The sequence below is a fragment of the Oncorhynchus mykiss genome, chromosome 18, assembly GCF_057628025.1.
Source record: "Oncorhynchus mykiss isolate SJ-2025 chromosome 18, ASM5762802v1, whole genome shotgun sequence".
Taxonomy (NCBI): Eukaryota; Metazoa; Chordata; class Actinopteri; order Salmoniformes; family Salmonidae; genus Oncorhynchus; species Oncorhynchus mykiss.
Window position 1 is genome coordinate 19443907 of NC_143039.1, and position 62866 is coordinate 19506772.

General features: G+C 43.0%; 3 protein-coding genes across 7 annotated transcripts; 1 reads left to right on the plus strand and 2 right to left on the minus strand.

The window, feature by feature from the left end:
* Positions 1 to 2883: 2883 nt before the first annotated feature.
* On the minus strand, positions 2884 to 9162 carry LOC110497057 (pejvakin). Its single transcript, XM_090207633.1, has 6 exons — positions 8756 to 9162; positions 8335 to 8530; positions 7136 to 7277; positions 6237 to 6354; positions 5893 to 6036; positions 2884 to 3717 (listed from the first exon to the last, which is right to left on the minus strand). Exons 1-6 carry the CDS (start codon positions 8964 to 8966, stop codon positions 3410 to 3412), a joined length of 1119 nt encoding a protein of 372 aa, XP_090063759.1. The 5' UTR covers positions 8967 to 9162; the 3' UTR covers positions 2884 to 3409.
* A 4234-nt stretch (positions 9163 to 13396) lies between these two features.
* LOC110497058 (uncharacterized) lies at positions 13397 to 51928 on the plus strand. Of its 4 annotated transcripts, none has more exons than XM_090207627.1 (54): positions 13397 to 13887; positions 19632 to 19880; positions 20108 to 20329; positions 20637 to 20653; positions 20901 to 20933; positions 21077 to 21109; positions 21533 to 21586; positions 21796 to 21888; positions 22305 to 22382; positions 23159 to 23203; positions 23320 to 23373; positions 24039 to 24092; positions 26088 to 26141; positions 26590 to 26643; positions 26825 to 26878; positions 27005 to 27049; positions 27205 to 27258; positions 27644 to 27688; positions 28018 to 28071; positions 28357 to 28455; positions 28707 to 28751; positions 29485 to 29583; positions 29823 to 29876; positions 30553 to 30660; positions 30832 to 30885; positions 30981 to 31079; positions 31204 to 31257; positions 33037 to 33135; positions 33384 to 33437; positions 33909 to 33962; positions 34092 to 34145; positions 34258 to 34311; positions 35651 to 35695; positions 36230 to 36328; positions 36519 to 36626; positions 36811 to 36864; positions 37162 to 37215; positions 37574 to 37627; positions 37786 to 37839; positions 38136 to 38297; positions 38747 to 38800; positions 38942 to 39103; positions 39269 to 39376; positions 39533 to 39640; positions 39861 to 39914; positions 40068 to 40175; positions 40466 to 40519; positions 43264 to 43371; positions 43521 to 43574; positions 43672 to 43779; positions 44490 to 44895; positions 45205 to 45401; positions 45745 to 45987; positions 50953 to 51928. In XM_090207627.1, the coding sequence occupies exons 1-54, from the start codon at positions 13797 to 13799 to the stop codon at positions 51097 to 51099; spliced, it is 4851 nt and encodes a 1616-aa protein (XP_090063753.1). In that variant the 5' UTR covers positions 13397 to 13796; the 3' UTR covers positions 51100 to 51928. The 4 variants fall into 4 exon arrangements, with proteins under 4 accessions (XP_090063753.1, XP_090063754.1, XP_090063756.1 ...); XM_090207628.1 differs by having other exon boundaries at positions 20111 to 20329; XM_090207630.1 differs by lacking the exons at positions 13397 to 13887; positions 19632 to 19880; positions 20108 to 20329; ... (4 more) ...; positions 21796 to 21888; positions 22305 to 22382 and adding an exon at positions 22409 to 22434.
* A 242-nt stretch (positions 51929 to 52170) lies between these two features.
* On the minus strand, positions 52171 to 58261 carry LOC110495635 (beta-1,4-galactosyltransferase galt-1-like). 2 transcript variants are annotated; one of them, XM_090207632.1, is made up of 3 exons: positions 58090 to 58261; positions 54498 to 54675; positions 52171 to 54274 (listed from the first exon to the last, which is right to left on the minus strand). In XM_090207632.1, the coding sequence occupies exons 2-3, from the start codon at positions 54650 to 54652 to the stop codon at positions 52903 to 52905; spliced, it is 1527 nt and encodes a 508-aa protein (XP_090063758.1). In that variant the 5' UTR covers positions 54653 to 54675; positions 58090 to 58261; the 3' UTR covers positions 52171 to 52902. The 2 variants fall into 2 exon arrangements, with proteins under 2 accessions (XP_090063758.1, XP_021426642.3); XM_021570967.3 differs by lacking the exon at positions 58090 to 58261 and having other exon boundaries at positions 54498 to 54694.
* Between the last annotated feature and the right edge of the window lie 4605 nt (positions 58262 to 62866).

Below are 62866 nucleotides of genomic sequence, written 5' to 3' on the forward strand. Positions count from 1 at the left end.
ACCCTCTCCTTCACTCTCACCCTCTCCTTCTCCCTCTCCTTCACACTCTCCCTCTCCTTCTCTTTCTCCCTCTCCTTCTCCTTCTTACTCTCCCTCTCCATCTCCCTCTTCATCTCCCTCTCCTTCTCCCTCTCCCTATTCGTTCCATGTTGTCTCTCTAGTCTACACACACAATTTCTTTCTTTCGTGCTATGCTCGGCATGTATATGTGTGTGTGTGTGTGTTGCCTACAAGAATGTGTCCTGTCTAAGCAGATCCATGTGATTCTGCCCCGTCCGTCCCTCTCAGAAGTATTAGATTAGTTTAAAGTGGAGGGATATATAATTATAGAACTCACATGACTTCACAGTACATCATCACAGCCCAGGTCTCTGTCACGTCCCATCTGTCCGTTTCTCCAAACCTCTATCCTTCTCCTCGTCCCCATGCTGTCATGTCTTTCCCAGTGGGATTCATTCTATCACTCATTTAACACATGATGACTGAATCATTCAGGATTATAGTTTTTCACAGTGACAGGTGTGATCCTACAGATAGTCCTGTTTATCTCCCTCATTCATGACCAATTATCATCCTGGACTCATCCATGACCAACTTTCACCCTGGACTCATTCATGACCAATTATCACCCTGGACTCATTCATGACCAATCATCACTCTGGACTCATTCATCACCAATTATCACCCTGGACTCATTCATGGCCAACTTTCACCCTGGACTCATTCATCAGTTATCGCCCTGGACTCATTCATAACCAATTATCACCCTGGACTCATTCATAACCAATTATCACCCTGGACTCATTCATGACCAATTATCACCCTGGACTCATTCATGACCAATCATCACTCTGGACTCATTCATCACCAGTTATCACCCTGGACTCATTCATGGCCAACTTTCACCCTGGACTCATTCATCAGTTATCGCCCTGGACTCATTCATCACCAATTATCACCCTGGACTCATTCATGGCCAACTTTCACCCTGGACTCATTCATCAGTTATCGCCCTGGACTCATTCATAACCAATTATCACCCTGGACTCATTCATAACCAATTATCACCCTGGACTCATTCATCACCAGTTATCACCCTGGACTCATTCATGGCCAACTTTCCCCCTGGACTCATTCATCAGTTATCGCCCTGGACTCATTCATCACCAATTATCACCCTGGACTCATTCATCAGTTATCGCTCTGGACTCATTCATAACCAATTATCACCCTGGACTCATTCATCAGTTATCGCCCTGGACTCATTCATAACCAATTATCACCCTGGACTCATTCATCAGTTATCGCCCTGGACTCATTCATAACCAATTATCGCCCTGGACTCATTCATGACCAATTATCACCCTGGACTCATTCATCAGTTATCACCCTGGACTCATTCATAACCAATTATCACCCTGGACTCATTCATAACCAATTATCACCCTGGACTCATTCATCAGTTATCGCCCTGGACTCATTCATAACCAATTATCACCCTGGACTCATTCATAACCAATTATCGCCCTGGACTCATTCATAACCAATTATCACCCTGGACTCATTCATCAGTTATCACCCTGGACTCATTCATAACCAATTATCACCCTGGACTCATTCATTAGTTATCACCCTGGACTCATTCATGACCAACTCTCACTCTGGACTCATTCCTGACCAACTTTCCCCCTGGACTCATTCATGACCAACTCTCACTCTGGACTCATTCCTGACCAACTTTCCCCCTGGACTCATTCATGACCAACTCTCACTCTGGACTCATTCCTGACCAACTTTCCCCCTGGACTCATTCATGACCAACTTTCCCCCTGGACTCATTCATGACCAACTCTCACTCTGGACTCATTCATGACCAACTTTCCCCCTGGACTCATTCATGACCAACTCTCACTCTGGACTCATTCCTGACCAACTTTCACCCTGGACTCATTCATGACCAACTTTCCCCCTGGACTCATTCATGACCAACTCTCACTCTGGACTCATTCATGACCAACTTTCCCCCTGGACTCATTCATGACCAACTCTCACTCTGGACTCATTCATGACCAACTTTCCCCCTGGACTCATTCATGACCAACTCTCACTCTGGACACATTCATGACCAACTTTCCCCCTGGACTCATTCCTGACCAACTTTCACCCTGGACTCATTCATCAGTTATTGCCCTGGACTCATTCATAACCAATTATCACCATGGACTCATTCATCAGTTATCGCCCTGGACTCATTCATGACCAACTTTCACCCTGGATTAATTAATGACCAATTATCACCATGGACTCATTCATGACTAACTTTCACCATGGACTCATTCATCACTAACTTTCACCCTGGACTCATTCATGACCAATCATCACTTTGGACTCATTCATGACCAATTATCACCCTGGACTCATTCATGACCAATTACCGCTCTGGACTCATTCATGACCAATCATCACTCTGGACTCATTCATTACCAATTATCACCCGGAACTCATTCATGACCAATAAATCACCCTGGATTCATTCATGACCAATAATACCCTGGACTCATTCATGACCAATTATCACCATGGACTTATTCATGACCAATTCAGAATGTAAGACAGTGAAACCTATACTATAATCCCACTGAGCTCCAGTGGTTCTCTGCGGGGGCATCTCCAATTTCTCCCTTGATAAATCAACTTGATAAAGCAAGTTCAATAATACAGTGGTGTTAGCTGGAGAAAAAACTAGGAGTTGGTCTTTATCGACACCTTGTGGTTTTTGTCGGGAACCACAGTTGTTGGATATGTTTACAGAGCCCTCTAGCGTCCAATCAGAAAGATCCATGTACTGTACATGCGAGGACTCTACAGAGATACAGTCTATGCTACAGAGAAAACCTCAATCTTTATTTAAAAATAAATAATCCAGCCATAGAAAACGAAATGTCACAAAAACATAACAACAAAGGAGAATCCATGTCATGTAACCATGGCAATATGAATGTAGATTTTCAGCCTCTTCACTATCTTTTCACCATTACAATGTCCCACTGACCTGATGAGGTCAAAACACCCCACTACAAACACTGAACGTCAGGTGATGACCCAAAAGACCTGATGACACACTTTGAAACCAGCAGAATGAGGCCAAAACAAGGTCAAGTGTAGATGAAATAGTTGGAATAGAGATGGAATAGAGTAGAGACTAATGTAGACTAACGGAGGGAGTCACTTGGGAGGATCCATTGAGGGGGAGTGGAGGGCAGCTCCAAATAAGATACAGTACTACAGACATTGGCCAGCCCCAGTTTTCTGACTGTCAGTATGGCACAGGGCTATTAGTTAGGTACTGTATGCCTAATCAGGGATGACCTCTCTCTCTTCCTCCCTCTCTCTTCCTGAGTCCATCTCTTCAGCTGAGCGTCTTGTGCCACAGGTCGAAACAAGGCACCACGTGTAGCCTGACGTACTTGTGCCCGCCGGAGGAGCACTCCAGACAGCCGTATACCGTCTCCCTCGGTGTCTGGCCCCGGCCACACAGGGCACAGGGGCCCTTGGGGATGTTGTGGTTGAGGAGGTTGACACGGGAGTGGGAGTCCCCTCTCAGGTAGGTGGACGAGACGTCCGTCATGCTGGCTGCCTTTTCATAGTAGTCTGTCACTACGTCGTCCATGTAGGTGTCTGAGTGGGTGTGGGTGAGCTCCTCAAACGTCCTGTCGTCTTGAGTAGGGGAAAGCAAGGATGAGGATAAGAGTGTCACTGGAACATCGGAAAATGTGCAGGGATTATTTTGCTTTCACTCATTATCTTTACATTACCCTGTGCTTTTACTAGCATTTGTGTCAGTGGAGGCTGGTGGGAAGAGCTACAGGAGGACGGCCTCATTGTAATGGCTGGAATGGAATTAATGGAACGTATCAAACATATGGAAACCACGTGTGACGCCATACCATTTATTCCATTACAATGACCCACTCCTCCTATAGCTCCTCCCACCAGCCTTCACTGGTTTGTGTTTATATATGTTTATACTCTTTATTGGTATTTTATTAGGATCCCTGGGTGTATATTCTTCTCAACAATATGGAGCTAACAATTGTTATTTAAACAGCATTATACTGGTAAGATTAGATCACTCTGGGACCTGTACCTTCTTTAAAACCTCTACAGGATTGGTGGGTCCCCCACGGGACGGTTGAGCTAACGTAGGCTAATGCGGTTAGCATGAGGTTGTCAGTAAAAAAACAAAATCCCTGGACATAGGCATATCTGATATTGGCAGAAAGCTTCAATTCTTGCTAATCTAATTGCATTGTCCAATTTACAGTTGCTATTACAGTGAAATAATACCATGCTATTGTTTGAGAAGAGTGCACAGTTATGAATTAGAAAAATTATTAATTAAACCAATTAGGCACATTTGGGCAGTCTCGATACAACATTTTGAACAGAAATACAATGGTTCATTGGATCAGTGTAAAACTTTGCACATACACTGCTGCCATCCAGTGGACAAAATCTAAATTGTGCCTGGGCTGGAATAATACATTATGGCCTTTCCCTTGCATTCCAAAGATGATGGTACAAACAAAACAAAAAACATGTTTTTTTCTTTGTATTATCTTTTACCAGATCTAATGTGTTAGTTTCTCCTACATTAATTTCACATTTCCACAAACTTCAAAGTGTTTCCTTTCAAATGGTATCAAGAATATGCATATCCTGCTTCAGGTCCTGAACTACAGGCAGTTAGCTCATGGGTATGTGTGTGTCATTTTAGGTGAAAAAGGGGCAGATCCTTAAGATTATACAGCATTATACTGGTAAGATCAGACTACTTTGGGAGATGTAGCTTCTTTATACAGCATTATACAGGTAAGATCAGACCACTTTGGGAGATGTAGCTTCTTTATACAGCATTATACTGGTAAGATCAGACCACTTTGGGAGATGTAGCTTATTTATACAGCATTATACAGGTAAGATCAGACCACTTTGGGAGATGTAGCTTCTTTATACAGCATTATACTGGTAAGATCAGACTACTTTGGGAGATGTAGCTTATTTATACAGCATTATACAGGTAAGATCAGACCACTTTGGGAGATGTAGCTTCTTTATACAGCATTATACTGGTAAGATCAGACCACTTTGGGAGATGTAGCTTATTTATACAGCATTATACAGGTAAGATCAGACCACTTTGGGAGATGTAGCTTCTTTATACAACATTATACTGGTAAGATCAGACCACTTTGGGAGATGTAGCTTATTTATACAGCATTATACAGGTAAGATCAGACCACTTTGGGAGATGTAGCTTCTTTATACAGCATTATACTGGTAAGATCAGACCACTTTGGGAGATGTAGCTTATTTATACAGCATTATACAGGTAAGATCAGACCACTTTGGGAGATGTAGCTTATTTATACAGCATTATACAGGTAAGATCAGACCACTTTGGGAGATGTACCTTCTTTATACAGTATTATACAGGTAAGATCAGGTCAGATTGTTCTAGTCTTTTAGATTTACTCTACGATAAGAACAGGAGGAGGTGTAGCCATTTCCTGCAGTCAAATGACCTAGTGGCCTCATTCATATTTTTATAATTTCATAATTAATAAACATGTTTGTTTTTTTAAACACAGACAATCCTGTGTTTCGTATATGTCAAACAGTTTTGTTATATTTCAGTCTTCTGTGATATATTTAAAGTGTAATTTTGGGATGCATTTCAACTCTATTTTTTTAAGCCCATAACTATGTGTGTGAGGTGTATACTTTTGTTTCAAAGTAGATGTGTTTAAGACTACAAAGAATCACTCTGTGTGACCCAGATTCAGCCCACTGCAGTAAAAGGTTAAGAGATGAAAGAAGGTTCCTTCCTACCTGCTCTGAAGGGGTTTCCGTACACAATCCCAGACAGGAACCTGCGTAGCCGTCCCATAGAGAATCGACCAATGAAACCACCCAGCTGCTCTCTGATCAGCTCCTTCTCAAATCCGCCCAACGACTCAGGGCTTACACAGATATCTGATCAGGAGAAGGGGAACTATGTTTGTTTGTGTGTGTGTGTGTGTGTGTGTGTGTGTGTGTGTGTGTGTGTGTGTGTGTGTGTGTGTGTGTGTGTGTGTGTGTGTGTGTGTGTGAGTGTGTGAGTGAGTGAGTGAGTGAGTGAGTGAGTGAGTGAGTGAGTGAGTCAAGTGTAAGTGTGTTTGTTGTGGTTGTCTCACCAAGTCGTCCATCCAATCGAACAAACAGTTCAAAGATGCTGAATGCGATGGTGGTGTGAGCTGGGATCACTATGGCCTTGTCTCGACCTTTGGGGTTTTGACCATCATCAATCTGAAACTGTAGAACACCAGTCAGATAGATGAGACAGGGCATTCATCCATTCAACCATTACCTGCTGAGAGTGTCAGATGTCAGTGTTTCTGTGTGTATTGTACTGTGTGTGAGTGTGGTGTGTAGGTGTGTGTATTGTGTCTGTGTGTATGCTGTGTGTGTGTACGGTGTAAAGGTGTGTGTACTGTGTGTGTGTGCTGTGTGTGTGTGTACTGTGTGTTTGTAGGTGTGTGTACCCTTATGTGTACCATGTGTGTACTGTGTGTGTAGGTGTGTATATAGTATGTGTGTGTGTACCGTGTGTGTAGGTGTGTATATAGTATGTGTGTGCGTACTGTGTGTAGGTGTGTATATAGTATGTGTGTGCGTACCGTGTGTGTAGGTGTGTATATAGTATGTGTGTGCGTACCGTGTGTGTAGGTGTGTATATAGTATGTGTGTGTGTACCGTGTGTGTAGGTGTGTATATAGTATGTGTGTGTGTACTGTGTGTGTGTACTGTGTGTGTAGGTGTGTATATAGTATGTGTGTGCGTACTGTGTGTGTAGGTGTGTATATAGTATGTGTGTGTGTACTGTGTGTGTAGGTGTGTATATAGTATGTGTGTGTGTACTGTGTGTGTAGGTGTGTATATAGTATGTGTGTGTGTACTGTGTGTGTAGGTGTGTATATAGTATGTGTGTGCGTACTGTGTGTGTAGGTGTGTATATAGTATGTGTGTGTGTACTGTGTGTGTAGGTGTGTATATAGTATGTGTGTGCGTACTGTGTGTGTAGGTGTGTATTTACCCTCATAGTCGTCCGTCTCATGCCAGCGTGGACAGTGAGAGAACACTGACGCGTCGTACGGATGCTCTCCATGACAATGCAGAGAACACTCCGCCCACTTTCTTTGGACTGACGAATCAGACAGTGATCCAGATCCACTTTCCTATAGTGGAAAGAAACCAGAACACAAACCTGTGTCAGAAAGACTTCTACTGTCCAGGTGTAATATACAGTATATACAACCAACATGGTCTCATTAGAATATCGACAGCTTGGTTCCATCTGGAGAAAGATGATTCTGAGATAATTGGCTTTAAAGTTCTGAAACCTCATTGGTTTGAATGGTGTCAGCAATTTTGAACTGACTACTGTATAGGTAGAGAACATTGAACAGAACAAGGCTGTTTCAATAACTACATGTTGACTAAAATACAGATAGAACCTTATAGTCCCAAGCTCTCTATATGTCAAAATAATGACATTTAATCATTGTAGTTATGTCAAAATAATGACATTTAATCATTGTAGTTATGTCAAAATAATGACATTTAATCATTGTAGTTATGTCAAAATAATGACATTTAATCATTGTAGTTATGTCAAAATAATGACATTTAATCATTGTAGTTATGTCAAAATAGTGACATTTAATCATTGTAGTTATGTCAAAATAGTGACATTTAATCATTGTAGTTATGTCAAAATAGTGACATTTAATCATTGTAGTTATGTCAAAATAGTGACATTTAATCATTGTAGTTATGTCAAAATAGTGACATTTAATCATTGTAGTTATGTCAAAATAGTGACATTTAATCATTGTAGTTATGTCAAAATAGTGACATTTAATCATTGTAGTTATGTCAAAATAGTGACATTTAATCATTGTAGTTATGTCAAAATAATGACATTTAATCATTGTAGTTATGTCAAAATAGTGACATTTAATCATTGTAGTTATGTCAAAATAGTGACATTTAATCATTGTAGTTATGTCAAAATAGTGACATTTAATCATTGTAGTTATGTCAAAATAGTGACATTTAATCATTGTAGTTATGTCAAAATAGTGACATTTAATCATTGTAGTTATATATTAACTAACCTGACATATTAGTTGTTTGTCATCACCATCATGACCCTTGGTAATATCTTATCAGAAACAAAACCAGAATGAAATTGATTAAATTCTAAGCTATTTTCCACCACCTGCAGTGTACCTGGAGTTGAGTTCCCTGAGCAGAGTTGGGACCTCTACCTCGTGTTTGGTGACGATCCCAAAGGATGCTTTGACAGCCACAGAGTCTGAACCACTGATGTTGAACCCCACGTCGTTCATCAGGTGATTCCCTAATCTGCCGTTCAGGGCCACGTCAGACTTGTCCTCATAGTTCAGGAGCTGGTACGACGACACCCCTGTTTGAATGGAATTAAAGGCATTGTTAAAGGCAGCTGATATTGTATGAGACTAGCTTTACATCTGCAGAAACACATGCTTTACTTTTTCAAAGTGAAAGACAATTATAATGCATTATAAGCCCATTATAATACCTTACAAGCTATTCATAATGCACTATAATGAATGACATAGGCGTTAATAGCTGCTGATAAACATGCATTCCTCCCCTCACTGGACTCTACCTGCTGTGATCTCCTTCTCCCCCACCAGGATGTCTTTCAGGGAGAAGGGGGTTGAGGCGTACTTGGTTTTCTTCCAGAAGTGTCTCTTCCTCTTCCTGGTGACCAGGCTGAGGGGTTGGTAGCGGTCAGCCTCACTCAGGCTCGGTACAGGGATCAACCGACCTGTGTCTCCCACCTGCTTCACAAAGTTCTTTGTCGCCGCAGCGAACATACCGGTGACCAAGGAACAGCAGACGGGTGCAGGAGTCACTGCTGGAAATGCAAGGCAGCAACAGGTATACTGTAAGTGTCCGCTGTCCAGGCAAATGTGAATCCTTTAGTTTACACTATTAAATACGTTTTTTTCTCTTTTTCTTGTCTTTGGTGAGTTCACATTGGGAAGTTCTGCACAGGTGGACAGTTGTTCTGAATAGATGTCTCTCAAACAGGTAGAGTCATTCAGCTGTGCAGCTCAGGGCTAATGAATAATGGAGACACCATGTAAGGGGATATGGGGACAAGCTGTCCCATAACGTGATTGGACAGGTAGTTGCCTTCATTCTTCCTGTCATGTGACCAGTGAGCTCACCAATGGGTTATGCAGTACTTCCTGTGCTACTCTGTCTTTGAGGCCCTAGATGTCTATCAATAATGCTGCCCTGAGCGCTGAAAAGTGATATTGGTGTAAGTATCAACAGTTTAATTGTAGCTGGTTAGGGAATCTGATCAAATTTAAATGGATCAGGGTTACACACCTTAAAGGAAAACTCCACCAAAAAGCTATCTATTGGTGTGGTCCCAAATGTTTTGCATGTCAGCGATCAAGTTTTCAAGACATTTAACTTTCATAATACAGAAGGTATGATACAGTCAACATGATGAAAGTTCTATATCTTGAAAACTTGATTGCTGACATGCATTTTTTTTACTTAACTAGGAAAGTCAGTTAAGAACAAATTCTTATTTACAATGATGGCCTACACCGGTCAAACCCAGACGATGTAGGCCAATTGTACGCAGTCCTATGGGACACCCAATCAGGGCCAGTTATGATACAGCCTGGATTCGAACACCTCAAGCACTGAGATGCAGTGTCTTAGACCACTGTGCCACTCGGGACTATATCAACAATGGACTAATGAAACAAGTACCAGAGTAGCATGTGAAACATCTGGTTCCTGTGTTGTGAACTAGCATGACAAATAGCAGAGTAGCATGTGAAACATCTGCTTCCTGTGTTGTGAACTAGCATGACAAATAGCAGAGTAGCATGTGAAACATCTGGTTCCTGTGTTGTGAACTAGCATGACAAATAGCAGAGTAGCATGTGAAACATCTGCTTCCTGTGTTGTGAACCAGCATGACAAATAGCAGAGTAGCATGTGAAACATCTGCTTCCTGTGTTGTGAACTAGCATGACAAATAGCAGAGTAGCATGTGAAACATCTGCTTCCTGTGTTGTGAACTAGCATGACAAATAGCAGAGTAGCATGTGAAACATCTGCTTCCTGTGTTGTGAACTAGCATGACAAATAGCAGAGTAGCATGTGAAACATCTACTTCCTGTGTTGTGAACTAGCATGACAAATAGCAGAGTAGCATGTGAAACATCTGGTTCCTGTGTTGTGAACTAGCATGACAAATAGCAGAGTAGCATGTGAAACATCTGCTTCCTGTGTTGTGAACTAGCATGACAAATAGCAGAGTAGCATGTGAAACATCTGCTTCCTGTGTTGTGAACTAGCATGACAAGTACCAGGGTAGCATGTGAAACATCTGCTTCCTGTGTTGTGAACTAGCATGACAAGTACCAGAGTAGCATGTGAAACATCTGCTTCCTGTGTTGTGAACTAGCATGACAAATAGCAGAGTAGCATGTGAAACATCTGCTTCCTGTGTTGTGAACTAGCATGACAAATAGCAGAGTAGCATGTGAAACATCTGCTTCCTGTGTTGTGAACTAGCATGACAAATAGCAGAGTAGCATGTGAAACATCTGCTTCCTGTGTTGTGAACTAGCATGACAAATAGCAGAGTAGCATGTGAAACATCTGCTTCCTGTGTTGTGAACTAGCATGACAAATAGCAAGAAGAGTGGTGGTCTTTGTGGTGTCTATGTTCAAATGTACATTTCTTGTGGTTGTGTCTGGTACCAATAATAGACTAGTCTACATGTTACAGGGAGGTTAATACTTCTAGACCAAGGCTTTCCCCACCCAAAGGTCATACAGGATATGTTATGTTATGACCTTGCCTTCCTTGTAATTTAGCTGTTTGGCTGGGAAATTAAACGTAATGTTTATTTATGAGACTTTTTAAAAAGTGGGAAATGGGTGTGGTTTCCACAGTGTAAACTATGTCTGTATTCACACTGGTCCATTAACACTGACCAGGAATAGAAGGTCCTTTCTAAAGGTCAGAATGACTACCCAGGTAGGCTATTACAGAGATAAGACAAGCGGGACACAAATACGTATTACTGTGCAAATGACCATATGGGGACATGGAATGAATAAACGTCTGTGAATGCCTTCACAATTTCAAGTAAATCCAGAGAAACTTCTGGGGAGCCTTTTTTGTGAAGCTGGTGAGCGTTTCCAAGCCTTCTGCTGCAAAATGGCTGCCTTGACATCTCGGAACACATGACGTCCCGCTGGTGTGTTTGCTGGTGTTTTGATTTGTTTGGCGCGTCAGGTTTTGTTTCATTATTTTATCATTTTAATATCCTACCCTCCTCATTTTAATATCCTACCCTCCTCATTTTAATATCCTACCCTCCTCATTTTAATACAGACATTCATTGTCACGTCCTGACCTTAGTTCCTTTTTTATGTCTCTGTTTTAGTTTGGTCAAGGCGTGAGTTGGGGTGGGCATTCTATGTTTTGTAGTCTAGGTTTTGTATTTCTATGTGTTTGGCCTGGTATGGTTCCCAATCAGAGGCAGCTGTCAATCGTTGTCTCTGATTGAGAACCATACTTAGGTAGCCTGTTCCCACCTGTGTTTGTGGGTAGTTCTTTTTCCGTTTCAGTGTTTGCGCCATTCGGGACTGTTTCGGTTTTCATTTTGATTCTCTTGTTCTTTTGTATTCAGTCTAATTAAATTATATTTTGGATACATACTACGCTGCATTTTGGTCCTCTTCACCTTCTTCAACCCACGACAGCCATTACAGAACTACCCACCACAACCGGACCAAGCAGCGTGGTAACCAGGAGCAGAGGGTTCTGGACTCCTGGACATGGGAGGAGATTTTGGACGGAAAGTGACCCTGGGCACAGGCTGGGGAATATCGCCGCCCCCCGGGGAGAGCTGAAGGCAGCCAAAGCCGAGAGGTGGCATTATGAGGAATTAGCACGGCAGCGCAACAGGGACGAGAGGCAGCCCCAAAAATGTATTGGGGGGGGACACACGGGGAGTGTGGCTAAGTCAGGTAGGAGACCTGAGCCAACTCCCCGTGCTTACCGTGGAGAGAGGTGGACCGGGCAGGCACCGTGTTATGCCGTGAGGCGCACGGTGTCCCCAGTGCACAGGCATAGCCTGGTGCGCTACATTGCAGCGCCTCGTATCGGCCGGGCTAGAGTGGGCATTAGGCCAGGTGCTATGAAGCCGGCTCAGCGCATCTGGTTTCCAGTGCATCACCTCGGCCCGGGGTATATGGCACCAGCCCTATGCACGGTGTCCCCAGTTCGCCAGCACAGCCCAGTGCGGTCTGTTCCACCCCGCCGCACTGGCCGGGCTACGGGGAGTATCTAGCCAGGACAGGTTGTGCAGGCTCGGTGCTCGAGACCTCCAGTGCGCCTCCACGGTCCGGTCCATCCGGTGCCTCCTCCACGCACCAGGCTGTCTCTCCGTCTCCTCCCTCTCGGTGCTCCCTCCTGTCCAGCGCTGCCAGAGTCTCCCGCCTGTCCAGCGCTGCCAGAGTCTCCCGCCTGTCCAGCGCTTCCATAGTCTCCCGCCTGTCCAGCGCTTCCAGAGTCTCCCTCCTGTCCAGCGCTTCCAGAGTCGCCCTCCTGTCCAGCGCTGCCAGAGCCGCCCTCTTGTCCTGAGCTGTCAGAGCCGCCCGTCTGTTCTGAGCTGCCAGAGCCGCCCGTCTGTCCTGAGCTGCCAGAGACGCCCGTCTGTCCTGAGCTGCCAGAGCCGCCCGTCTGTCCTGAGCTGCCAGAGCCGCCCGTCTGTCCTGAGCTGCCAGAGCCGCCCGTCTGTCCTGAGCTGCCAGAGCCGCCCGTCTGTCCTGAGCTGCCAGAGCCGCCCGTCTGTCCTGAGCTGCCAGAGCCGCCCGTCTGTCCTGAGCTGCCAGAGCCGCCCGTCTGTCCTGAGCTGTCAGAGCTGCCCGTCTGTCCTGAGCTGCCAGAGCCGCCCGTCTGTCCTGAGCTGCCAGAGCCGCCCGTCTGTCCTGAGCTGCCAGAGCCGCCCGTCTGTCCTGAGCTGCCAGAGCCGCCCGTCTGTCCTGAGCTGCCAGAGCCGCCCGTCTGTCCTGAGCTGCCAGAGCCGCCCGCCCGTTCTCTTGTTCTTTTGTATTCAGTCTCATTAAATTATATTATGGATACATACCACGCTGCATTTTGGTCCTCCGATCCTTCCTACTACTCCTCCTCGTCAGAGCTCTAGGATGACACACATGACATCCCATATATAGGGCCTTTTACTGTTACTATAATGTCATCTGTAATCAGAAACGGATTCTATTTTCAGTAATCTGCTGAATGCTGGCTGTCTGAGACTGAGAGCACAGGAAAAAAGGAAGAAAATTAGAGGTTAGACAACCCTTTAAAAGAGGGAGTGAGAGAGAGGCGCGAGAGAGAGAGAGAGAAGTAGAGAGAGAGAGAGAAGTAGAGAGAGAGTGAGGTGGCGCGAGAGAGAGAAGTAGAGAGAGAGAGAGCGAGAGAGAGACTGTTTCTCTGGTCTAGTTCAGGCAGTTCTTTTCTCTTCTCAAGGCTACCTGGATATTACTGGATGGTACTGTGCACTGCAACGCTAGCCTAGCTCTCTCATCCTCCTCTCCTCTCGTCTTCCTCTCTGCCCTGTACGTGTGTTGGGAAGGTGCCTGTCTCAGGTGCAGACATGGCCACCTCTGTGCTCTCCAGGATTATTCTATGTCTGGCTATATCTCTGTTTCCGGTATTGACAGTGACCAGCCAGGATGTCAACCTAGGTGAGTGGACGGGGCTGCACTGCATGACTTATGGTCTGACTGACAGATGATTGTGTTGATTGCTATTGCTTGTACTGAGTGATATGAATTGCTCACGTGTTTAACTTTTTGTTCTACATTTTTTTAATTGATTGATTTAATTGATTTAATAATTAGAAGTCGTAGGCTGTGTCAGGCGCAGACGACATTACAGATGTCACATTGAATTGAATAATTGATAAAATTGTCCAAGAGAGAATTACATGGCTATGAAAACGTCATGCCAAGCTAAGCCTACACCAAACACAGACCAGGCTATCAAAACGTCATGCCAAGCTAAGCCTACACCAAACACAAACCAGGCTATCAAAACGTCATGCCAAGCTAAGCCTACACCAAACACAGACCAGGCTATCAAAACGTCATGCCAAGCTAAGCCTACACCAAACACACTATTCATTGGAATTTTTTGTAGAATTCACAATGTGGAAAATTAATGGTGGAAAAACCCTGTTTTTATGGGTATTATGATGCGTCCACTGTGGTAGACTGCTGTGGTCCTCTTCGGCAGGTAGATGGCAGGTGGTCAAGATTGACACACACACACAATGCAATTTAAAAACTACAGTATAATCAATTACTACTATATCAACCTTATCAACAGCACAGAGGTGCCCGTTTAGGAGTCGCCTCATCAAAGAATACCTCTAATCACACCTCTAGTCACACCTCTAATCACACCTCTAGTCACACCTCTAATCACACCTTTAATCACACCTCTAATCACACCTTTAATCACACCTCTAATCACACCTCTAATCACACCTTTAATCACACCTCTAATCACACCTTTAATCACACCTCTAATCACACCTCTAATCACACCTTTAATCACACCTCTAATCACACCTCTAATCACACCTTTAATCACACCTCTAATCACACCTTTAATCACACCTCTAATCACACCGACACACTATTTCTCAGATATTATTTAAGTGGCACCTTAAAGCTTTTCTCTGAAGACAGTTTTCAGGTTGCTTGGTAACCCGTTCCACAGAACTGCAGCAGAGTACAGGAATTACTGTTTTTCCATGGAGATCTTGAGTCTACAGGGAACACATTTTGTAAAAGTCCCTCTGGGAACAAAGGATTAGGGTTGCAAAGCTACCCGTAATATAACAAAGTTACTGGAATCTTCAGTGATCTATGGCAAACTATGGTAACTTTGGTGATGTATACTTGAATACTAAAAAAAATATATATTCATATATAACATTCATTTTTTTATATCTGTGTCCATATTGTCCATGAGTTTCTAGTGGATAGACCACATGGTTCAAGAGAAAAGAGCATAATTAATGAAAAAAGCCTCTAACCAACAATGGCATTAACTCTGCAACTCTTCCAAATATTGTCTTTTTTCACAACTGCCACCAGTTTGGCCACAAAACATTTACAACAAAGACATATTGACATAGTAAAATAAATACAAGTGTGTAAAAATATATACATAATATTTCATGCTGAAACAACCCTCATTAAACACAAATGATATTCACTAAGGTTTATATTTCAGATGTCTTACAGTTTTGTCATTCCATTTTTTTATTTTAAAAGTCATCTTATTAGACATGTATATATATATATATATATATATATATATATATATATATATATATATATACTGTATATATATTTTACATGTGATAAGCCACACAGAGGGACAGAGATAATTACAGACACCTGTTATAATCTGAAGTACCCCAAAAAGGCCCCTAGATGTCATCTGATAAGATTCCATATATTCCTTGAAAGTTACCAACATTCTGTTAGTTTACTGGTAAAGTACTCGAACGTTTAGAGTAATATACCCTACTGTTGCAACCCTTCTCAGGATAGACCAAGCATGTCAATGAGAGGATGCAACACTTTTATGTGTTTAATACTTTTATGGGCCTTATTGAACATCTATAGGCGTTGTATAAGCAACGTTCATATTTCCTTTTCTATCTTTCTATTTTTTATTTTATTTTTCTTTATTTTTTTGTTTTAAGTTTGTGTTCAGTTTACACGCCTCAATATCACAATTATTTTCTCACGATGAAATATAAAGTACTAAAATGTGTCTTTATTTTTTTGTTTTAAGTTTGTGTTCAGTTTACACGCCTCAATATCACAATTATTTTCTCACGATGAAATATAAAGTACTAAAATGTGTCTTTATTTTTTTTACTGTAGGAAGTGGTTTGTTTTATAAGTACCATCATACCGCTCACTCACAGCAGGTTCAGTCCAGTTTACAGGCCACCCAGTCTCTGGACCACGTTGGCCTTGCACTCAACATCACACCCCCCAAAAAACAGAAAATAAAATCAACACTTTTAATGGATGCTATTTTCTCATTGTTTATATTGTAGCTTTTTACAAGAGAGTAAATAAAGTGTTCTAATAAAACAAATGGGATAGGTTCTCTCAGAAATGTCTGGATACAAACATACATACATGGATAGAATCCATATTTTTATTTGGTTTTTACAAGGCATGTCAGTTAGGAACAAATTCTTCTCTACAATAACAGCAACAAAAATACATCCCTCTGAGACAGACTACGTGTTAAAGTGGTGTTGTGTGCATGACTGGCTGGCTGGCTGGCTGACTGACTGGCTGACTGGCTGGCTGGCTGACTGACTGGCTGACTGGCTGGCTGACTGGCTGGTTGACTGGCTGACTGGCTGGCTGACTGGCTGGCTGACTGGCTGGCTGACTGGCTGGCTGGCTGGCTGGCTGGCTGACTGTCTGACTGGCTGGCTGGCTGACTGGCTGGCTGGCTGGCTGGCTGGCTGACTGGCTGGCTGGCTGGCTGACTGGCTGGGCTATTTCAGTGCAAGGCTGAATGAAGGGTTGTAGAGCGCCGTGGCCATAATGATGTGGGGACGGACCAAAACAGGCCACTGATTTTGGTTAGGGGTTTGCCAGAGAGCGACCGGACACACCCAGTGAAATGATGCATGCTGGGTATGAATATGCTTCATACTGTCGGCATCCACAAAGCCTATAACCCTTTAGGAGTATGCTGTCTTTGAACAGTGAAGTGTGCTGCTGAGGGGAGGACGGCTCATAATAATGGCCGGAACGGAGCAAATGGAATGGCACCAAACACCTGGAAACCATGGAAACCATGTGTTTGATGTATTTGATACCGTTCCACTGATTCCGCTCCAGTCATTACAACGAGCCCGTCCTCCCCAAGCCAACAACCTTTTGTGGTGCATTGTTTGAGCAGATTAACGCTACAGTGAAAAAGACATGAACACCATACTTTCCAAAATGTTCCCCCATGTTCTGTAGTTGTAAAACAGTATACTATTGGACAATGTGTGATAGTGCTTGATAATATAACACCAAGATCACTTTCACCTGACTTCACAGCTGAGCAACACAGTGACATGAAGGTCAGTGTGTAGTGGGAAGTTATAGCAGGCGGCCATATTGGATAATTAACTGAAGAGGAACGGTGTTTTGGTCCATGTGCAAACCACAAATGGATTCAATTTACAGTAACCACAGGCCTCACCTTTATAGTGATCAACACTGAATATAATGGATTTAATAATAACCCCCGAGTTGGTGAAGTCAATATACATATTATTGATTCATTTACATTATTCACTTGGGTACAGCTGACTTAATAATGTTATAACATTTTGTAAATGGAAGTTGGTCCATATGATGAAGCGTTTAGATTCCATGGCTGTGGAGTTAGCTGGGTGTGGCCTCTCATGGCTGGCTCAGAAATACAGTCCAGCAACAGGCACATGCTAAGCATAACCTATAATATAGGCCGCTGTGGTTTTCCCTGAAATAACTCCTGCTTTTGAAAAGTAGCTTCTCTCTTGGGGAGAAGCTCGCCCACATAATGAGTACTTAGAAGTTACGTTTTTCATATAAAACTGGCTAAGTTTATAAAAGTGAGATTCCGCAAGGATACTACATATAGCACTGCAGCAGGTGGTCAGTGTTTCTCCTAGTTTCACTCCCTTAGTTTCCAACAGAGGCCCCACCACCCCGCCTAGATAATGCCATGGGAGGTGCTTGGGTTGTTTCTTGCTTCCAGGCAGCATCTGTATTGGAGCGATGTTTCCCCGATTCACAGATGAATTGTGAAAAGAGCTTCTGTTCTGTGTCATCGTGCTGTGTATCATCTTCCTCTTATCGTCAGGGAACTTTAGTCTCAGGGATCTCATTGAAGTGGGAAGAGCAACGTAGGCACCTATTTATAAAGGTCCAAAAATAACATCAAGCCCAGAACCTGAATGGAAAGTCTGATTTCTTAGTCTATATTACTGGTTTGGACTTACATGACGTCACTGTCTTAATCAGTACTTATGTCGACTATATTTAGATGTGGGCCTAGAATTCACAACTTCAAATGACAACTGGGGAGATGTAATTTTGATAAGTAACGTAATGATTTATAATGACGAACTTCCTATTTTGTCATAGAAAATTGTGAAATTGCTCTTATGGTGAGCAATCGCCCTACGCAACTACACCCTTGGTATGAGCTTCTTCCAAGATTCATAATTACACATCGGAGGAAAAACCTTTAACTTCACATTTTGACAATGAAGAGCTTCACTGAAAATGATAGAAACATAAAGAGTAGGTCATAAACAGTAGGTATGAGTATGTCCTGACCTACTCATAAACAGTAGGTATGAGTATGTCCTGACCTACTCATAAACAGTAGGTATGAGTATGTCCTGGCCTACTCATAAACAGTAGGTATGAGTATGTCCTGACCTACTCATAAACAGTAGGTATGAGTATGTCCTGACCTACTCATAAAGAGTAGGTATGAGTATGTCCTGACCTACTCATAAAGAGTAGGTATGAGTATGTCCTGACCTACTCATAAACAGTAGGTATGAGTATGTCCTGACCTACTCATAAAGAGTAGGTATGAGTATGTCCTGACCTACTCATAAAGAGTAGGTATGAGTATGTCCTGACCTACTCATAAACAGTAGGTATGAGTATGTCCTGACCTACTCATAAAGAGTAGGTATGAGTATGTCCTGACCTACTCATAAACAGTAGGTATGAGTATGTCCTGACCTACTCATAAACAGTAGGTCATAAACAGTAGGTATGAGTATGTCCTGACCTACTCATAAACAGTAGGTCATAAAGAGTAGGTATGAATATGTCCTGACCTACTCATAAAGAGTAGGTCAGGACATTCTATCCTGGGGACAATCTGAGATGGTGTTACATTCTTCATAAAAACCCTAAACTGAACGCTTCACGCATTGGCGAGTTCGTGGCAAGTGAGCTATACTTGATTTAACAGAATTTTGGACGTGTACCTAAACACAATGACACCAACACCACATTGTCCACATTATAGTAAATGTGAGATTGTCCCATTCTGGGACATTGTTCTCTCTCTTCAGTCTGCCACCTAGTGGCCATAGAAGAAACACACAATTTACAAGACTAATAATTTAGTCACATGGACACTCATCAGGTCACATGGTCCTTAAAAACTCTCATCCCTCATCAGGCCTCCTAAACATCCCCTTGATTCTATTGGCCAGAAATGATAATTCATGCTTTTTGTCATCTCTGAAAATCCCAGAAACATGGTGGTGTTGTTTCCTGGTGTTATTGTAGAGGGTTATTCTACCTCTTACCTCATATGGGTTGAGGACATAACATGTAAAGATGCGTGTGTAAATGCTGTTTACTTGCTCTGGCAGGGCACGAAGACAGCTGTGCCGAAAACGGCAAAGTCTACAGCAACAACGAGATTTGGAACCCGGAGCCATGTAAGATCTGTGTGTGTGACCTGGGGACTATTACCTGTGAAGACATCCGATGTGAAGACCTAGCCTGTAAGGACACCAGCACCCCTGAGGGAGAATGTTGCCCTGTGTGTTCTGAGGCCGCAGGAACCCAGGGCCAGCAGGCTACTACCTGGGATAATCTGCTACCAAAGATCAAAACAGGTGACTACATTCTCACCACATTACATTGATCCATGTTTTACAATTTCAAGTGCCCACTAAGAGAATTATTCCTCATGGTCATGATGGAATGGTGTTCGATTAATGGTGTTGTTACATTTCTTACAACATTCTAATTTCAGACTCACTACATCCTCTCAGTTCTCTCAGTATTTTCTAATAGGACCTATGTGTGATTCATATTCTGTTCTTCAATCTCCATGACTCAGTAGAGGAGAAGAAGGATGAGAGCTGCAGGGACAACGGGCAGGTGTACGCCCACAACGACATGTGGACCCCAGAGCCGTGCAGGGTGTGTGTGTGTGACAGTGGAACCACCATCTGTGAGGAGGTGCAGTGTGAGATGGTGGGGAACTGTGAGAAGGTGACCATCCCTGAGGGAGAGTGCTGCCCCGTGTGTGACAGCTTCTCCAGCGCTAACAGGAGGATAGGTGAGATATATATGTATATATACATACATACATACATGCTTAAACAGGGCGGGGCTCACATGTCTACATCATTACCTCAGACGAACTGTGACTGCAAGGTGTTGCACGGAAACCCAAGTGTGAAACGTAGCGATTAAGTTTGGATTCCCTGGAGGTGTCTCACTGACTGATGATAAGAGGGGAAAACATACTAGATTTCATAGTGTTTCAACATATAACACAGTATCAAGTCATTGAAGATCACATGTCAAATGAAGGATGAAAGATCTACGTTAAAATCTGATTTCTTCCTTTCCCTTCCTCAAAGAAATGATGGCGTTCAAGGTGAGTAATGATAAAAGATACTCTCAATCTTCGGTTTTCCAATTTTTACTTGGACACACCCCTGAATATTAGCCTGAGTGCCCGTCTGTTTGTGTTGTCACGCCAACTCCTTGTCACTCATTGTCATACACGTATTTGGCTTGACAATGAACAATGGGGTTGGTAAGAGCACAAACAGATCTGGAACCAGGCTACCTGAATAGCTGAGCTGATTGTCACATTGTTATGTGATGCATTTGATTTCCAGGGTCAGAAAGGCGAACCTGGTGATATCCCTTACGTAAGTCTGTGTTCATACCTCTCAGAGACAGCGCATCTGTTAATTAACAATTCACGTGACTTTTGACACCTATTATGACAACTGTTATCAAAAACATCATACTGTCACTTTTATAAGTGTTTTTGTTTGTTTTTTGTTTCCAGGTCGTGGGGCCAGTAGGTCAACCCGGACCAATGGTGAGCACTCTGTAGACATTATTATTTGACATGATTATGTTATAAGTTTCTCATACGGGTCATTGTTATGGCTGGAATTGAATCAATGGAACTGTACCAATGACATCAAACACATGGATACAATGTGTTTGACTCCATTCCATTGATTCTATTCCAACCATTACAATGAGCCCGTCCTCTTATAGCTCCTCCCACCAGCCTCCTCTGGTATACTGTATAGAAGTTTGGCTGGCCACTCCCCTCCTAATTTTCAGTCAGATTCTCTTTACCACACTAGATGGTACTATAGAGTGTCAGTATTGAGGGTTAGCTGATGCTACTACTGCGGTCTCTGTCCACAGCTACAGTGGGAAGACACTACTGCTAGTGTAAAATATAATGTGAAGTGATCATGTTTTCTTGTTATCTGTGTCAATGTTTCAGGGTCCTCCCGGGGCTCAGGGGAACAGAGGATACACTGGTTTCAAGGGCAGAAAAGTATGTCTAACACCATGACATTTACATCTAGAGAAGCGTGTTACAATACTGCGATTCAATGTGACCGAAGACTAACAAACTATCCTGAGATAACTCACTGCTCTTCAGTACCTTCATATGTTGAATCTGGTAGACATGTCGAATCATCTCTGTAGTAGTGACGTTCAATACTGTCACTCATGTGTTTGCATATGTTTCCTAAAATCCAGGGTTTACAGGGCCCAGCTGGCATCGACGGGGAACCAGGAGTCCCAGGGAACCCTGGTGAGCCAGGATCCCCCGGCCAGCCCTCACACCCTGGGGTGAGTTTGTCTGTCTGTCTCCCCAGCCCGACTCTTCACTGGTGCAGTCTGTAACCTTCATTTCTGGTCAAAAGTGATTTCCCTTCCTACACTTGTTAGTAAACTGACTGAGAGGGTTGGTTTTGGAAAAAATACAGCCATTTTGTATTTTGTTTAGCTTTTTGGACGAATGTGCTTGCTGTACCTGAAATCTTTTTCACCCCAAAACATCAAAGTAAGTAACATGAAGAGACTTGGGGGCTTGTAGGGATAGCTCAGAGCTTCCAAACCTTTTCTATCCCTCTTCTCATTGTACCTGTCCAGTTGAGGGGGGGGACACTGCACCTATTCTCTTCATACGGAGTCTGTGGTCACCAGTGAAGAACTTCCACACCGTGGTGATAATGAATGAATGACCGTCCTCCTCTCCCCCCCAGGGTCAGCTGGTCTCTCAAATGGCAGCAGGCTTCGGTGAGAAATCAGCTGGGATGATGGGAATGATATCTGGCAACAGGGTGAGTTACTATTAAATCACCTGGGATGATGGGGATGATATCTGGCAACAGGGTGAGCTACTATTAAATCACCTGGGATGATGGGGAGGATATCTGGCAACAGGGTGAGCTACTATTAAATCACCTGGGATGATGGGGAGGATATCTGGCAACAGGGTAAGTTACTATTAAATCTGCTGTCCTCTACAAAAAAGTCCCAAACAAACCTCATTGCATGGTAGTCCTTGCTAGGTGTGTGTGTCCATGGGCAGTAGATTGTAAACAAGGAAAGACATACTGTAGAGTATTTACCACAGGATGCTGGTGTTACCTTAATTTGGGAGGACAGGCTCGTGTTGATGGCTGGAGCGGAATTAGTTTCACGGTTTCCATGGTTTCCATGTGTTTCGTGTGTTTGATGCCATTGAATTTGCTCCGTTCCAGACAATATTATGAGCCGTCCTCCCCTCAGCTGCATCCTGTCTTATACATTGTCTTTGGCGGGCTTGATTGAATGACAGTTCCTTTAGGTTTGTGCCTATATTACTCATTACTCTGTCTCTGTATTTATTTATTTATTTTATTAATCTGTTATTTTACCAGGTAAGTTGACTGATAACATGTTCAGATTTGCAGCAACGACCTGGGGAATAGTTACAGGGGAGAGGAAGGGGAGGAATGAGCCAATTGTAAACTGGGAATTATTAGGTGACCGTGATGGTTTGATGGCCAGATTGGGAATTTAGCCAGAACACCAGGGTTAACACCCCTGTATGTTGTCTCCATGTATATTTTAGGGTGAGGCAGGACCAAGAGGGCCTCCTGGACAGTCCGGTCAACCAGTAAGTCAAAGATGGATGACTATATCTACCTTTCAGACATCAATTCTTAATGGAGATCATTTCTGTAAGTAAACAGACAGATATGTGATCATTTCCTTTTCCTCCCTGTCTTGTAGGGCCCTACAGGGGGGCAGGGGGCCCCAGGAGACGTTGGAGACCCCGGATCCATGGTAAGAACCATGCATAATCTCTGCATCAGTCATCTCTCTGATGCTTTTTTGACTGGGTTTGAATCCTGGTCATCTACATGCTTGAAGACTGTTAGCCCATTGAGCTAAAGCCTAGGCATTAGCACAGGGAGCTAACTCAACAAAAAAAGGGCCTAAGCCCTTTATGTGGGCATAATATAGAGTTAAACAGTTTGTGATCACATTAAACAGTTTGTGATCACATTCAAATGTAAGCAAGGTGAGAAATGATCTGTTTGGGCTTCTTGATGTCAATTTGTAGTCTACAAATGATTTGTAATTATGTTCCTGACCATCCGCTCAATAAAAAATCATACCGCGGCTGAGTCAACTGACTCTCAGGGAGCTAACACAAGTCTTCAGTTCTCAGGCAAAGTTATCATCATCACACCAGCTTCGATCACTGAACTACCTCCGCTACCAATCACACACTGTCTTGAGGTGTTACACCAAGATCTACCAATCACACACTGTCTTGAGGTGTTACACCAAGATCTACCAATCACACACTGTCTTGATGTGTTACACCAAGATCTACCAATCACACACTGTCTTGCGGTGATCTACCAATCACAGTCTGTCTTGAGGTGTTACACCAGAGCTATATGTTGTATTGACTGTGTGTGATTGGACATGTTTTTATACAGGGTGGCTTTGGTCACAGAGGACCTGAGGGCCCACCAGGAAAACCAGGACCAGATGTAAGTACTCTACACTCCAACAGACATCGGCCGTGTCCCTATTCCCTATATAGTGCAATACTTTTGACCAGGACCCATAGGGCCAGTGGTGAGGAACAACCCGCATTAGATATGACATCTTCTGAGTATGAATGAGCCTAGTATGTTGATATTGGTTGCTTTCTGCATATGTTCCTTCATAGTATGTAGTAAGATTAGTGCAGAGTTTTTCCTAGCCACCGTGCTTCTACGTCTGCATTGCTTGCTGTTTGGGGTATTAGGCTGGGTTTCTGTACAGCACTGTGAAATCTGCTGATGGAAAGAGCTTTATAAATACATTTGATTGATAGGCGCCGGTTGTGTCTAACTCTGCCTAACATGCCATGTTGTGTCATTAACTTGTTTAATAACTTTTATCAGAGATGGTAGAATGCCAAGTTAAACCTCTTGGCTATTAACACGAAACTGCCTAACACACCTTTGTTCGGGATTATACAACGGGTGGTAATGCCTTTGAAGCTGGTCTTTGTGTTACGGTTTTCTTGCGGTGAAGGCGGACCAAAACGCAGCGTGGTTACTTTGATTCATGGTTCTTTAATAAAGAAGCTACACATGAACACACTAACAAAATGAAAACCTAAACAGCCCTATCTGGTGCAAACAAACACAGAGACAGGAACAATCACCCACCAAACACTCAAAGAATATGGCTGCCTAAATATGGTTCCCAATCAGAGACAACGATAAACACCTGCCTCTGATTGAGAACCACTTCAGGCAACCATAGACTTTTCTAGATAACCCCACTATACCACAATCCCAATACCTACAAAAAAAACAAGACAAAACACACCACATAATTAACCCATGTCACACCCTGGCCTGACCAAAATAATAAAGACAACACAAAATACTAAGACCAGGGCGTGACAGTTTGGAGGATATATTGGCTTGGTTCGAAGGCCCGAGGCGAACCATGGCAACATGTCCTCCAAACACCAGTTTCTCGGGCATGTCACTTAAGCAAACCCAACATGGAGACTTAGATTTAATTTTTTTAACCTTTGTTCTACATCAAACTTTACTGCAGTGAACATTTAGGCTTACACACCTATCCAGAATCAGTTTCACATTATGTTGGAGTGCTGTTTGTTTACCTTTCTGAAGTGCGGTTCATCTGTTGAACCCATACAAAAAAAGATTGCAGTCAGAGTACAGTATAACTGCAGTACACTGTAATATACACTGTACACTGTCCTACAATCTAAGCTAGATGCCCTCAATCTGTCACGACTTCCGCCGAAGTCGGTCCCTCTCCTTGTTCGGGCGGCGTTCGGCGGTCGACGTCACCGGTCTTCTAGCCATCCTGCCCTGCCTCTCTAAAGTCTTCCAAAGCCAATTTAATAAACAGATCACTGACCATTTCCAATCCCACCGTACCTTCTCTGCTGTGCAATCCAGTTTCCGAGCTGGTCACAGGTGCACCTCAGCCACGCTCAAGGTACTAAATAATATCATAACCGCCATCGATAAAATACAGTACTGTGCAGCCGTATTCATCAACCTGGCCAAGGCTTTCGACTCTGTCAATCACCGTATTCTTATCGGCAGACTCAATAGCCTTGGTTTTTCAAATGACTGCCTTGCGTGGTTCACCAACTACTTCACAGACAAGAGTTCAGTGTGTCAAATCGGAGTGCCTGTTGTCCGGACCTCTGGCAGTCTCTATTGGGGTACCACAGGGTTCAAGTAATTTCAAGTAATTTTGTAGTGTAACTGCAGTTACAGTGCAGTATAACTGCAGTTATTCTGCAATCACTGCATCCAAAATACCACAGTTGACTGCAGTTACTTCACTTTTACTGCAGTTTCAAAACCGCAATTTTTTTTTGTAAGGGAAATGCTGTTTGTCCATATCTGAGAGAGTGAAAATTACAACTATTTGTTACCTACCTGTCCTGTAATGTCTTCTAGCAGCTGAGAATGCTATGTGAACGTGATGTTTTCCCTTCACAGGGAGAATCTGGCCCAACCGGAATAGATGGAGATAAAGGAGCCGCTGGATCTGCCGTAAGTAACAAACTGTCTTTCAACTGAAACCAACTATCTGTCAGCCTTCAAACAACTAATTATCTGCATGAAATATCTTTCTCAGTCACTGCAGATCAAATGAGTGTTGAAAGGCAAAGGCATTTGCAAAAACACAATTAATTACACACTTCTTTTATGATCGACATTTCAAGAGTTTGATTATACCACTTACAACAATTCCATATGATTAGAGTGAGTTGTAAGACTGTAGATGGATGTGCTTTATTTTCCCATCCACTCCCATCCAACTGTACTTAGTTAAGAAAGCAGGTACCATTGCCTTCAACCTAAACTTGAATTGTCTTCATTTTGTGAGTGAAACCAATGAACAATAGTCCACAATTAGAATAGACTGTTGTTTAATGGGGCCACTGTATGTACTTATAAATGTGAAAGTAAAACAGTGATTAAATGTGGTGATTTCCAGGGTGCCAGAGGTTTCCCAGGACTGCCAGGTCACCCTGGACTGAAAGGCCTTAAGGTTAGCAGCAGCACATGGATGATCACAATGCTCATATCTATGTACTGTAGTTTGAAACATGGCTGCATGTAAAAAAAATTAAATAGGTAACTTGGCACTGTGCTGTTATGAACTTCTGTGAGATTTGTTAGAGCCTAGAACAGACCTGATCAGAACTAATGAGCTAATGTCTCATCAACAGGGTCATGCAGGTCTTCTAGGGGCGAGAGGTCAATCTGGTGCTGCTGGGTCAAAGGTAAACTCCCCATCATGCATATCTTTATATTTGTGCTGCTTCGCAAGGTTACTATCTAAAAATGATCTGTTTCTGTTTGAAATTGCTGCACATATCGTGACTCTCTCTCTCTGTGTTATTTTACAGGGCCCATCAGGTACTCCAGGTGGAATGGGGCCCCCTGGTCCTGCGGTAGGTCATAATCAATGAGTTAATTGCTAATAAATTATTATATGATTGTAATACCTGTTACTCACACACACCAATAGCTGTAAATACGCTGATATGTGTCCAGTCTGTTAGTGAAGAGTATAATATTATGTCAAACATGATACTGTATATTTTAGGGTCCAGCAGGAATGCAAGGGGAGAGAGGAAGGAGTGGGCCAACTGGACCTGTGGTAAGAGAGATATGACTACCTCTGACCTCTGACCTATAACTCTACATTACACAGCTCCATCTCTTCAATCCATTGATTTCCCACCTGAATTAAATTGATCTGAGGTCAGTTCTTATTCAACATGTGGCATGAGGCATCATTGGTTTATATGTAGGTTCAAAATGTTTTGATTTGGCTTATCAGTGACACATGTTGTAGCCTTTGTTTTAGTTTTTTATTTATCCAGGCGAGTCAATTAAGAACAAATGATTATTTACAATGACATCCTGGCTTACAATGACAGCCTATGCTGCCACTGTCCTCCTATGGTGATGTGCATTGATGATGAGATGATAGAGGTGAATTTGTCAAATCTTCTTTCAGTTGTGCATCTCTCTCCATACAGGGGAAACGTGGTGAATCTGGACATATTGGGAAAGCAGGACCACAGGTAGGACCTCTAACATCCAACAAAACATCACCCTTCATATCAAATGATTATCATACACAAATCAGTATTACAAATGCAATATAACAAATTATTTTCCTGAAAGCCAGTATAAAAGTGTTATACATTTACAAATCAGCAGTGATGTCAACTGGGAAAAAGCGATGTTTCCAGTACTAACCAACACCAGATGTGTCCAAAATGGCTCCCTATTTCCTATATAGTTTCTATATAGTGAAGGGAATAAGGGGCCATTTTGGATACAGCACCAGGTGTGAATGACACGCAGCCTACTGTACCAACCAACCATCCTGGATGTGATGTGATTCTAGGGTCCTATGGGGATCACTGGAGCTCTAGGATTCCCAGGTAGTCCAGGTATAAAGGTGAGTACCGTTCATTCTTTAATATACTTTGATGGAGCACAGTCCTCTTCTTCACACCAGCCATGTACTAAATATTGGTTACTCAAACGTATAACCCAGTCCTTCCCCCTCAGAATTACATTTCGTTCTAAACAGGCCCATTCGGATTACTCTATTCCGATAAAGATGTTTATATGAGGGTGTTTTTACGAGGGTGTTTTATTCATTATGAGCTATGAATCTGTTCAACAACGGTTGATTAGAGTGCATGTAAACACACTCTGACTGTGACACTGTTGTCTCCAGGGGCAACCAGGGCCCCCAGGAGCACGAGGGACAGGGGGCCAGCAAGGACCAAGAGGGGAGGCCGGACGCGTGGGATTGGCTGGAGCTACGGGAATTCAGGTGTTTGGCTAATTCATGATGCTAATAATTTCTACACCTACGACATCTGTACTATCAACAACTCACCACTTCAGGGTGTAGACTGATTCACTGAAAATGTAGCCGAATCTGCTTTCTGATTGGAACGTCCATTGAAAGAAAATGACATGACAAATGACTGTAAATGTTAAAGTATTTTATGCTTAACTGACTTGTCGAGTTAAATTAAGTTGAAATAAATGACTTAAAAAAAACCATGTTGATTTCTGTAGGGTCCAACAGGAACAGAGGGTGCTGCTGGAACCAAAGGACCATCCGTATGTATAACTTCCTCCATTTCATCTCTCCTTGTTCCTCTCCTTGTTCATCTCCTTGTTCATCTCCTTGTTCCTCTCCTTGTTCCTCTCCTTGTTCATCTCCTTGTTCAGCTCCTTGTTCAGCTACTCCCTTCTTCTCCCTTCAATCTAATGTATTTCTCACCTTCCAATATTCCAAATATTAATATCTGATTATGTATTACTCATTATGTAAAATCCTTGAAAGTATGTAATAGGGTGTTGGCCCCCGTATGCTGTCTGGACAGTAGACTACAGCTTGTCTTGTTAGAATGGGCCCTGGCACAGAGTCACAGAGACAGTAGAAGAGAAGAGGACGGAACCTAGCTGTCCTCCGGCTACACCATGGTGCTACCATACAGTCTGTCCTGTTAGAATGGGCCCTGGTACAGAGTCAGAGAGACAGTAGACTGCAGTCTGTCCTGTTAGAATGGGCCCTGGTACAGAGTCACAGAGACAGTAGACTACAGTCTGTCCTGTTAGAATGGGCCCTGGTACAGAGTCAGAGAGACAGTAGACTGCAGTCTGTCCTGTTAGAATGGGCCCTGGTACAGAGTCAGAGAGACAGTAGACTGCAGTCTGTCCTGTTAGAATGGGCCCTGGTACAGAGTCAGAGAGACAGTAGACTGCAGTCTGTCCTGTTAGAATGGGCCCTGGCACAGAGTCACAGAGACAGAACACAGGTTTAGGTATAATGATGTGTTTTCTACCCCAGGGAGCTCCAGGTGTCCAGGGTCCGACTGGACTGCTTGGCCCCGCGGGGCCCCCCGGACCACAGGGAACCACTGGACTGCCCGGGCCTAAGGGCCAACTGGTAGGAGATTTGTTGTTTAATTTTGACCACTCATTTCATTGTTTGGATCAAGAATGGTTGTCAGGTCCCCTAGCTGTTACAAAGGTCATAGGAACTACTGCTGGTTTCCATGCTCCAGTTAAAATGCCATCATATGGCTGCATGTTCATAACGCCGTCAGGAAAAGCTACCTCTAAAAACTTGAGATCGTACATTGTCGGTAGAAACATCTATTCATCATATTCTTCTCTTCTCACAAGGGTGATTTAGGCATTCCCGGATTCAAAGGAGAGGCTGGATTCAAAGGAGAATCTGTAAGATATACAACCCATCATAATGAATGTCTCTCTAATTCCATTGTTTAATCATGTACAGTAGCAACCACATGCATTTGTTGAAAGGCAGGTTATGTTGAAAGGCAGGTTATGTTGAAAGGCAGGTTATGTTGAAAGGCAGGTTATGTTGAAAGGCAGGTTATGTTGAAGGCCAGGTTATGTTGAAGGCCAGGTTATGTTGAAGGCCAGGTTATGTTGAAGGCCAGGTTATGTTGAAAGGCAGGTTATGTTGAAAGGCAGGTTATGTTGAAAGGCAGGTTATGTTGAAGGGCAGGTTATGCTGGCGCTGGTTTCTTTCTGAATGGGGTGCATGTCTATCTGAGCCTTCCTCCAAAGTTCAGCATGTTCAGTTAATTTATTTGGCCTTTGACAGAAGTGTCTTTTGCATTATCGAGCAATGAGTTAGACAACATCAAGGGTAGCAACATTTTCCACTGGGCTCTTCCTTCAGTCTAGGCCAGCTTTAAAGTGCTTAGTGCATGTTGAGCAGTTTGATTCTCCTAGGGACAAGTAAGTTTATCCACACCCAAAGTTGAGTGCAACAACAATACATTCAATTCATTTCATGGTGCTCTTAAAAGGCCATACAGTAAAATATAGCAAACACTAATGTATGATGTGGCAGCCATGTTGTTTGATTATGACGTGATTGTAGGGTGCACCTGGTGATCATGGAGCGCTGGGTCCCATGGGAGAGGAGGGGAGGAGGGGAGGACGGGGTGACGCTGGGACTTCAGGAGCCGCTGGACCCAATGGAGAGAGAGTAAATCAGCTCTTTCACTGACTACAAGAACTTTGTCTGTCTCTGTCTCTTGTCTTTCTCTCTTTCTCTCTGTCTTTCCTCAGTACATTCAATAACAGCAAACAGCTAAATTAGTTTATTAAAATCTAAACCTTTTAGCAAATTCTGTTAAAAACAATTTGTAATTTCCAGGGTGCTCCTGGCAGTAGAGGTTTTCCTGGTCAGGATGGGTTACCTGGTCAAAAGGTAGGTTGATTTCTCTTTGAATCTATAGTATAGGTCAGCAGGTATAAGTCATTGAATAATAATATTATGCCAATCAAATGCCACACTGTGATCAGGGTGCCCAAGGTGAGCGAGGACTGGGTGGATCATCTGGTGCCAAAGGTGCCGATGGTGACCCAGGACGCACTGGAGAGCCAGGTCTTCCAGGGGCACGGGTGAGATAACATACCTCTCGTCAGCATTCTGTATCACAGAAGAAAATTCATTTTTGGTGATCATCATGCTTATGTTGATCCTAGATGAAACATTTTATTAAAATCCTCTCTTTTCTTTCCTCAGGGTCTGTCAGGTCTTCTCGGCTCCCAGGGTCCTGAGGGACACCAAGGACCAATGGTGTGTGGATATGAGTCAGGAAATATATATATATATATATACTCCCCTACCTACCTACCTATATATATATATAAACTCAGCAAAATAACTTCCCCTCACTCTAAATTGCATTTATTTTCAGCAAAATTAACATGTGTAAATATTTGTATGAACATAACAAGATTCAACAACTGAGACAAACTGAACAAGTTCCACAGACATGTGACTAACAGAAATTGAATAATGTGTCCCTGAACAAAGGGGGGGTCAACATCAAAAGTAACAGTCAGGGCCTCCCAGGTGGCGCAGTGGTTAAGGGCGCTGTACTGCAGAGCCAGCTGTGCCACCAGAGGCTCTGTCGTAACCGGCCGCGACCGGGAGGTCTGTGGGGCGACGTACACTTGGCCTAGCGTCGTCTGGGTTAGGGAGGGCTTGGCCGGTAGGGATATCCTTGTCTCATCGCGCACCAGCGACTCCTGTGGCGGGCCGGGCGCAGTACACACTAACCAAGGTTGCCAGGTGCACAGTGTTTCCTCCGACACATTGGTGCGGAGGTAACAGTCAGTATCTGGTGTGGCCACCAGCTGCATTAAGTACTGCAGTGCATCTCCTCCTCATGGACTGCATCAGATTTGCCAGTTCTTGCTGTGAGATGTTACCCCACTCTTCCACCAGGCACCTGCAAGTTCCCGGATATTTCTGGGGGGAATGGCCCTAGCCCTCACCGTCCGATCCAACAGGTGCTCAATGGGATTGAGATCCGGGCTCTTCGCTGGCCATGGCAGAACCCTGACATTCCTGTTTTTCAGGAAATCACGCACAGAATGAGCAGTAAGGCTGGTGGCCTTGTCATGTTGGAGGATGAGCCTGCAGGAAGGGTACCACATGAGGGAGGAGGATGTCTGCCCTGTAACGCGCAGCGTTGAGATTGCCTGCAATGACAACAAGCTCATTCCGATGATGCTGTGACACGCCGCCCCAGACCATAACGGACCCTCCACTTCCAAATTGATCCGATCATCACCCTGATGAGACAAAACCGCGACTCATCAGTGAAGAGCACTTTTTGCCAGTCCTGTCTGGTCCAAGGACGGTGGGTTTGTGCCCATAGGCGACGCTGTTGCCGGTGATGTCTGGTGAGGACCTGCCTTACAACAGGCCTACACGCCCTCAGTCCAGCCTCTCTCAGCTTATTGCGGACAGTCTGAGCACTGATGGAGGGATTGTGCATTCCTGGTGTAACTCTGGCAGTTGTTGTTGCCATCCTGTGCCTGTCCTGCAGGTGTGATGTTGGGATGTACCGATCCCAGACGCTACAGTCTTGTTGGATGCATTTACAGTTTGTTTTGGTTGTGTTTCAGATGATGTTATGCCCAATAGAAATGAATGGTAAATAATGTATTATATCATTTTGGAGTCACCTTTACTGTAAATAAGAATATAATGTTTCTGAACACTTAATGTGGATGCTACCATGATTATGGATAATCCTGAATGAATGATGAGTAAGAAAGTTTCAGATGCACAAAGATCAGGCCCCAAAACATCCTAACCTCTCCTCATTACAATAGTGTAGCATTTTTGGGGGGGGGGGGATTTCTCACTCATCATTATTCATGATTCATTCATGATTATCCGTAATCATGGCAGCATCCACATTAATGTAGAAGTGTTCAGAAACATATTAAATACGCAGGGGAGTGTGTAATACATGTTTTTATTTATAGACAGGCCAAATGTGAACATACCTCTGTTTCTGTCTCTCTATCTCTCTCCCCCCTCCCTCCCTCTCTCTCTCAGGGAGGAGGAGGAGAGGATGGGGGACCAGGTCCAGCAGGGTCAGATGGTACCAGAGGTCTAGCTGGAACCATGGGTGTAGTTGGACCAAAAGGCTTTACTGTGAGTAACCCACACTTTGTGGAGATCATGTGAGTGTGTGTGTGTTCCTTTCCACAATATACAGCAGAAGCAGCTCCATTAAACCCATCACATGTAGAATGATGAATGAAATAGTGTAGTTGTTTGAATGCGTCTTCCAGGAACCATACAATGTCAGGAGAGACACTGGAATGCTACTTATATGATATAGGAAGAGGGAAACATTGACATGTTATTGATTGTGGATCATTGTTAATTTGTCCTCACAGGGAGACCCTGGTAAGGCAGGAGAAGTGGGGACCCCAGGTGTTGCAGGACAGAGGGTAAGTACACTACACTCATCAGAGGTTCAAATATGATTTTGTAGGTGGTGGAACTGCCCCTCAAACTGGTTCATTTCCAAATATAAACTGGGTGGTTTGAGCTCTGAATGCTGATTGGCTGACAGCAGTAAGTATCAGACTGTATACCACGGGTATGACAAAACATTTATTTTTACTGCTCTAATTACGTTGGTAACCAGTTTATAATAGCAATAAGGCACCTCGGGGGTTTGTGGTATATGGCCTATATACCACAGCTAAGGGCTGTATCCAGGCACTCCACCTTGCAACGTGCCTAAGAACAGCTCTTAGCCGTGGTATATTGGCCATGTACCACACCCTCTCGGGCCTTAATGCTTAAATAAAACATTTTCAGTTTCCATTCTATGCTTTCTCCCATTGTAAGCTGGTAGAACTCTGCTGTAGTACCTCATCGTACACACTGACCACTGAGGACTGTTTCTCATACAGGGGGTTAATGGGAAAGCTGGAGAGATGGGCGCTGGTGGCACTGCTGGTCCAGCAGTAAGTATCTGATTAATACGTTTCAATTAAACAATACATACCAACACAGTTTAAACTTTAAATACTGTATGGGGTTATGGTAAGCTTAAACCGTTGCTGGTTTTCCTGTCCATACCTGACTTATTTTAGGGAGTTGCAGGGAAGAGAGGAGAGCAAGGACCTCCTGGTATGAATGGCTTCCAGGTATGCTGTTTCACATGGGATTTATTGACCTTGTATTCACTAGGATAGAGACTAGTGATAGTACTAATCAATAAAGGGGAAATGAGAGCTATAATGGTGTGATGTATTTCAGGGTCTACCTGGGTCTGCTGGTCCACCTGGAGAGTCTGGGAAACCAGGTGCTGAGGTACGGTATGACATCACGCCCGACTGTGACAGACAATAACCTCTATTTACAGTTGATTTGTTTACAGCTTATTTATGTTACATTTCAACAATAGATGATTTCTTTAGATAATTAACTAAATGTTGTTATGTTGATAGACTCATGACTGGGTATGTGTGTTTTTTCCTGCAATGGACCAAACAAAGGCACAAATTAACCAGTCATGAGTCTGCCAACATAACGAAACACAGTCCATTCATTATCTACAGTAAGAATCTAGAAATGTATCATGTTTTTGAGTTGAGTTATAGATATAAAACACTACTATCAGGTTCAAATCAAATCTAATTTATTGGTCACATTAACATGGTTAGCAGATGTTAATGCGAGTGTAGCGAAATGCTTGTGCTTCTAGTTCCGACCATGCAGTAATATCTAGCAAGTAATCTAACAATTTCACAACAACTACATTATACACACAAGTGTAAAGGAATGAATAAGAATATGTACATATAAATATATGGATGAGCGATGGCCGAACGGCATAGGCAAGATGCAGTAGATGGTATAGAGTACAGTATATACATATGAGATGTAATGTAGGGTATGTAAACATGATATAAAGTGGCAGTGTTTAAAGTGACTAGTGATACATTTATTACATCCAACGTTCATCAACGTTTCAGGGTTATTTAATGCTGCATTTACACAGGAAGGCCAATTCTGATCTTTAACCATATTATTGATAGCAGGTTGGCATTTATTAGGATGACTCATGTTCTGGAGGCAGCTCTGCAGTGTAGTCACTTGCTGGCACAGCTACAAAGTCATCAAATCAGATTTTAAACCTAACCTTAACCACAATGCTAACCTTTTGCTTAACCTTAAATTAAGACCATTTTTGTTTTCATACCTTTTTCTCGAATATATCGCCAATTTTGACTTTCGATCTGGCCCATAAACGTCAAACTGCTTCTTGGCAAAATGTATGATCTGGTTGGTCAAAAGACCAATTCGTGGAAAAAGATCCAAATTAGGCTGCCTGTGTAAACAAGTTCAAGTTGATTGGTCGTATGCCCACGATACACATGGTATACACAGTCCAACCAAATGCTTACTTGCAGGTTCCCTCTCGACAATGTGACAACAATAAGAAATAGTAAAAGATAAGAATACGAAAATAATAAGTAGAAGATCATAAAAATGTAGCATAAGTATACATACAGGAAGTGTGTCAGGGAAGGGGATTGGACAGTAAGGAAGGTGGAAGAGGGGATTGGACAGTAAGGAAGGTGGAAGAGGGGATTGAAACAGCCTGTCTGTTGTGTTGATGAAATGTGTTTGGTATTGTCATTCCCAGGGTATCGCTGGAGAGGGAGGGGCTGCTGGTCTCACAGGGCCAAGGGTAAGCCGTCTTCATAGCTGATTTATCTATTCATTTGATGCCCATTTGAATACAACCCCCAATAAGGGAAAGTAACCCTGCCCCTCTGCAGAGAAAATGCATCTTCCAACTGAAATCATAATCATATTGATATTTTTCAATACAGAAGTACAATTACCTAATACATAATGGAAACCTATCATGTGGCAAAATGCAGTTTTTTTCCCAATGAGGTTTTGTTTGAGTTCAGTCCTAATCTTCACTAGTAAAATAAGGTTTGTAACTAGGGAACTGTGTTTTTGTTAATCCTGTCACATGACCTGGTCTTTATGTAAAGATTATTCATCAAACTGTCCCCTTTTTTTAATGTCAGATGGTCCATCACCATCCTCAGACATTGCTTTCATTTTTGGTCTATTTCTCATTTCTGGAAAAAGCTTAAAATCCAGGTCATCTGATATGATAACCAAAACACAAGGCCCTGTTAATAACATACAGTGCTGTAAAGAAGTTGTTTGTAGCTGACCAGTGGGTGATTGTATGATTGTATCGTAGGGTGAGCGGGGCATCCCAGGAGAGAGAGGTGATGTGGGAACTAACGGACTACCGGGGCCCAAAGGTATTTCAGGAGGGCCAGGACCAGAGGGACCAAAGGTAAGTACTATAGCACATCACTTTAAAACATTGATTTATTTGTGTCTTTATTCATTCAGTCATTTAACCAGGTATCTCTTCCACGATGGAGGCCTAATGCAGATTAACAATGTAATGATGACCTCATATATCCATGTTATTTCCCACAAACATGATATGAGAGTTGTTTCTGTGTGTGTTCTTCCCCCAGGGGGGGTCTGGAACTAAAGGAACCGTTGGGGACATAGGAGCTGCAGGCCTGCAGGGGATGCCAGGGGAGAGGGGTATCCCTGGTTCTCCTGGTCCTAAAGGAGATGTGGTAAGTATCTGTGTTGGAGGGGAAGATATCAACCAAAACTTGGTTAAGTACACAAAGTACCTCCAGAGTCCAAGACACTAGAAGGAACTACAAGTTGTCAACCTTCAGAGTGGTGTATTCCATGTTTATAACTGGGTGGGTTCATTCTGCAGTCCTGTTCTGCTGACCCCTCTTCTCTCCTTAGGGTTCAGTTGGTGAGAAAGGAACCGAGGGTACTGCTGGAAACGACGGGCCCGGGGTGAGAGTTACCTTACACATACATGTCTACACATACCTTTCTGAGTCACCTAAATGGATTACATCAAGGGTTTCAGCAAAAATAACATCTTAAAATGTCACCCATAACAAAATTCTGTTAGGTTCAAGTTGAATGATATGTCAAAATGTAGTGACGTCATCATAACCAGCTTTAGGCCCTGGGTTGAGTGTAGTCACCTTTTGATGCACCTTCTAGTTTCATTGGTTTCACAACCATAGTAAGTTGTTCACCGCAAGTTGTCGAATATTTGAAATCATGTTTGTTTTTCATTTGAAGGGACTTCCTGGTCCAGTTGGACCAACAGGAGGCATTGGGCTCAGTGGTGATAAGGTAAAGCACTCACTCACTCACTCACTCACTCACTCACTCACTCACTCACTCACTCACTCACTCACTCACTCACTCACTCACTCACTCACTCACTCACTCACTCACTCACTCACTCACTCACTCACTCACTCACTCTAATGTATTCATGAAGGCCTCTTTACATCATCAGTTGTCACATAGTGCTTTAATAACAGTAACCCTGCCTAGACCCTAAAGGAGCATCCAGCATACAGTCACCAACAGCACTTAGACAGACAGACTAGATGAACATACACTGTAGCAGAGAACACCTATCCATATGAAGGCCTCAGTGCCTACCACAGATACCCAGACAATATATTATATTTGTTTGTTTTAGGGAGAGGCCGGCCCTAAAGGGCCCCCTGGACGTCGAGGAGCGAGAGCAGTGGCCGTAAGTACTGCGATTCATTTTGTACAATTATTGACACACGTGAAATACTGTAAGTTGTCTTGTGTACAATTGTCCCATAGTAAAAAAAGAATTTGCAATATACTGTTAATAGTTCTCATATAGCTCTGTACTGACCTCTGACCCAACATCTGTTATAGGGAGCTTCTGGGGAGCCTGGTCCAACCGGTGCAGTAGGATTCCCTGGGTCTCCTGTGAGTGGCTTTCAAACAACGCCCAATAGTGTCAGCTATGACAGGCGCCTTCCCTGTTGTATTGTGTCCCTTGATGTTCTGTTAATTTGTCAACCTTGGCTTGGTGTTGTCTGAACAGATTGCGCTGCAAACATCCTGCTGTATAATGTTGAATAAAACATTTCAGTAATGGTCAAAGTTAATAACCATTTCCATATAACCACATAGTAACTATACCCATGGTGAGACTTGGAAGTCGTTTTGCATGGCGATGAATCTGCCCAGTAATCATGGTCATTGTGTCTGACTCTTCGCAGGGTCCCGATGGGCAACCCGGGGTCAAAGGTGAACCAGGAGAGAGGGGTCAGAAGGGTGAGGCTGGAGCACAGGGACTCCAGGGAACAGCTGGTAAACTTGGTTCCCAGGGTCCTGATGGTGTGACTGGACTAAAGGGGGCCAGAGGAACACAAGGGGCCGCGGTGAGTGAGTCGTACTGGGGGTGACGTATAAAGGCTGGAGCATTGATAGAAACACTTCCTCATGGTATTTACTGTAGAAATAGACCTGATCATGGCTACTCAGCACAGAGTAGGAATGCTTTTCCATGGTATTTACTGTAGAAATAGACCTGCTCATGGCTACTCAGCACAGAGTAGGAATGCCTTTCCATGGTATTCACTGTAGAAATAGACCTGATCATGGCTACTCAGCACAGAGTAGGAATGCCTTTCCATGGTATTTACTGTAGAACTAGACCTGATCATGGCTACTCAGCACAGAGTAGGAATGCTTTTCCATGGTATTTACTGTAGAAATAGACCTGATCATGGCTACTCAGCACAGAGTAGGAATGCCTTTCCAGGGAATTCACTGAATATGTAGTACAGTATGTTGATATTTTCTGATAATAATTTCATCTCATTTTCAGGGTGGGTCTGGTTTCCCAGGATTCCCCGGGGGAGTTGGTCCAGCAGGCTCTGTTGTGAGTTAATCCTACTATCGACCAATCAAATCACTTAATACCTATGAAATCACCAATAAATGATTTCATAAACAATAGAACATAGAGCAATATAGTGAAATATGTTATTCCATTACTCACGTTGTCTTTCCACTCTTCCAGGGTGAGGTAGGGGTGCCTGGAGACATTGGTACCCCAGGGAAGGCAGGTACTCCGGGACTTAGAGGCGAGAATGGAGGCCCTGGGCGTGTTGGAGAGAGAGGGGCCCCGGGCCCAGCAGGTGCCCCAGGAGACAAGGGAGAGCCTGGAGAGGATGGACCAGGGGTAAATATGAAAGAGTTACAGAAGTAAAAGTTTTAGCTGTATCGTTCAAAGTGGTTTACAGAGCGAGACTTCTCTGCCATCCTCCATTACTCTATACTTCTTTTGCTAGACTAATAAATATCTGAAGTTACCATTGGCCAATGGGATGGTCTTTGTTTCTGACAGGGCCCTGATGGGCCGGCGGGACCACCAGGTATCTCAGGACAGCGAGGTGTTGTGGGCATACCTGGAGTCAGAGGAGAGAGCGGGATGGTTGGGCCCCCCGGTACTGCTGTATGTATGGAAGTTCACATTCACCATTCATTTCTATAGAGAGTAGTATCATTATACACTGAACAGAGTCCCAATCCAAGACTCAGTCAGATATACAGCACGCTCATACACTTTCCATTTGTGTCCTGACCAGTGATGTCACACTTATTTTCCCAGGGTGCACCCGGAAAATCAGGTGCCCCCGGAACTCGGGGAGGCAAGGGTGCTGTCGGTGCAGTCGGGTTACCAGGGACAACCGGACCAAGAGGGGACCTTGGTCTTACGGTATGTGTTTCCACTTAATTGACCCATGACTGTTCTGTCTGTGGGTTCAGTGAACACATGTCCATTAAAAACCAACTGTGGATTAAAACATACTCACATACACACCTTTCATTCATGTGGGAATTATAATAGTTCCCCTGAAATGCAGGTCTTTACTGTAACAGAAGGATACTGTACTATACAGCGCAGGTAAACTTAATGCAGCAATCTGTCTTTACAGGGGAATGCTGGGTCTGATGGGGTACCTGGCAAGGATGGACTTATAGGAGCCAGGGTAAGACACAACTACAGATGGACAAGAAACTTTATGGAAATGTATGATCAAACCATTTCACCAGAAAATGTGTCTGCCTGTCGTTCTGTTTCTGTCTGTCTGTCTGTCTGTCTGTCTGTCTGTCTGTCTGTCTGTCTGTCTGTCTGTCTGTAGGGAGATAGAGGGAATCCTGGTGCTGAGGGTCTTGCTGGAACTCCGGGGCTTCATGGCTCTGTTGGTCCAGTTGGCACCTCTGGAGTCCCTGGGAAGAGAGGAGACAATGTGAGTAATCTGGACATTGCCACAATGCCATCGCAGAGTTTACCACACCAACGTTCAGAGCCTTCTAGCCTTGAGACATGACTGTAGACCCTTATGGCGTTAGAGGTCATAGGAGTCTACAGTGTTTGAGGTCAAAACCCAGTACGAAAATGTCTGCACTCACTACTGTAACTCACTCCTGTCTTCTCTGGTTAAGAGAGTCGGCTAAATGACTAAATGTAAAAATGTAATGTTTCAGGGTTAAGAGCTGTCATTTCCCTCGACATTGTTTTTTTGTTTTTCAACGCTAGGGTGCTAGAGGGCCTCCAGGACCCCAGGGACAATCAGGGATCCGGGGGAAGCTGGTAAGAACACCTCTCTTACATTTCCTATAAAGTAAGTACACTACTAGTGGTAGTAGTATGCCTGTTGATGAAGTAGAGTACACTACTAGTGGTAGTAGTATGCCTGTTGATGAAGTAGAGTACACTAGTAGTGGTAGTAGTATGCCTGTTGATGAAGTAGAGTACGCTACTAGTGGTAGTAGTATGCCTGTTGATGAAGTAGAGTACGCTAGTAGTGGTAGTAGTATGCCTGTTGATTCGTAAATACTGTATAAACTAGTGATATGCAAAATCTGTTTACTTTTTTTCCCGAACCAATATTGGTATCATATCGGTTTGAATGAATAGCATCGAAACAGTTGAATAACATTGCACTTCCAAGGCTTTGTAAAGTTCAGACAGCTGCTTGCTGATTGCCCATTGGGTCAGGTGTGAATGCCCGTGGTCCTGACCTACCCAACCAGTTCGAATACAATGGGAAGCCCGTTCCAAGTTTTGTCGCATGCAGTGAAAAGTCTGTCTTGCAAACCCAACAGTGCAATAATCAATAACAATGTATTACTAGGGGAAAATCACACACAGGAAAAAATAATAATAAACATGATATACACAATAAAGTAAGTAAGCATACTATACTGTATACAGGACATATTTAAAAAGTCAGTTCCAATACCATATTTACATGTGCAGGGATACTGGAGTGATGGAAGTAGATATGTATAGGGGACAGGGATACTGGAGTGATGGAGGTAGATATGTATGGGGTAAGATGACTAGGCAGCAGGATATAAGTTGAACAGAGTAGCGACATCTTGCATGTGAGTAGGTGTGTAGAGTCAGTATAAATGTATGTGCATATTATGTGTGAGTGTGTAAATGATGGAGTGAGTGTTTGTGTGTGTGTGTTGGAGTGACAGTGAGTGTGAGTGTGTGTTGGAGTGACAGTGAGTGTGAGCGTGTGTTGGAGTGACAGTGAGTGTGAGTGTGTGTTGGAGTGACAGTGAGTGTGTGTTGGAGTGACAGTGAGTGTGAGCGTGTGTTGGAGTGACAGTGAGTGTGAGCGTGTGTTGGAGTGACAGTGAGTGTGAGTGTGTGTTGGAGTGACAGTGAGTGTGAGCGTGTGTTGGAGTGACAGTGAGTGTGAGCGTGTGTTGGAGTGACAGTGAGTGTGAGTGTGTGTTGGAGTGACAGTGAGTGTGAGCGTGTGTTGGAGTGACAGTGAGTGTGAGCGTGTGTTGGAGTGACAGTGAGTGTGAGTGTGTGTTGGAGTGAGTGTGAGTGTGTGTTGGAGTGACAGTGAGTGTGAGTGTGTGTTGGAGTGACAGTGAGTGTGAGCGTGTGTTGGAGTGACAGTGAGTGTGAGCGTGTGTTGGAGTGCCATGAGTGTGAGCGTGTGTTGGAGTGACAGTGAGTGTGAGCGTGTGTTGGAGTGACAGTGGGTGTGAGTGTGTGTTGGAGTGACAGTGAGTGTGAGCGTGTGTTGGAGTGACAGTGAGTGTGAGCGTGTGTTGGAGTGACAGTGAGTGTGAGTGTGTGTTGGAGTGACAGTGAGTGTGAGCGTGTGTTGGAGTGACAGTGAGTGTGAGCGTGTGTTGGAGTGACAGTGAGTGTGAGCGTGTGTTGGAGTGACAGTGAGTGTGAGCGTGTGTTGGAGTGACAGTGAGTGTGAGCGTGTGTTGGAGTGACAGTGAGTGTGAGTGTGTGTTGGAGTGACAGTGAGTGTGAGTGTGTGTTGGAGTGACAGTGAGTGTGAGTGTGTGTTGGAGTGACAGTGAGTGTGAGCGTGTGTTGGAGTGACAGTGAGTGTGAGCGTGTGTTGGAGTGACAGTGAGTGTGAGCGTGTGTTGGAGTGACAGTGAGTGTGAGCGTGTTGGAGTGACAGTGGGTGTGAGCGTGTGTTGGAGTGACAGTGAGTGTGAGCGTGTGTTGGAGTGACAGTGAGTGTGAGCGTGTGTTGGAGTGACAGTGAGTGTGAGCGTGTGTTGGAGTGACAGTGAGTGTGAGCGTGTGTTGGAGTGACAGTGAGTGTGAGTGTGTGTTGGAGTGACAGTGAGTGTGAGTGTGTGTTGGAGTGACAGTGAGTGTGAGTGTGTGTTGGAGTGACAGTGAGTGTGAGTGTGTGTTGGAGTGACAGTGAGTGTGAGTGTGTGTTGGAGTGACAGTGAGTGTGAGTGTGTGTTGGAGTGACAGTGAGTGTGAGTGTGTCAGACAGTGGAAAGATTGAAATAAAAGGTCAATAAAGATACAGAGTTAACTCAGATTGTCTGTGTAGCTACAGTATTTTGTTAGCTATTTATCAGTCGTATTGCTTGGGGATAGAAGCTGTTCAAGAGCCTGTTGGTTTCAGACTTGATGCACCGGTGTCTCTTGCCGTGCGGCAGCAGAGAAGTCATAGTAGTAGCCATAGTAGTAGCCTATGTAGTAGTCTATGGCTTGGGGGGTTGGAGTCATTGACGACTTGATCGCCCATCAACAGGTAGTGAAGTATACTAAAGAGCCTGTGAGAGGGTTCTGTGCCTACAGAACCGCTATTACGATATGCCTTGCTCATATCGATATCAATATCAAACGATATCGAAATCATATTGAATTCTCAATATTGGTGTCCAGCATTAACATGAATCTATGCTACTGACACAGGAACCTGTATCTATTGACAGACCAGTAAACCCATGTTGTATTAGTCTCAATGAGTGTTGATCTGGATAAATCTGCTCACAGTAATTTACAGCAAATGTTCATGTCGTTTTTTTTTTCAATCCTAGGGGCCTCAAGGGCCACAGGGAGACAGGGGAGCCAAAGGAGACCAAGGAGAGAGAGGGCAGAAAGGCCACAGAGGCTTCACTGGATTGCAAGGCTTACCTGGGACAACTGTGAGTAAAAACTGCCTAAGCACCATTAAAAGGCATAATCTGTCATTTAATTTATGGAAAATCTTATCAACTTGGCAAAATCAATGAAATGCTTTTATTATTAATTATGTCAGTCAATAACAGGTTAATCAATGGCCTTCTGTTTGTAGGGACAATCTGGGGATGTTGGAGCTCGAGGAATTGTAGGACCTACTGGACACAGAGTAAGTACACTGAATAAGCTGTCAATGCCTCAGTATAATGGTCCATTTGTGTGTGCTGTTTGTTTCCCTTTATAAATCCCATTGTGTTTCTCATCAGGGGCCCCCTGGTGTGGTTGGCCCCGCAGGAGGTGATGGACAAATCGGGCTGACCGGGCCCATGGGATCTCCTGGATCAAGAGGAACCAGTGGAGACATCGGACCTCAGGTGAGACGTTAGAGACTAGTGGTTCTGTTGTCATTATGCTGGTTGGAACCAGGCTTTGGGTGTTGATACATTGCTTCTCCAATAGAAGTGACACATTCAGTGTTTCTAATGTAAATAAGTCATACCTGTGACACATTCAGTGTTTCTAATGCAAATAAGTCATACCTGTGACACATTCAGTGTTTCTAATGCAAATAAGTCATACCTGTGACACATTCAGTGTTTCTAATGCAAATAAGTCATACCTGTGACACATTCAGTGTTTCTAATGCAAATAAGTCATACCTGTGACACATTCAGTGTTTCTAATGCAGATAAGTCATACCTGTGACACATTCAGTGTTTCTAATGCAAATAAGTCATACCTGTGACACATTCAGTGTTTCTAATGCAAATAAGTCATACCTGTGACACATTCAGTGTTTCTAATGCAGATAAGTCATACCTGTGACACATTCAGTGTTTCTAATGCAAATAAGTCATACCTGTGACACATTCAGTGTTTCTAATGCAGATAAGTCATACCTGTGACACATTCAGTGTTTCTAATGCAAATAAGTCATACCTGTGACACATTCAGTGTTTCTAATGCAGATAAGTCATACCTGTGAAACATTCAGTGTTTCTAATGCAAAGAAAGTCAACAAGCAGACATGGCATATCAAAGGACAGTAACATACCTGTTTCTTGACTTCTCTCTTCTTTCCCAGGGGCCTCCTGGGGATGCTGGTCCCCCTGGGCCCCCAGGGACCCCTGGCCCTCCCACTGCTGGGGCTAATATGTTTGGCTTCAGCAGCTCCTTCGACTACGACTACGGCGAGGACCAGGATGGACCACCTCCACCCCCAGAGTTTAACGGGGATGAATCAGCCCCCCCTCAACCCCCTCCAGAGTCCAACTGGATCGACTCTGGCCCCCATCCCCCTCCAGAGTTCAACGACGATGAGGCGCGTCCCAATAATGCCTCGACCGTCCTCGGGGCAGACCAGAGCGTCCAGACCACGCTGAAGAGCCTCAGTGGAAACCTGCAGAACATGAAGTGTCCCGATGGCAGCCAGGCCAACCCCGCCAAAACCTGCCAGGACATCAAGCAGTGCCACCCCCTTAAAAAGACCGGTAGGTCCCCTTTTCACCACAGACTGTCTTCTTCTCTAGTTTTTAACTACTCAAAAGACCAGTATGTCCACTTTTCACCACAGATTGTCTTCTTCTCTTGTTTTTAACTGCTATTTGTCTTGCCTATTCTTTACTCAAGCGTTTGATTTGCTGCGACGTAGTTAGGGTGTTATAAATGAATTAATGGATGGATATACTCGTTAGGTGATATTAACTTTATTGACAAGTGGAGTCCGTGTGTCCAATAGCTGATGAGGTAGCTGATATGTATCTACTGTATGATCTGATACTTGGTCTTTCCATATCCAGGAGACTACTGGCTGGACCCCAACCAGGGCAGTACCAAGGATGTTATCAAGGTGTTCTGCAACATGGAGACTGGTGAGACCTGCATCTCAGCCCAACCCATCTCAGCCAGCATCCCTCGCAAAACATGGTGGACCAAATCCACTCCCACTGCCAGCAAACCTGTCTGGTTTGGAGCAAATATGAATGGAGGAACTAAAGTGAGTATATAAAATATACCCGATGTCTATTCAATGAACGCAAGATAGCTTTACACTGTGGATACCTCTAGAGCGGACAACTGCTTCTATGAATAAACCAGCTTCCATACTGTAGAATAAATTCACCAAGCACAATACTGCTTTAAAAACATACGTCCTCTGCTGCCTTGATTATATAGCAATGGAAGACTTCTTTCTGTCAGAGAAATATCTGGAGATGTTTGTGAAAAACTGTTACACTTCCAGGTGTATTTCTCTAACATTGATGTAAAAACTGAAACGCTAATTATTGTACAATAGTGTCCCTGTGAAATACTTTTTTTCAATAAACTTCTGATTCCAGTTTAGCTATGGCAACAAGGAGGAGCTGCCCAACGCCGTAACCATTCAGATTAGGCTGATCCGCCTGCTTTCTAAGGAGGGTGTCCAGAATGTCACCTACCACTGCAAGAACAGCGTGGCTGTGAATGATGGAGCCACAGGCAACCTGAAGAAGGCTCTGATCCTCAAGGGCTCCAACGGACAGGAGGTCAAGGTTCAGGGCAACTCCCGCCTCAGATACACTGTCCTGGAGGATGGCTGCTCCGTAAGTCACCTAACTACCTACCTACAGTACCTACCTACCTATACCTACAGTACAGTATGCCTACCTACCTATACCTGCCTGCCTGCCTACCTACCTATACCTACAGTACAGTATGTCTACCTACCGATACCTGCCTGCCTGCCTACCTACCTATACCTACAGTACAGTATGCCTACCTACCTATACCTGCCTGCCTGCCTACCTACCTACCTATACCTACTTCTACCTACAGTATACCTAGCTACATGCGTACCTACCTCACTAAACCTACTTCTACCTACAGTATACCTACCTACCTACCCACCTACCCACACACACACACACACACACACACACACACACACACACACACACACACACACACACACACACACACACACACACACACACACACACACACACACACACTACCGGTCAAAAGTTTTAGAACACCTACTCATTCAAGGGTTTTCTTTATTTTTTACTATTTTCTACATTGTAGAATAATAGTGAAGACATCAAAACTATGAAATAACACACATGGAATCATGTTGTAACCAAAAAAGTGTTAAATAGCCACCCTTTGCCTTCATGACAGCGTTGCACACTCTTGGCATTCTCTCAACTAGCTTCATGAGAGAGTCACCTGGAATGCATTTCAATTAATAGGTGTGCCATGTTAAAATATAATTTGTGGAATTTCTTTCCTTCTTAATGAGTTTGAGCCAATCAGTTGTGTTGTGACAAGGCAGGGTTGACTCTCATGAGGACCGACACAGGAAAGGAAGACCCATAGTTAAGGGGGTAGACAGAAGATAGCCCTATTTGGTAAAAGACCAAGTCCATATTATAGCAAGAACAGCTCAAATAAGCAAAGAGAAATGACAGTCCATCATTACTTTAAGACATGAATTTCAGACAATACGGAACATTTTAAGAACCTTGAACGTTTTTTTTAAGTGCAGTCGTAAAATCTATCAAGCGCTATGATGAAACTGGCTCTCATGAGGATCTCCACAGGAAAGGAAGACCCAGAGTTACCTCAGCTGCAGAGGATAAGTTCATTAGAGTTACCAACCACAGAAATTGAAGCCCAAATAAATGCTTCATAGAGTTCAAGTAACAGACACATCTCAACATCAACTGTTCAGAGGAGACTGTGTGAATCAGGCCTTCATGGTCAAATTGCTGCAAAGAAACCACTACTAAAGACACCAATAATAAGAAAAGACTTGCTTGGTCCAAGAAACACGAGCAATGGACATTAGACCGGTGGAAACTTGTCCTTTGGTTTGCAGTGCAAATTGGAGATTTTTGGTTCCAACAGCTGTGTCTTTGTGAGATGTGGGTGAACAGATCTCCACATATGTTTTTTATTTTTTTCCTTTATTTAACTAGGCAAGTCAGTTTCAATGACGGCCTAGGAACAGTGGGTTAACTGCCTGTTCAGGGGCAGAACGACAGATTTGTACCTTTTCAGCTCGGGGATTTGAACTTGCATCCTTCCAGTGACTAATCCAACGCTCTAACCACTAGACTACCCTGCCGCCCTATGTATTTCCCACTGTAAGGCATGGAGGAGGAGGTGTTATGGTGTGGGGGGTGCTTTTCTGGTGACACTGTCTGTGATTTATTTAGAATATAAGTCACACCTAACCAGCATGGCTACCACAGCATTCTACAGTGATACACCATCGCATCTGGTTTGGGCTTAGTGGGACTATCATTTGTTTTTCAAAGGGACAATGACCCAACACACCTCCAGGCTGTGTAAGGGCTATTTTACCAAGAAGGAGAGTGATGGAGTGCTGCATCAGATAACCTGGAGGCCACAATCACTCGACCTCAATCAAATTGAGATGGTTTGGGATGAGTCGGACCGTAGAGTGAAGGAAAAGCAGCCTACATGTGCTCAGCATATATGGGAACTCATTGAAGACTGTTGGAAAAGCATTCCAGGTGAAGCTGGTTGAGAGAATGCCAATAGTGTGCAAAGCTGTCATAAAGGCAAATATTGGCTAGTTGGAGAATCTCAAACATAAAATATATTTTGATTTGTGTAACACTTTTTTGGTTACTACTTGTTTCTATATTTGTTATTTCATAGTTTTGACGTCTTCATTATTATTCTACAATGTAGAAAACAGTAAAAATAAAGAAAAACCCTTGAATGGGTAGGTGTTTTGACCAGTGGTGTACTTCTACCTACAGTATGCCTACTGTACCTACCCACACCTACTTCTACCTACAGGATTCCTACTGTACCTACCTACCTACACCTACTGTACCTATACCTACTTCTACCTACAGGATACCTACTGTACCTACCTATCTACCTATACCTACTTCTACCTACAGGATACCTACTGTACCTACCTGTACCTATACCTACTTCTACCTACAGGATACCTACTGTACCTACCTACCTACACCTACTGTACCCACAGGATACCTACTGTACCTACCTACCTATACCTACTGTACCTACAGGATACCTACTGTACCAACCTACCTACAGGATACTACCTACTGTACCTACCTACCTACCTATACCTACTTCTACCTACAGGATACCTACTGTACCTACCCACACCTACTTCTACCTACAGGATACCTACTGTACCTACAGTGCCTTGCGAAAGTATTCGGCCCCCTTGAACTTTGCGACCTTTTGCCACATTTCAGGCTTCAAACATAAAGATATAAAACTGTATTTTTTTGTGAAGAATCAACAACAAGTGGGACACAATCATGAAGTGGAATGACATTTATTGGATATTTCAAACTTTTTTAACAAATCAAAAACTGAAAAATTGGGCGTGCAAAATTATTCAGCCCCCTTAAGTTAATACTTTGTAGCGCCACCTTTTGCTGCGATTACAGCTGTAAGTCGCTTGGGGTATGTCTCTATCAGTTTTGCACATCGAGAGACTGACATTTTTTCCCATTCCTCCTTGCAAAACAGCTCAAGCTCAGTGAGGTTGGATGGAGAGCATTTGTGAACAGCAGTTTTCAGTTCTTTCCACAGATTCTCGATTGGATTCAGGTCTGGACTTTGACTTGGCCATTCTAACACCTGGATATGTTTATTTTTGAACCATTCCATTGTAGATTTTGCTTTAAGTTTTGGATCATTGTCTTGTTGGAAGACAAATCTCCGTCCCAGTCTCAGGTCTTTTGCAGACTCCATCAGGTTTTCTTCCAGAATGGTCCTGTATTTGGCTCCATCCATCTTCCCATCAATTTTAACCATCTTCCCTGTCCCTGCTGAAGAAAAGCAGGCCCAAACCATGATGCTGCCACCACCATGTTTGACAGTGGGGATGGTGTGTTCAGCTGTGTTGCTTTTACGCCAAACATAACGTTTTGCATTGTTGCCAAAAAGTTCAATTTTGGTTTCATCTGACCAGAGCACCTTCTTCCACATGTTTGGTGTGTCTCCCAGGTGGCTTGTGGCAAACTTTAAACAACACTTTTTATGGATATCTTTAAGAAATGGCTTTCTTCTTGCCACCCTTCCATAAAGGCCAGATTTGTGCAATATACGACTGATTGTTGTCCTATGGACAGAGTCTCCCACCTCAGCTGTAGATCTCTGCAGTTCATCCAGAGTGATCATGGGCCTCTTGGCTGCATCTCTGATCAGTCTTCTCCTTGTATGAGCTGAAAGTTTAGAGGGACGGCCAGGTCTTGGTAGATTTGCAGTGGTCTGATACTCCTTCCATTTCAATATTATCGCTTGCACAGTGCTCCCTGGGATGTTTAAAGCTTGGTAAATCTTTTTGTATCCAAATCCGGCTTTAAACTTCTTCACAACAGTATCTCGGACCTGCCTGGTGTGTTCCTTGTTCTTCATGATGCTCTCTGCACTTTTAACGGACCTCTGAGACTATCACAGTGCAGGTGCATTTATACGGAGACTTGATTACACACAGGTGGATTGTATTTATCATCATTAGTCATTTAGGTCAACATTGGATCATTCAGAGATCCTCACTGAACTTCTGGAGAGAGTTTGCTGCACTGAAAGTAAAGGGGCAAGGCACTGTACCTACCTATACCTACTTCTACCTACAGGATACCTACTGTACCTACCTACACCTACTTCTACCTACCTACCTACACCTACTTCTACCTACAGGATACCTACAGTACCTACATACCTACCTACCTACCTACCTACACCTACTTCTACCTACAGGATACCTACTGTACCTACCTACCTATATCTACTTCTACCTACAGAATACCTACTGTACCTACCTACCTACAGTATACCTACCTACTTACTTACCTATACCGACTTCTACCTACAGTATACCTACTTACTTACCTATACCGACTTCTACCTACAGTATACCTACTATACCAACCTCTACCAACCTACCTACCTACCTACCTACCTACCTACCTACCTACCTATACCTACTTCTACCTACTTCTACCTAGTATGTGCTTTTAAAACTCACCACACGGTGATTGAAAAAATGTTATGACCGCCACAGCCCTACTACCTATCTATACCTACCTGCCTGCCTGCCTACCTACCTAGCTGCCTACCTACCTGCCTACCTGCCTACCTACCTACCCGCCCACCCGCCCGCCCCCACCCAACCATCTACCTACATGCGTTGTTGAATGTTTGAATCAGGTGTGCCAAAGTTGGTCTAGGAAGTGGGAACAAAAGCCCACCCACCCTGTCTTTTAGTATTTAGTATTGTATAATGAACTAGTGCTAAAGCAGCAGCTACTCTTCCTGGGGTCCACACAACACATAAAACATCATATAATACAGAACATTAAGAGACATCACAAGGACAGAACTACATACATTTAAAATAAGTATACAAGCTTTCATACATGTATGCCTTCATAATCATCTGATTATGTGGTTCTGTCCTATTGTTTACTTGTTTACGTTGTACAGGACAATGAGTTGAATTCAGAGGTATAGCTACAGTATGTCTTCTTCTCCTGTGTCTGCAGAAATCGAATGGAGACTGGGGCAAGACTGTGATTGAGTACAGAACTCAGACGCCAGCCAGACTACCTATCGTAGACTTGGCCCCCATGGACATAGGCAAGGAGGATCAGGAGTTTGGCCTGGACATCGGCCCTGTGTGTTTCTCCTAAACCCAACACACATGGACGGATGGATGGATTTATTTAACCTTATGAGGAGTGATTTTTTTTTTAGAACGCTATCCTCAATCCTGTTCAAAGAGGCAATCTGGATTTCAAACAACAAAAAAGCACTCACTTTTAAGTTACATTCTTAAAGAATCAATGGCTATATATCACTCATTTAAAAGATTGCCTCTTGAAGAATTAGGTTTCAGTTCGATAACTAATAATGAACAACAACACCTTGTGATGTCATCAATTAGAATCGTTAGGAATGTTGTTGTCCATTCTCCTCCAAAGGGTTAAACATTCCCAAGACTCTTGGACTACCTGCTGAAGCAATCAGCTTTGTACATAAAGGCAGGGCGGAGAAACTACAGTACAGTATATGTACTGCCTGCTACTAAAATATTTATTGCTTCTTTCCAAGAAACAACTAAAGTTGTTAGTGCCATGGTACTGGTAGTAATTACTATTGAGGAATGCAGGTGAATTGTATTAAGAAGTTTGTGTCATAATGGAGTTTCAGGGCCTGAAGGTTTCAGCTTGTTGAAAACATGACAATTTATGGAGCTTAAGTGTCAGTGTTGTACGACGTTCCATCATACATTTCTTTACCAGTTTCTCAGTGAATGCCACTAAATAGATATACTGTCACTTGATGTAGAGACAAAACAACAACAATTGTATTCCTTTTTCAAATGTAAATGCAACATAAGAATGTCAATTGCTCTTCACACGTTTATTATTCCTGTTTATTATTGATATTATGATATTTTCTTCTGTCCACTGATGGTGTTACACCCAATAAAATGAACCTCGTGCCCTTTTCAGTCAATCTGGTTTAAGGTTCAGGTCAGGATGAATAAAACAAATTCCTTCCCATTTAATAAGTGTTTGAATTACGCAGGGGCGCAACTTTGATTTTAGAAGTGGGGGGGACATAATATTTATATTTCTTTAGCAATTTCCCCGTCCCCAGTGAAAGTTGCACCCCTGGAATTACAAATTGGGGAGATTTCACCAATCAGAAAAGAGACATAATCCAAGAAGGAAAAATTAACAAGAGCACACAAACTATTTATGTTCGATTTCTTTATTAACATACTGTCTAATGTGTAATTAAAGAAGGATATAATGACAGTTTACATAGAAATCCTAATCCTAGTTTGGAGGGATATAGACGCTCTTCCATGATTATCATCTATACAGTTGTGCTCTAATATATTGGCACACTTGCAAGATTCAATATTTCTTAAAAAAAATAAGTTGAAAAACCATTTGGTGTTCACACGTGTATTTGTTTGATTTATAACTGCACAGGACCAAGAGAAAAAATTATAAACTGAAATTTCGATTTTTCACTCAAATGGCCTGGACTAAAGGTGATAAATTGCAGGTGCCTACAGGGTCAAATTAGCCATTCAACCAGTTTTGACAATAGAAACCACAATATTCTGCTCTATTGCGCTCCATTGTAAAGTGCAAGGGTGCCGATGTGTTAGAGCACAACGGTAGATGAACACGGCATCTTGATTTTAAAAAAGTTGTTTATTTGTCATGCGTAAGAAATCTTACAAGAGCTTTTACAATAAAGTCAGCATTAAAAACGGTAAGAAAGTTTAGAACAAGCAGTAACAATTATAGGCATAATTAATTAAGTTCAATTCCCCCAGGAAAAATGACCACACATCCAAACAAGAAAAGTTCAGGGTTGAGTGGAACAACATAGACTGAAGATCAGAGGCAGGTAACAGTTCACTGTTTCTCTCATCTCTATCAAATGAAAAACATTGGAAAGCTTTTAACCAACTACAGTACTACACGCTCCCAAGGAGATGTCTGAATTCCTAATTTCTGTAAAACTTCATCGACAGATGGCACAAGATAATCTCCAAATTCCCAGAGCCTTCTGTCGAGGATCAGCTGCTCATTGGTCCAGCTTTCTCTCTGAGCCTCTTTCACCTGCATGATCTTACACACGTCGGACGGAACCCTGACAGAGTCCCCATAGCTCTGTGTCACCTCAAACATGGCCGTCTGCAGCACCAGACGGGGGTTGACCACCATCTTGTAGGAGCGGAAGGCGTCTTCAAGAACAAGCTCTCTGTAGACGTAGTCCAGCAGATCCACACCCGGCGCCCTTCTCCGTGCGGAATGGTCTTGCGTAGCAGTACCGGCTGTGGCAGGGAAGAGGTGCGTCTCCATCAGGAACACGGCTGCGTCGGGATGCTGCCCCTGCAGGTCCTCCATGAGGGGCAGAAGAGAGCTGTGTGAGGCCGGGACCAGGAGCTGATCAACGTCAGCCAGGAGGACGTACCGTGACCTGTACATGTTCCTGTAGATGCACTCGTTCATGATGGTCAGCTGGCCGTTGAGGTGGATATCCCCTTCCAGCTCCTGGGCCTTCCACCCAGTAGAGGGCTTGAGGAAGTGGTTGATGGGCCAGCCAATCACCTCCAGAGTGCCCTCCTCTGCGTAGTACTGGAGGACCTTCTCCAGGTCAGGTCCACAGCTGGTGAGGTAGAGGACAACCCTCCGCACCCCCAGGAGCTTGTAAAAGTCCATGGTCTGGACAAACTGTTGGACGTTGTTGTAGTCTCCAAACATGCTGGACATGCACACGGTGAGGTAAAAGGGGAAGTCCTCCTCCCGTCTCTCCCGGTTCTGGATGCTCAGAAATGTCTGGTTGAGGGAGTCCTGGATGTCGAGGGATGTGCCAAGAGTGGCGTGTGTGGCGTTGCATCCTGGTTCTTCGAGGCAAAGCATGTCTGCGGCCACATACGGGTAACCATAGTGGACGCTGTGCGTTACGACAGCAGCTGGAGCGACCTGGGGGGCGTGTCCTGAGCAGCACAACACACAGTACAGAGACATGGGTCGGTCTCTGTTGACCATGGCAATGATGCGCGTGGCTCCCCTTTCCCTGTGGTCCTGGTATGCAGACACCATTAGATGAGTTGAACCCTTGACTGGTGTTATAGTCTCATTGGCTGTGTGAAGAGGGCAGGTAGAGAGAACAGGGGGAGGAAGGGAGTGAGCTTGAGTAGAGTTGGTCCTGAAAGTCACCAAAGGGGCAGACAGTGTGACAGATACTGTGACAAACAGACACAGGATGATCAAAACCACTTTCCATTTCAGACTCCTGGTTTGGTGCATGTCAGCCATTTGATCTATTGGAGACCTATAGGAGGATCATGTCACAATCAACAATCAACGATGATAACAACAACATCATCATCATCATCACAACATACTCACTATCCCTGTCATAATCAAAACATTGACAGGGATATTATCAGTGATGCACTGAACAATCAGACAGGGAAAATCAAGGCAAACTGGCTTTCAATCAGCTTAATCCAGCTGGTCCCCCCAAACATATATCCTGATATCTCCATACTTACATGTTGTCTGTGTGATCCTCCACCTCCTGGTCTGTTCTGTCAGTCAGTGGGGCTGTGGGGGAGTCCCTCATCTCTCTGGTGTCAGGAGTTTCAGGGGGGCAGTCAAGAGATTCAGGCTCTGGTCCAGATGACCGTGCTGCTCTTCTTCTCAACATCTCCAGGAAAATGAAGGGGGGCTCTGGATGGCCAATCAACATAGGTTACATTACACTATAACTGCTGGGCCTCATTGAACGTGAAGAACGACAACCGCCGAAACATCCATTCTATAACGAATGTCACTCTGAACAATTCTATCTAACCACAACTGAGAGAGAGAGGGAGAGAGACGGACAATTCTGCAAAATAAATGTACTTTTCACCAGCGATCAAGACGACACACTGAGCGTAAATATATATATTGATTGCAATTGTTCCCGACTGAGTGAGCGTTCATGTGTAAGGATTAGCATTTCAATTGTTATAATCATTAACTCTGTAGTGACTTCTCAGTCGACCCCCCACTCCCCTTTTGTCAAACAAGCTGCGATGCCGGTTTAGCCCACTAGGGCACATTCTATCGTATTTATAATATTAATAATAATAATAATAGAATAATCGTATTCTTATTAATGATGATGATATTAATAATAATAATGTACACAATAATAATAATAATATTGGACACAATAAGTATAATAATAATAATAATAATATTGGACATAATAATAATAATAATAATAATATTGGACACAATAATTATAATAATAATAATAATATTGGACACAATAATTATAATAATAATAATAATAATATTGGACATAATAATAATAATAATAACATTGGACATAATAATTATAATAATTATAATAATATTGGACACAATTAATAATAATAATAATAATAAAGCTGTAACATATGACTATTTAAATGTAATATACCAATACTGTCATTATTTCAATAGGTTTACATAAATGTAATACATTTCAATAGGCTATTCTTCATCATTTCAATAGGCTGTTCTTCTTCATTTCAATAGGCTATTATTCATCATTTCAATAGGCTGTTCTTCTTCATTTCAATAGGCTATTCTTCATCATTTCAATAGGCTATTCTTCATCATTTCAATAGGCTATTCTTCATCATTTCAATAGGCTATTCTTCATCATTTCAATAGGCTATTCTTCATCATTTCAATAGGCTATTCTTCTTCATTTCAATAGGCTATTCTTCATCATTTCAATAGGCTATTCTTCATCATTTCAATAGGCTATTCTTCATCATTTCAACAGGCTATTCTTCATCATTTCAATAGGCTATTCTTCTTCATTTCAATAGGCTATTCTTCTTCATTTCAATAGGCTATTCTTCTTCATTTCAATAGGCTATTCTTCATCATTTCAATAGGCTATTCTTCATCATTTCAACAGGCTATTCTTCATCATTTCAATAGGCTATTCTTCTTCATTTCAATAGGCTATTCTTCTTCATTTCAATAGGCTATTCTTCTTCATTTCAATAGGCTATTCTTCATCATTTCAATAGGCTATTCTTCTTCATTTCAATAGGCTATTCTTCATCATTTCAATAGGCTATTCTTCATCATTTCAATAGGCTATTCTTCATCATTTCAATAGGCTATTCTTCATCATTTCAATAGGCTATTCTTCATCATTTCAATAGGCTATTCTTCATCATTTCAATAGGCTATTCTTCATCATTTCAATAGGCTATTCTTCATCATTTCAATAGGCTATTCTTCATCATTTCAATAGGCTATTCTTCATCATTTCAATAGGCTATTCTTCATCATTTCAATAGGCTATTCTTCATCATTTCAATAGGCTATTCTTCATCATTTCAATAGGCTATTCTTCATCATTTCAATAGGCTATTCTTCATCATTTCAATAGGCTATTCTTCATCATTTCAATAGGCTATTCTTCTTCATTTCAATAGGCTATTCTTCATCATTTCAATAGGCTATTCTTCATCATTTCAATAGGCTATTCTTCTTCATTTCAATAGGCTATTATTCATCATTTCAATAGGCTATTCTTCATCATTTCAATAGGCTATTCTTCATCATTTCAATAGGCTATTCTTCATCATTTCAATAGGCTATTCTTCATCATTTCAACAGGCTATTCTTCATCATTTCAATAGGCTATTCTTCATCATTTCAATAGGCTATTCTTCATCATTTCAATAGGCTATTCTTCATCATTTCAATAGGCTATTATTCATCATTTCAATAGGCTATTCTTCATCATTTCAACAGGCTATTCTTCATCATTTCAACAGGCTATTCTTCATCATTTCAATAGGCTATTTTAATACATTGAAATATACATTTTAACCTGAATGTTTTAATCATAAAGTGCACTCAATTCAATTTGGGGAATACAAATTCAAACTATTGAATTGAATTACAATTTCTCTTGGCAAAACATTAAGATCAAGACAACTTTTGCCCACAATCAATTCATGATTAAATTAAATTAAATTAAATTATTTAATTGTGTACCCACCTTGAATACCAGCCTGGTCTCATAGACTAGCCGTAACATAGTAAATGTAAATCCGGAACACTAGAATGATATGTATCAGTATGATATGCTAATTTTTGTATGGTTACATAAGATAGATGGTTACTTAGGGCAATAACAAAAGTAGGGTGGTTGGACGAGGTGGATGGGGAGGCATATAACACGACCGTCTAGCAACCCAAAGGATGTGAGTTCAAACCTCATCACATACAACTTTAGTGTTTTAGCTAATTAGCAACTTTTCAACTACTTACTACTTTTTAGCTACTTTGCAACTACTTAGCATGTTAGCTAACCCTTTAACCTAACTCATGAACTTAACCCTGTCAAAGTCGTGTGTATAGGTGGCAGGAGAGTTAAACGGAGTGTAAATGGAGCCTTTTAATATAAGTCCACTTAACATGCTCCAAACACTAAATACGTACATACATAAACGAACATGGGTACAAGAACCCGTCATACAACATAAAACAACATTTGACATAAAACATTCTCTGACAAAGACAAGAGGGGAAACAGAGGGTTAAATACACAACAGGTAATGAATGGGATTGAAAACAGGTGTGTGGGAAGACAAGACAAAACCAATGGAAAACGAAAAATGGATCAATGATGGCTAGAAGGCCGGTGACGTCGACCGCCGAGCACCGCCCGAACAAGGAGAGGCAACGACTTCGGCAGAAGTCGTGACAAACCCTAACCTTGATCCCTAACCCTAACCCCTAGCCTAGCTAACATCAGCCAGATAGTTAATATTAGTGAACTATATAGAATTTGTAGCATATCATACGTTTTGCAAATTTGTAACATATAGTAAGTTTTGCAGGTTCGTAACATATTGTACAGTTTGCAAAATCACAACTTATAATACGAATTGTAATTTGTAACATACCATACAAAATGGGTGATGGACATCCACAATTTAATACCTACCGCATGAAACATAACATATCATGCTAAATGGCATGTCTCAGATATAAATACAGAATAACACAAAATGCTCTGAGACCAGGTTGTGAATATCACTCCTTACAACATTGGCCCTATGACAAATATGAACTTACTTTAAGCTCTTTCTCTTTGTTGTGATGTTGTGAGGCTTCTTGTGTAAATTCAACCGATGATCTGTAGTAGTCTGTAGGGCTGCACCGTATGTTCTACCTCTGTGTTAGATAAGTGAATGATAAGCATCTACTGTGGGACAGACAACCTTTTCTGCCACAGCAAAGTGAAAGCAAGGTTCGGTTCAACATGGTCTGCCATGATTGAAAGTCATACACCCCTCCCTCCCCAAAACAGGGACTCCATGAGTGATGTGGCCACACCTATGAAGCTACTGTAGCGTGAGAGAAATTTTTAGGTACAAGCCTGCATGTACAAGTTATCAGGCCACTCCATGTCATATTAAACAGAATGGAGAACAGACAATTTGATCCTGATTCAATAACCCTCACATCTATCCTCCAATTACAATTTATGGAACTCCATCACATGCTATTACTTATGACGCTATAGTACTCACCCTAGCCTACTGTACTAGCCCACTTTATACAATGGGTGGGTCTAATCCGGAATGTTTATTGGTTAAAACTGCATTCCAGCCAGTGTCTATTCCACAAATTACCACCGGCTAAATCTATGACTTTAAAATGCCGATTTTCCATCTGACTGCCAATCCACTGTCTCATCAGCCCAGCCAGGCAATGTATTACCTTGATCTCCACTATAAAAACCACCTAGACACTATTTCTTTTAGACTAACATTTAGTTTTCAACAGTGGAGATTTGTATAAACCTTCTTGTCTGTCTCTCTGACATTTTCAACATTGTTCCAATATTCAAATTTGATCTCTAGCTGTCCCGTAGTAATGAACGCCTCGGGAGTTGGGATGAGAGACAGGCAGGCAGCTTTTCTCAGCCAGTCGAAAACATGAATCAGCTTCATTTTTATGGATATACAGTGCTTTCAGAAAGTAATCAGAACCCTTGACTTTTTCCCACATTTTGTTGCGTTACAGTCTTATTCTTATTCGTCCTCCCCTTGTCTCCGCCTCTAGTTACAACAATTTGAGGTCACAGGATAGGTCAAAACTTATCTGTGCAGACCAATGACAGGAGATGAAGTAAAGCCACAGAATATAATATGCACATTTTGCAGCCACTTTAATACCCTTTTCCTGTGGCAATCCCAGCAGGAATCCACCCCCAAAACCCTGGCATTGCAAGCGCCATGCTCTACCTGCTGAGCCACAGAGGACCACATGAGATGTTTGATGATGTTTGTTTGGTTGGAGGAAACACAATCAGAAGTTGATGGGGATACAATCATAGGGAGACCGACAGACAGTCTGTCATCATACTATAGTAGGACTCGAGTGAGACTCCGGCTACTATTTGTAAGGACAGGCTTCAGACCAACTATAGACTGAAGTCTGTTGACCAGTGACCACAACATCTTGAAAATATTGACTTGCTGCGCCCGGTGCCCATTGCCCGGTGCCCATTGCCCGGTGCCCATTGCCCATTGCCCGGTGCCCATTGCCCGGTGCCCATTGCCCGGTGCCCATTGCAAATGGCCTCCAAACTGTCACTAGAGCCCAGCTCTTCCATTTTCATCTGGTTGATTTTATCAACATGTAATCCCGGTCGATGTTAAAACAACTCACCAGTGTAATGCTGTGCTGTAGGTTTTCTGACCAGCCACGACTGTAAACTGAAGTAAAAACCTCACTATGTGGACCATAATATTCCCCCTGAAAGGTTCTAAATGTCCTCACTAGATATCAAAGGGCTTGTTATGCTCTCCTGCTCCCCTGCCATTCTTCTAAATAAAGAAGTATACAGGGTAATATGTCAATGTGCAGTAAGAATCATGTGTTGGTACAAAAACACAGAAAGGTTCTATTAGTCAGAACCACTAGTCAGATCCTTGAACACATAAACGTCCCTAATTGTCATGGGTGTGGTGGGAGCTAAGCAACCAGGAAGGCAGTATTTTGTTTAGTGCTGACATCAGAGGGCTTTGTCACCATATGAGTGACAACATGATGTGAAGGCACTTCAGAAGACACTCCCACCCGCATGCTAATGAGAATACGGTCTGAAATGGGATGTTGTCATCCTGGAATATAATAACACACTGTGTGCCTCATAACAGTGTTGACAAAGCTATACAGCTGTTCTTAAGCAGAATATGGGGTTGTTTTGAACACACACGCACACGCACACACACACGCACACACACACACACGCACACACACACAGACACAGACAGAGGAATTTTCAAATGCAACTACTGCAATATAAAATATGCTTCCTGCAGTTCTGTCTCTCTCCCATCTCTACACACTATAATCTATGGCACTGATAAGACTCCATAATACTCCAGTCCTGTCTCTCTCCCATCTCTACACACTATAATCTATGGCACTGATAAGACTCCATAATACTCCAGTCCTGTCTCTCTCCCATCTCTACACACTATAATCTATGGCACTGATAAGACTCCATAATACTCCAGTCCTGTCTCTCTCCCATCTCTACACACTATAATCTATGGCACTGATAAGACTCCATAATACTCCAGTTCTGTCTCTCTCCCATCTCTACACACTATAATCTATGGCACTGATAAGACGCCATAATACTCCAGTTCTGTTCTGAAAGAGCTGCAAAACCTGGACCCGTACAAATCAATTGGGCTTGACAATCTGGACCCTCTATTTCTGAAACTATCCGCCGCCATTGTCGCAACCCCTATTACCAGCCTGTTCAACCTCTCTTTCGTATCGTCTAAGATCCCCAAGGATTGGAAAGCTGCCGCAGTCATCCCCCTCTTCAAAGGGGGAGACACCCTGGACCCAAACTGTTACAGACCTATATCCATCCTGCCCTGCCTATCTAAGGTCCTCGAAAGCCAAGTCAACAAACAGATCACTGACCATCTCGAATCCCACCGTACCTTCCCCGCTGTGCAATCTGGTTTCCGAGCTGGTCACGGGTGCACCTCAGCCACGCTCAAGGTACTAAACGATATCATAACCGCCATCGATAAAAGACAGTTCTGTGCAGCCGTCTTCATCGACCTGGCCAAGGCTTTCGACTCTGTGAATAACCATATTCTTATCGGCAGACTCAGTAGCCTCGGTTTTTCTAATGACTGCCTTGCCTGGTTCACCAACTACTTTGCAGACAGAGTTCAGTGTGTCAAATCGGAGGGCATGTTGTCCGGTCCTCTGGCAGTCTCTATGGGGGTGCCACAGGGTTCAATTCTCGGGCCAAATCGTTTCTCTGTATATATCAATGTTGTTGCTCTAGCTGTGATTCACTGATCCACCTCTACGCAGACAACACCATTCTGTATACTTCTGGCCCTTCCATGGACACTGTGCTATCTAACCTCCAAATGAGCTTCAAAGCCATACAACACTCCTTCCATGGCCTCCAACTGCTCTTAAACGCTAGTAAAACCAAATGCATGCTTTTCAACCTTTCGCTGCCTGCACCCGCATGCCCGACTAGCATCACCACCCTGGATGGTTCCGACCTAGAATATGTGGACATCTATAAGTACCTAAGTGTCTGGCTAGACTGTAAACTCTCCTTCCAGACTCATATCAAACATCTCCAATCCAAAATCAAATCTAGAATAGGCTTTCTATTTCGCAACAAAGCCTCCTTCACTCACCCCGCCAAAACTGACTATCCTACCGATCCTCGACTTCGGCGATGTCATCTACAAAATAGCTTCCAATACTCTACTCAGCAAACTGGATGCAGTTTATCACAGTGGCATCCGTTTTGTACTAAAGCACCTTATACCACCCACCACTGCGACCTGTATGCTCTAGTCGGCTGGCCCTCGCTACATATTCGTCGCCAGACCCACTAGCTCCAGGTCATCTACAAGTCAGCGTGCTTAAAAATTCAGCGTGCTTAAAAATTCTGAGTTTGATCGCCTTTGTTACCGCGCTACTCCTGACGAGTTGGAACCCTGCATCGTTTGATCTCATGGATTACTAGCAACAGTGTTGCAAGCTTTTGTCAAACAAACAACCAAGGATTGTGTAGGACGGACTAATGCACGTTCAACCCTGGATGCATCAACTAAGACCATCTCCTTCTTCAGTGCTTTTACACTGAAATAATTGCTTCCTTTGTGCTGCGCTCCCTTTATGTTCAGTGCCTTTGGTGAACTAATAATGCACGTTATGACTGCTAGACATTTTAGTTAACCCTCATGTTGTGTTTGTTTCATGTTAATTCATTGTGTTCCCGGTTCAAAATGACCGCCCTGTTGTAGCTGATTATAAATCCACAATAATACATATTATCACCTAATGTTGTGTTCATCTTTTTATCAACTTAAGTTATTGTGCACATTACAAGTTTTGAACTTCTATTTGCTATTTATGGCCTGTAGGCCTCATTGACCTGAGCTCATACAACTCGTTTTTGAGTTTAAAAAAATAATAATATGGATTATTTTGACTATAACATATACTCAGATGAAACATAGTGTTATTTATCAGACTACTTTGTGTCAACGTTTTACAAGGACTCCCTCCTCACCAGTGTCATGATCAAATGTATGATCAAGAGCCTCACATACATTAGATTGTTTGGTCATTATGCTGCCACAGAGTGAATTGTGAGCATGACCTCAAAGCTTTATATACTGTGAGAAAAGTTACATATATTATTGAAACAATGTTGCGATTGTTTGTGAGTGCCAGGTGTGGTTCCAGTGGGGGAAAGATTCTATTGGGGAAAGGTTCCCGTGGGGGTTGCCATGGAAGCCAAGAAGGGGAGTGAGGTGTGTGTGTGCTCAAACACATGCAT

Excerpts from the sequence above, each read along its gene's own strand:
- LOC110497057 (XM_090207633.1), bottom strand. The coding sequence starts at position 8,966 with ATGTTCGCTGCGGCGACAAAGAACTTTGTGAAGCAGGTGGGAGACACA. Across the intron at positions 6,355-7,135 it reads TGAGACGGACGACTATGAGG|TTTCAGATTGATGATGGTCA; the intron begins GTAAATACACAC and ends GGTGTTCTACAG. Across the intron at positions 3,718-5,892 it reads CGGAAACCCCTTCAGAGCAG|ACGACAGGACGTTTGAGGAG; the intron begins GTAGGAAGGAAC and ends CCCCTACTCAAG.
- LOC110497058 (XM_090207627.1), top strand. The coding sequence starts at position 13,797 with ATGGCCACCTCTGTGCTCTCCAGGATTATTCTATGTCTGGCTATATCT. Across the intron at positions 23,374-24,038 it reads TTGGAGACCCCGGATCCATG|GGTGGCTTTGGTCACAGAGG; the intron begins GTAAGAACCATG and ends GTTTTTATACAG. Across the intron at positions 33,438-33,908 it reads CAGGTGTTGCAGGACAGAGG|GGGGTTAATGGGAAAGCTGG; the intron begins GTAAGTACACTA and ends TTTCTCATACAG.
- LOC110495635 (XM_021570967.3), bottom strand. The coding sequence starts at position 54,694 with ATGTTGATTGGCCATCCAGAGCCCCCCTTCATTTTCCTGGAGATGTTG. Across the intron at positions 54,275-54,497 it reads GAGGATCACACAGACAACAT|GTCTCCAATAGATCAAATGG; the intron begins GTAAGTATGGAG and ends ATCCTCCTATAG.